The sequence below is a fragment of the Podarcis erhardii genome (assembly GCF_964252035.2).
Source record: "Podarcis erhardii genome assembly, chromosome: 1".
NCBI classification, from domain to species: Eukaryota; Metazoa; Chordata; class Lepidosauria; order Squamata; family Lacertidae; genus Podarcis; species Podarcis erhardii.
This window is the reverse complement of record NC_138497.1, coordinates 79,562,222-79,634,310: the sequence shown is the minus strand read 5'-3', so window position 1 is coordinate 79,634,310 and position 72,089 is coordinate 79,562,222. Positions and strand designations below refer to the sequence as shown.

General features: G+C 43.9%; 1 protein-coding gene across 2 annotated transcripts; it reads right to left on the bottom strand.

The window, feature by feature from the left end:
• Positions 1-33,010: 33,010 nt before the first annotated feature.
• On the bottom strand, positions 33,011-65,681 carry LOC309331509 (uncharacterized protein C11orf24 homolog). Of its 2 annotated transcripts, XM_081843744.1 has the most exons (5): positions 65,542-65,661; positions 58,083-58,134; positions 40,418-40,661; positions 37,666-37,779; positions 33,011-35,091 (listed from the first exon to the last, which is right to left on the bottom strand). In XM_081843744.1, exons 3-5 carry the CDS (start codon positions 40,572-40,574, stop codon positions 33,899-33,901), a joined length of 1,464 nt encoding a protein of 487 aa, XP_081699870.1. In that variant the 5' UTR covers positions 40,575-40,661; positions 58,083-58,134; positions 65,542-65,661; the 3' UTR covers positions 33,011-33,898. The 2 variants fall into 2 exon arrangements, with proteins under 2 accessions (XP_081699870.1, XP_081699869.1); XM_081843743.1 differs by lacking the exon at positions 58,083-58,134 and having other exon boundaries at positions 65,542-65,681.
• Between the last annotated feature and the right edge of the window lie 6,408 nt (positions 65,682-72,089).

Genomic DNA, 72,089 nt, shown 5'->3' with positions numbered 1-72,089 from the left:
GTACGCACTCCAAAGTTAAGTTGGCTGCCTTTGTCCTTTTAGAAATAATAATTGTCTCCCCAACCCCCTCTGCATGGCAATTAGGCTTAGAAAAAACGGTTCTCTTTGTGTGAACTGAAGATTTTTTTTCTAAGCATTGTTGCCATGCAGTGGGGCAAGGGGAAGTGAGAGAGAGGTAAGGTGTTTGCGAATGCAGAAAGAAAATGGGTGGTCCATTGCCAACCCAGACCAAACCCCCTTTTGGTTTCTACCCTATCCACCATTGCCTTTGCCCCCCACCTACCCTGATATGCAATCTCCATGAAATTTCCCCTGTGGAAGTGCAACCCTCAATATAACATAACCTTTGCAGTAGGCTGATCAAGTTAGTTTCCTAAAATAGATTCAGATTAGAATCAAATTAGACTTTTTTTTAAAAAGTGACTGTGTCACTCTTCTCAGACATCATTCTAGTTTTCTGAATGGTTGGGCGCACACACTCAGACTTCCCGGTGTCACTTAGCCTATGACTCAAAAACTGGAATGCTAGTCAGCATAAAAGTATGGGGAGCAGGGATATGGAGCTTAAAATTATTTGTGCAAATACCCCATTGTGGCTGACTAGTATGGTAGGCATGACTTACAGTGACTTGCAGCAGGGAGGGCTAACCTGTGTCTCCTCACTCTGAATTAGCTGGACTCTATCTCCCATCATATCTGACCATTGTCCATGCTGGCTGGGGCTGATGGGAGTTGGAGTCCAGCAACACCTGAAGGGCCACAAGCCTCTTCCCCCACCCGCTCCAGGAAGGCAAAATCCATCCATCCATCCGTCTCTCCCTCCCCCCCCTCTCCCTCCGTGTATGTGGGTGGGTGGTGCTTTTTCTATAAAAATAGGATTCGGAACTCACTGAAGTTGCTACAGAAAGTTACCGGGCAACTCTAGTCAGCCCTGAACAGATGCCGGCTTGACAACAACCACATTCACTGCCCGCGTAGGTAATAAAAACTATGGCAAGCTGTCTCCCTAGCTGGTTTAGGGGGGTCGCCCCTGGGTTTGGTGCAGGTCAAATAAATGTGTCTCCACCTCCCTAGTTCTCTTAGATTCAGGTGGGTGGCGAGGGCAGTTCAGAAGGGCCCTCACGCAAACACACACATGTGCAACAGTAGAGGCCAGGCTGTAAGGCTTAAAGCCCACCTTTGCTACACAGGAGATGGATTGAAGAAAAGGAAATACAAATTTGACCCACTCCATAGCTTGACCAATTGTGGCTAGGAGCTAGGTGGAGTCATGGATTAAAAGAAGAAGTGTAGACTCACACGCACTGACCAGCTTCCATTTCGACTTGAAATGTTTGCTTGGGGCTTCTCAGAAGTACGTAAGGGCAAGAAGTGAGCGGGGAGAGCACTGGTCCACAATGGTGCTCACCTGGAAAAAAAAGCATAAATCCAGAAAGGCAGGACTCTTTAGCATGGTTTGAAATTATGTGATAGATTGCTATGATAGGAGCAATCATGCTGTCTTACGTTAACTTGTGTAATTTTGTGTGTGTGTGTCATGGTTTCGACAATAAAAACGACTTGTTTGCTTGAAGCAGCATTCCTTGGTGTTTCACCTTGTTGAGTTCGTGACTGAAATATACACAGGCCACATCCATTTTTGAGAACTAACCCAAAGGAGGTATAGCCATTCTGTTTGACAGGTGTTTTTGTAATTCTTTTAAACGTCCCTACCTCTGAGCAAGAGTAGCAGAAGCTACTAAAGCTAAATCACTGTTGCTGTTGTTGGATTTTTAATTAGGAATTTAATGTGTGCGACTTAATTACCTCATGATCTTTATTACCACCTGCAGCCGTGCTTTCCCTCAGGCTGCCGTCTTGTGAGATTTCAGAAGCTGAGCAACGACAGGCCGAGCCACTACTTGAATCAAAGGCACTGAAGGAAAGCCTTAATGCTTCTGTAGCACCCTGCTTGTGGTTAACGCTTAGCTGGAATGAAATATTCAACGCAGCAATAGAGAAATTAAAATAGTAATTTATTTGTCAGACAAATAAATAAGAGGCACAGTGGTACATGGTTACCAAGCTCTGGCCTGGCCTCCTGCCATTCTGGCCAGCACTTATATTCCCTTAATCCAGCCCCCTTTGCTCCTCCTGTGGCTGCCTCTGTCCAATCAGCCTGGTTGAAATTCCTATTGGCTGTTTGCTAGAGCCAATCACAAAAGATACACCCACAAAAGATACACCCACTTCCTTGCCCTTATATGGGAGACAAAGAGCTATATATAAATGACAAATAAGTAATAATATATCTTACATGGAATCTTAATTACCAGCTCACCTCTTGCCCTTCTTGCCCTATTGCCTTCTAAAACAAATGGTTTAATCTTACATTTTATGTTCAACAGATGTCAAGGATCTTGAGTTTCACATAAACATTGAAAGATTTCCTTCATTTAATGTTTCTAAACAAAATGCCTGACAACTATATATCAAGACTGCCCGGATGGCGTCTTCTGTCTGGCAGGGGGGCTGGTAGCTGACTTAATTTCAGGATAAATACAACTCTTACAACCATATGAAATAAGAATCTAGCATTCCTTAAATCCTTTGCATAATTACATTTAAGCCAATATATTTAAGCTAATATATTTCATACATTTATCATAGGTAGCCTCTTAAAAGAATAAAGCTTCTCAAAGTGAAAAGGAAGGAACTCAATAAAACACAGCTTTTAAAAGAAGCCTCTTCAGTTTGCACCTCCCCCTTTCCCCCTCCTCTCCAGCCTCAAAATAAAATAGGAAGAAGCTGCTTCTTCTGCCAAGCCAGTTGCCTTTCCAACATTTAACACATTTTAACCTTTTTTAACTCTCTCAGTTTAAGAAACAGCTTTAGAAGAGACTTCCCCAAAAATGCTCTCTTTCCAGCTAAATGTTTCTCCCCATTGCTCCTGGCCTTTTAACCTTAGAAAGAAGATCTGGCTCATTTTACTGGGAGGCACATTAGTATTATCTTTCCCCATTCCTAATGGTGTTTTCTCAGCCTTGGGGCAGCATATGTAATTCTCCCTTTTTTATGACTTTGAGAATTGTTTTTCTACTATAAATCAATGGGGCCCTTCTTGTCTTAGGAGGAAAAACATCTTGCCAAGGTTCTTTTAGGCAGCTGGTCTTTTGCCTGGCATGAAACATTTGAAAATCCTTTTTTTAAGCTCATTTTTAAATACAAGCCTTGATTGAAATATATAGAAGCTTTGATAAACATGCAGGCTTATGATTAGATGCCTCATTCCCCCCTTTCAAGCTCAAGGACCTTCATCCCAAGTGTCCTTGATAGCTTGACCTTCATCATATTCCTGAGGTAAAGCTCTGTATAGGGCCATGATATGAGGTAGAGTTTCATTTGAAACCATCTTGCTAATTGTACTTCTAAAACATGAAATGATACATGGCATCATACATAAAACCAATACTACTACTGTCAAGAAAAACAAGCAAGACAATAGTATCCCTTTGAGTCCTGTGACATTAGGTAACCAATTGGTGAGCCATCCCATATCCCATCCTTCCCATGTTTGTACTGGGACATGTGCTATATTCTCCATCTTTGTGGCCAACACACGGATTGCCTCACCATTATCAGAAATGTTAAAGCAACAGGCATTCCCTGTCAAGTTCAAGACTCCACATAGGCCTCCCTGCCTGGCAAGTACATAATCCATTCCCATTTTCAGCTGCAAAATGGCGGCTCTACTTTCATCCAACTGTTGTGCAATAAGTCTCAAACTCTGGGCCGTTGCATTGGTTACAAGTTCCACTACTGCTTGCAATCGAATTATTCTGTTTAGATTATAAATAGGATCCCGTGCCCCTTGTATGAGCTCACCAGGATTCCAGGAGGCAGGATCATAATAGGCTATAATGCGCTCTGGCGGCCAATCATCAGTACCGCTCCAACTTTGGGTACTTCCTCCTGCTATATGAGAAATATCAGCATTCCTTCGTGTTCGCCTGGCCGAACTAGTGGGCATAATCCACATTGGTGGTAATACCCAACCCAAGAAACAAGTCCCACTCCATTTGGAAGGGAGTTTCTTGTATGCCCATTCTCCACATATCCACCACAACCATCGGGTCTGAGGTTTTTGGTACGGGGAATACAGAAGGCGAAATACCAAAAGGGGTAGAGAGTTCACAGTGCAGTATGTTAGATTGCCTTCTTCTGTCACAGTTATGTTCCACACCACTTTCCATGCATGAATAAAAGGAGGTGCACAGGGCAAGGCATTCCGAGTTCGATAGGTAGTACCGTGTGCCCAGGTATGACTATTCTTCTTATAATCCCAAGTATAGTGACAATGAGAAGAGCCTATCATGGGAGAATCAGCTGCATCTGATGATTTATGTACACAGAATTCCCCTTGTACAGGTATAACTCGTAATGGTTTAGTTGAGTTCCATCCGGGGAAATTCTGTATTTCAGTTTGGTGTGGCATTTCGCTTACCATACCAATAGCATCTAATGGTATCGGTAATAAGGGCATACCTCCCTCTGAATCATCTGGCCCAAGAGAGCAAACAAGGCAATTGGTCCTATTTGCAACATTAGCTACCATTTCAGCTAAACCTACCCACATATTGTGGTCATGGCTGAATCCATATTTAGCCAATTTGGTCAGATTCAAGGACCCTTCCCCTTCCCAAGGGATCAGGATTAATAAAATCATGTTGATGTCTAGTATATGCATTCCTTCCACAAAAGATTACCTTATTGTGATAGCAAATAATTATTAGCCCCAATATAATTCCCCCAGTGACAGAAATGGGGAACCACCAAGACCAAAACATATATCCCGAGGATCCCCAATGAGTAATATCTCTGATAATTGTTCCACAAGGGGGGGGCAGTCAATCAATTGTATTAGAGAATCTTTCCGTTCACAGTCGCTGGTTCAGACGCTCCTCAAGCTTCAGGCGTGCGCAGGTCAGCCAGCTTCCAGGTTGTGGCTGCAGCAGGCCGGTCGTCAAATGTTGCCCGTGACCTAGCCCGTTCCCGGTAGGGCTAGATACAGGGGTTTTTGGAGAGAGTTAGTTTTAAAGGATTAGAGGGGTCACCTTTGCACGTCCAACTGCCTTCAGACTTCTTCAAACGAGAGTGATGAATCCAGGGGGTCACCTCAGCTACCTTCACCGCTGTTGGAGTAGAGAGCAAGACGGTGTAAGGTCCACGCCACTTAGGTGCAAGTGGATCACGTTTCCACTCTTTCACCCATACGCTATCGCCAGCCTGGAACTGATGAATCGGCTCGGCAATGCTGCACGGCGTGCGCTCGAGGGCCCACCTGTTAAGAGAAACAAAAACACGGGAGAGAGATTGCACTTGTTCCTGTGTCACATGGTCTCCTATTTGTTTAAGGTCAGCTGGAATATCCTGAACAAAGGAGGGCGGTCTCCCATACAGGAGCTCAAAAGGTGACAACTTAAGTCTTTTTGTGGGTGCACACCGAACACGAAACAGTGTTATGGGTAACACATCTACCCATCCCAATCCCGTTTCCTGGGTTAATTTTGCCAATTGGGTTTTCAGAGTCCGATTCATTCTTTCAGTTTTCCCTGAACTCTGAGGCCTATATGCTGTATGCAGTCTCCATTTTACTTGTAGGACTCGACATACATCTTGTACTACTTGATCAATGAACGCTGGCCCATTATCACTTCCAATGCATCTAGGTAATCCAAACCTTGGGATCAATTCAGTGAGGAGTCTTTTAGTTACCTCTCGTGCCTTTTCAGTTCGGGTGGGAAAAGCTTCAACCCATCCGGTAAGAGTATCTACAAACACAAGGAGATACTTGAATCCCTTAGAAGGGACCAGCTCTGTGAAGTCCACAATTAGGCTTTCCATGGGGACGTATCCCACATGCTGAATTCCAGGAGGTTGTACCGGTCCCTGCCTGGGATTGTTTTTAGCACAAAGAACACATTTCTGTGAAATGCAAGTTGCTAATTGTGATAGATTAATAATATACAACTTCCGACTGAGACTCTCTCTAGTTGCAGTACCGCCAAGGTGAGTAGATTCATGATAATTTCTTACAATTGTGCCTGCTAGATGATGAGGTACATAAATCCTATTGTCCGGCAGGATCATCCAACCGTCCTTCACAACTGCTCTTTCCTGTTCAGCCCACTTCCTCTCTTCTGGGGTATAGTGAGGTTTAACATCTTCCGGAACTACCTCTGGTATGAGGGCTGCTATAAATCCTCCCACAGGCTTTTGGGCTGCCTCTCGGGCTGCTTTGTCAGCAGCATGATTTCCTCTGGTTATTGGATCCCTTCCTCGTCCATGACCTTTGCAGTGCATTACAGCAATCTGTTCTGGAGCCCATACTGCTTCTAACAGGATTTCTACTTCAGGTCCATATTTCAAAGCCTTCCCGTGGGCTCCGATTAGACCTCTTTCTTTCCATAGAGCTCCATGTGCATGCAGGGTTAAGAAGGCATATTTTGAATCAGTATAGATGTTTGCCTTACATCCGGCTGCCAATTGCAGAGCTCTAGTTAAACCTATAAGTTCAGCCTTTTGTGCTGAGGTGCCAGCAGGCAAAGCCTCAGCTTCCACAACTTCCTCATTGGTGACCACAGCATATCCTGCTCGTCTGGCACCTTCATGCAGGTAACTGCTACCATCCGTATAATATACAACATCTGGATTTTTCAATGGCTCATCTTTCAGATCAGGTCTACTGGAATAAACTTCATCCATTACTTGGAGACAATCATGTGATTCCTCATCATCTACCTCTGGTAGGGGCAGCAAAGTCGCTGGATTGAGCATATTCACTACTCGTAGATGAATCCTGGGATTTTCACACAATAGGCCTTGGTATCTAGCCATCCTTGGGTTCGTTAGCCAATAACTACCCTTATATTCCATGAGTGTCAGAACAGCATGAGGTACATTCACATACATCGTCTGGCCAAAGGTAAATTTATCAGCTTCTTTGACAAGGCTCGCAGTGGCCGCTACTGCCCTTAGGCATGGAGGCCATCCTTTTGCTACTGAGTCCAATTGTTTAGACAAATAAGCTACTGGACGGTTCCAACTTCCTAATCTCTGGGTCAGGACTGCCGCTGCAATCCCATTCTGTTCATGTACATACAGCTGAAAGGGTTTTTCCGAATTAGGCAATCCAAGGGCTGGTGCCTCCATAAGTCGCTGTTTGATAACTAAAAAGGCTTGTTTCTGCTCAGGTCCCCATACGAATGGGTCCTTTTCTGCACCTCGAGTGCTTTCATGTAAGGGCTTGGCCAGACTACTGAAATCAGGTATCCATAGTCTACAAAACCCTGCTGTTCCCAGGAATCCCCTAAGTTGTTTTCTTGTGGTAGGTTCCTTGATAAGGCAAATAGCTTCTTTCCTCTCTGGTCTCAATGCTCGTTGTTGGTGTGAGATGTCAAAGCCCAAATATTTGACCTTTTCTAAACATAACTGTGCCTTTTTCTGGGAAACTCGGTAGCCAGCTTCCCAGAGCAAGTGGAGCAGTTCCTCTGTCCCTTCTTTACAGGTATCAAAATCCTTTGCAGCTAGTATAAGATCATCCACATATTGCAGAACCACCTTTTCTCCCGGTGTTGAGGGGTAACTTGTTAGATCCCTCGCCAAGGCAGTGCCAAATAAAGTTGGGGAATTTTTGAATCCTTGGGGCAATCTTGTCCAGGTTAGCTGGCCTTTTGTTCCTGTCAAAGGGTCTTCCCACTGGAAGGCAAATATAGGTTGGCTCTGTGGTGCCAGCCGGCAACAGAAGAATGCATCTTTCAAGTCCAATACAGTAAAAAATGTTGCTTCTGGTGGGATCAAACTCAGCAAGGTATATGGGTTTGGCACATTTGGGTGCAAGGTCTCGATAGCCTGGTTTACGAGCCTCAAGTCCTGCACTGGCCTATATTCATCTGTCCCAGGTTTTCGAACAGGCAAAAGGGGTGTGTTCCATTCTGATTGGCAAGGCTTAAGCAGACCATATTTTAATAGGCGGTCCAAATGTTTCTGGATGCCCTCCGCTGCTCGCCGGGGTAAGGGATATTGCTTTACAGATACAGGGGTAGCCATAGGTTTTAGGGTTACTACAATTGGAGCTATATTCTTAGCCATTCCTGGTGGGCTATTTTCGGCCCATACTCCTGGTGGCACCTGTAGAGTTCGGAGGAGCTTGTTTAATTCTGTATCCAATGTGGGTTGGACTTGCAAGGCTGACATTAGGCGCCATGATTGTTCCTTAGGTACTGAGAGGGTAATTATTCCTGCTGCTTTTGATGGCAGTTTCATTTCTGGACCTCGAGGAGTGAAAGTGATTTGGGCCTGCAATTTGGACAGCATATCTCTACCTAAGAGAGGTATTGGACACTCAGGTATATACAAAAACTGATGGGTTAAACGATGTCCCCCAATCTGGCATTCCAAAGGTTGGAGGAAAGACCTCTTGGCTGACTGTCCAGTGGCACTTTTAATGACTACACTTTTAGATGCCTTTTTCTGCAATAGTTCTGGGAGTACCGAGTATTCAGCCCCAGTATCAATCATAAAGTCTATTAAATGGCTCCCTAATTGAATCGTGACCGTGGGCTCCTGGAAGCCTAACTTTATGGAGTCCGGTCGTTCCTAGTCTTGGGTAAAATCCTCTTCTGCCAGTCCAATGAAATTGTCTCTACTCCGTCCCTGTCCTGGTCTCTGATATCTTCCATCTCGGATCATTCCCCGTCCCCGTCCCTGGTTTCTTGGGCCGGAGCCTGGGCCTGGGCCTGGGCGCACTTCTTCCAACCTCAGGGGTTCAGGACACTCCCGCTTCCAATGACCCTCCTTCTTGCAATTTGCACATTGATTCCTTCCCAGTGGTGGATTCCTTCCTCGCCCTCGCCCTCCATTTAAGGGGCGGTGGTCTTGCTTCACTGCTGTGGCTAGCATTACCATCTTTTCCTTCTGCCACTTCTTCTTCTCTTGCTTCTCAGCCTCATCCCTATTCCGATAAACTCGGCGTGCAATGGCCATAATTTGGCTCATCAGCATCCCTTCCCATCCTTCTGATTTCTGAATTTTCTTACGAATGTCAGAAGCGCACTGGGCCACAAATGTAGCAGTAATCATTCTACTGTTTTCAGGGGCTTCAGGGTCAAAAGGAGTCCATATACGATAGGCTTCTTGCAGCCTCTCTAAAAAGTCTCCCGGACTCTCATTTGGTTTTTGTTCTACTTCTGAGACTTTAGACATATTAGTGGGCTTCTGGCATGCCCTGCGGATACCTTGCACAAGTGTCTGGCGGTAGGTGGTGAGTCTGGCCAGGTGAATTGCATTGTTTGGATCCCAATTAGGATCTTCCAAGGGAAAGTTATCTTGGAGATGACGGTCAATATTATAAATATTTCCCGCTCTGGCCTGCTCACGCAAATATATCTGTGCCTTTTCAATTATGTCTCTCCTTTCCTCAGTGGTGAACAGAGTATTTAGGAGCTGGCGACAATCTGTCCAAGTAGGGCTATGAGTATTTACTATTGAAGTCACCAAGTCCATCATAGCCTGAGGTTTTTCTGCAAAAGATGGGGTGTGTGTTTTCCAATTCATCAGATCTGTAGTTGTGAATGGAATATATTGCAGGGTCGAAGTTCGAGGTGGCCGTGGTCCGGGTTGCCCATTAACCAGTGCAGGCTCCTCAAGTGCATCAAATACTCTTCTAAGAGGGGCTACTACGTGATCTTTCTCTTCACTTTGCTCTAGGGGCCTCAAATCATAGGGGATGGTATCTGTCGCAAGGCGTTCTTTTAGCAGCTTTATACGCCTGGCTGTATTGCTTGCTGACCGAGCAAGGTCTCCCTGTAACTTCTGTAACATTTCTCTGGGACTTGGATGTACAGGGGTTTGGGGTGGGCAATCAGTTGTTCCACTAAAGGAGACTGTAGATGGAGGTCTATTAGGAGTCACAGGTGGAATAACCACTTCTGCTTGGGCTTTATTATAGAACTCCAATGCCTCCTGAAGATATTTATCATAATCTATCAAGGAATCAAGCTCTGTGACTCCACTCCCATTATTCATTCCAGTTTCTTGCCTTGGGGTTACAACTGGTGGAGTGTTTGGATTAAGCTCCCTTCGATGTGGAGCATAGGGTGGAGGTGGAAGCACCTCTTCCTCTGGCCCCTCAAAAATGGGTTTGAGTTTATTTGGCAAGATTCCTTTCCTAGCTTCGGCTTTTACAGCCAATAATTTGCATCGTTTGACTTTGCATTCCCTTATCCATGGAGGATTTTTATTTAATGTGCTCAGCCAGGAATCTATATATGGAAATTGTTCTGGGCACCCTCCAGTTTCTTTGGCGATATCAGTCCAAAGTTTGCTTACTAAATTTATATCAAAGGTTCCCTGGGATGGCCATCCAGTAATTTGTTTTGGCCATTCTAGTTCACATAACGTTCTCAAGCGCTCTGGCGTCATTTTGACTCCATATGCCCCTGAGAAGGCTTTCTTAAAATTATTTAACATACACTCAAGAGGTGTATTTTCCCCCTTTGAACCCCCAACTCCCATTGTATGGCCCTGTGAAGTATCCACTCAGTCACTCACAGACGCGCTTCGTGGGTTTCCTTGCCTAGTGAAGTCGCCTTACTAGGAACCGAAGTACTGCCCACTCCACACTCGGGTCAGCTACAGATTGCTCTGTACTTTCTCACACATACAATGCGCTGGATACTTCACCACACTCTACCTCCCAATTTTTCCTTTCCCTACACCAGATCACCATCTGATGTACCCAACCACCTAGCGTACTCAGTTTCCCCTTACTGAGACGCAGAAGTTTGATCAAGACTTCTCTTCCTCCCAATTAATTGGAGGGCCAAAAATCCCTTTGTGCACTTACCCTTGGTTGGTTCCCTGTTTCCCCCGGTCCGTCGCCGCCAGTGAGCAGGGTATCAGACAGACGAGTCTTCTGCGTTCCCCCTGGAAAAAAATTACCAGTGCGCGCTTTGGGTAAGCAGTTGTCCTCTCTCTTGTACCCTGCCCAGTAGGGCGAAGGGGCTGCGTTCCAGCAGACCACTTATCCGAGTCACAGGGCACCATAAAATGTAGCACCCTGCTTGTGGTTAACGCTTAGCTGGAATGAAATATTCAACGCAGCAATAGAGAAATTAAAATAGTAATTTATTTGTCAGACAAATAAATAAGAGGCACAGTGGTACATGGTTACCAAGCTCTGGCCTGGCCTCCTGCCATTCTGGCCAGCACTTATATTCCCTTAATCCAGCCCCCTTTGCTCCTCCTGTGGCTGCCTCTGTCCAATCAGCCTGGTTGAAATTCCTATTGGCTGTTTGCTAGAGCCAATCACAAAAGATACACCCACAAAAGATACACCCACTTCCTTGCCCTTATATGGGAGACAAAGAGCTATATATAAATGACAAATAAGTAATAATATATCTTACATGGAATCTTAATTACCAGCTCACCTCTTGCCCTTCTTGCCCTATTGCCTTCTAAAACAAATGGTTTAATCTTACATTTTATGTTCAACAGATGTCAAGGATCTTGAGTTTCACATAAACATTGAAAGATTTCCTTCATTTAATGTTTCTAAACAAAATGCCTGACAACTATATATCAAGACTGCCCGGATGGCGTCTTCTGTCTGGCAGGGGGGCTGGTAGCTGACTTAATTTCAGGATAAATACAACTCTTACAACCATATGAAATAAGAATCTAGCATTCCTTAAATCCTTTGCATAATTACATTTAAGCCAATATATTTAAGCTAATATATTTCATACATTTATCATAGGTAGCCTCTTAAAAGAATAAAGCTTCTCAAAGTGAAAAGGAAGGAACTCAATAAAACACAGCTTTTAAAAGAAGCCTCTTCAGTTTGCACCTCCCCCTTTCCCCCTCCTCTCCAGCCTCAAAATAAAATAGGAAGAAGCTGCTTCTTCTGCCAAGCCAGTTGCCTTTCCAACATTTAACACATTTTAACCTTTTTTAACTCTCTCAGTTTAAGAAACAGCTTTAGAAGAGACTTCCCCAAAAATGCTCTCTTTCCAGCTAAATGTTTCTCCCCATTGCTCCTGGCCTTTTAACCTTAGAAAGAAGATCTGGCTCATTTTACTGGGAGGCACATTAGTATTATCTTTCCCCATTCCTAATGGTGTTTTCTCAGCCTTGGGGCAGCATATGTAATTCTCCCTTTTTTATGACTTTGAGAATTGTTTTTCTACTATAAATCAATGGGGCCCTTATTGTCTTAGGAGGAAAAACATCTTGCCAAGGTTCTTTTAGGCAGCTGGTCTTTTGCCTGGCATGAAACATTTGAAAATCCTTTTTTTAAGCTCATTTTTAAATACAAGCCTTGATTGAAATATATAGAAGCTTTGATAAACATGCAGGCTTATGATTAGATGCCTCACTTCAAGAGGGGATTCAATAGGTGGCACGCTTCCCAGACATGATTATTTATATAATGCTATGAAGTGGCCTTTCACAGTGCTAGGATCTGCTTGGCTGCAGCAGGAGCCAATTTTGGGCGGATGAGATGGAAAGCTGAGATCTCAACCACTTGTGGCACTTCTCACAGGAGTTAGGGGGTTGAAGTCTGCAGACTGGGCCAAATTCCGCTGTAACCAATTCTAGTTTTTTTGGCCTAGTTAAAATTCTGCTCAATTTCCAGCTGGATTCCATTAGTATTCCCTGCTTCCCAACACTATTGTGCAACACAATGCCCAAGGTCTGTTTACACTGCAGAACTTGGCATTCTCCATACTGGCCCCAAGCACCTGGAATCAAGTTTAAAGTGCTCTGTGTCAGCAACCCACTAAAATGGCGCTAACATTTCCCAGACTTTCTCTCTACCAATATCGTTAACAATATTGTTGTATGGGGTGTTAGCGAGGCTTCATTTTGTGTTACTTCATCAACTTAAGTATACAGAAGGAACACAAACAGGCAATCAAGCTCTAATTGAATCGTCGCAGAATGGCCCCATGCACCTTATTAATTATTATTAATTATCAGGCAATTAAAAGAAGAAGAATTCAAAGTGACTTACAAAGACAAAAAACAAGAGCAAAAACAACTTAAGATACAATGATATGCAAAAAAGAGCGAATCCAATTTCACCCCACCCTACTAAAAATATGTGCATTAAGCTTCAAAGGGAGCTTAAGCTTCAAAGGGCTGGATGAATAAAGATGTTTTTTACCATGAGCCTAAAAACAGATAGTGATGGCTTGAGGTATCCCTCACTAGGAAGAGCATTACACAAGTGGGGAGCCACCACAGAGAAGGCTCATTTGCTTTTCACCACCCTCTGCACCTCCTTCAGAGGGGGCACACAGAGAAGGGCCGCAGATGACAAAAACAGGATCTGGGTTAGTTCATGTGGGAAGAGGTGGTCCCCATCAATGCCAATCATCCTGCTCATTCCCCTCTGCTGCAGCCACTGAGCAGCTGGGCCACAGTTGTGATGGCAAGCTTACCATTCCACAAAGCCCTGCCAGAGGGACGGGGGGTGGGTGTGTTCAGATTGTGCCGGAACGCTCTTCATATGAAGCTACCTTGTCAGACCATTTTATTTAATCCAGCCTAAAAAATGTAGGCTGCTTCCTTACCGCAAGGCCCCTCCAAGCAGTGTAAAACAAGCGTACCATACAATAAAAATACATATATGGAGTTTGCCAGGCAGTCTCACAAGCAGACACTTTCCAGGCACAGACCTGCTTAGCTTCAGGAATAGAACTGTATCCATTGCTCGAACAGTATTCAGTGTGGCTGCTTCAAAATCTGTTTTCGTTCTTTTAAAAAATATAATAGTATTACATGAATAGCTACTGGCAAGATACCGGTAAGCCCATCTTAGTCAACAGATGGAGAAGATTCTCACCAGCTTGCTGCTGCCACCCATTTTGCCTCATTCCAGAGAGACATTTTGCACTGCAAGATCTGAAGGCTCAAGGGAAGCAGTCTGTGGTTAACTAAGCAGTCACGAGATGCACTCCCCACAATCCTCAGACACCTTTGGGGTCAAACAGAAGCAGCTAGGAAGCACATCCCACAGCTGCCTACTAACCACAGTGTGCTTTCCTCCAGTCCAAGCAAAGCAAAAGAGCTAGGCAGGCAGGAAGTTGAAACCCCACCAAGAAGGCAACAACAATATGAGGCTGTGGTGGTGATGCAGACCTAGAAAGAATAGTAAGAAAAGAAAAAAGGCTAGCAAGCATGTGACCCTCCAGATGCTGATAGACTACAATTCCCATCATCCCTGGCCATTGGTTGTGGTTGTTGGGAGTTGGAGGCCTGCAAGCTCTCAAGGGCCACCAGTTTCCCACACCTGGAATGGAAGGAGGAGGTGTTGAATAGCAAGAGAGGAGATCATAGAATTGTAGAGTTGGAAGGGACCCAGAGGGTCACCTAGTCCAGTGATGTGCCCTTACTGTTGTTTGCAGGTCTGTTTGAAGGAGGGAAAATGGAAACCTACCAGTCATTCATAAGTTTGTACTCTACTCTTAATAGAAATAGTTTGATTTACGCTCATATTGCGAAATAAAAGTGGGCCTCATTAGCCCATCTCATCAACATGCAAGCTTGCATACACCATTACAGTAATGAGGACAATATCTTGTGGTCATTAAAATAGGGAGAATAAAATGCATTGCCTATGGATTTGTCCTGTCTTTAAAACAATTCTCAAACCCATCACATATTAGGTGAATAAACTGACTTAATGTTATCATCCACCAAAGCACTGTAACATACAGGAAGGGGGAATGTGTAAAGGGCAAGTAACGTTAATTATATCATTTAGCCACATACTGCATTTGTATGCAGTGCACTAGTCTATTTTAAATAAAGAGTAATTATTTATTACATGTTTATTCCATGTTTCCCCTAAGGAGCAGCATACATAGTCTCCCCTTTATTTATTCTTAAAACAATCCTAGGTCACTCAATGAATGAGCTTTCTGGTAGAGTGGGGCTTTGAACCCACATCTCCCTGGTCAATACTCTTAAGTATGATACTGATAAGAGTGTGCATTCTGAATCAGTCTTCAAAGGCAGCTCCACAAACATCACATTACCATAATCAAATTTGAATGTGACTAGAGCCTATCTTATTGTGGTTAGGTCTGGCCTCTCCAAACAGGGCTGCAGTTGGCATACCAGCCAAAGCTGGTAAAATGGCTACCACTGCCAAATGGGCCTACCTAGATAGTGCCAGGTCCAGGAGAACTCCCAAACTGCGTATTTGGACTTTCAGTGCCACCATCTAAGAATATTTGTAAACCATGTTGCAGAGCAAGCGATCTCCCAAGCCTGGTTTGCATGGTTTGCTTGACCATAGCCAACTCATATTTACCTCCAAGCATCAGTTTAGAATTTCTGCAACTTTCCTGGGATGACAAAATGGAAAAAAAGAGGTGGAGCTGAGTGTCATCAACAACCCCCTCCGTGGTTTCATGTAGATGTTAAAAATATACAGTAGACCCTTGTGGAAACCCTGTGAAAGCCAGTGGCCATGGGGTGAATAAAAGGTTCCCCAGCACCGCCTTCTGAGAGAGGCCATCCAGGAAGGAATGGAAGCACCATAAAATGATGAGTCCAGGTCCAGAATGATGTCCTAGTCAATGGTATCAAAAGCTGCTGAGACTTTCAGGAGAACAAAGACTAGCTGTCCGTCAATCTATCCTCCAGCATAAGTCATCCAAGGCTGGAAATTCAGGTAATATTTCTGCTGCTGTGCAGCATTTCCACATGGATGCAGCAATATGATTGGTTTATAAAGTCTGCACTGAAGATTACAGTAGAATTGTCAGTAGCAGAAGACAAAACAAAGGACTCCAATCCAGCAAAAGTTAGTGATGACATAGGAGAATAAGCCTTGTTTAATTTATTGGGGTGTACCAACAAAGGTCCGTATAGTTAAAGCTATGGTTTTCCCAGTAGTGATGTATGGAAGTGAGAGCTGGACCATAAAGAAGGCTGATTGCCGAAGAATTTATGCTTTTGAATTATGGTGTTGGAGGAGACTCTTGAGATGTTGGGAATGATTGAGGGCACAAGGAGAAGGGGACGACAGAGGACGAGATGGTTCGACAATGTTCTCGAAGCTACCAGCATGAGTTTGACCAAGCTGTGGGAGGCAGTGGAAGACAGGAGTGCCTGGCGTGCTCTGGGGTCACGAAGAGTCGGACACGGCTAAACGACTAAACAACAACAACTTCTGAGTAAGCATGCATAGGACTGGGCTGTGCTTTGTACCATTGCTTTCAGTGATTTCCCCTACACCCACCCCAATGAACCCTGTATTATTTCCTGAGGAAAATATTGAACTCTGCAGCATAATAAAAAGTGTTTTGAACTTTACTTGGCCTAGTAGCATTCAGACTTCAAAGTAGTACATCAGCCTGATGTACCTTGATTAATTTCTAATTGATTAATTGCAACACAGTTTGGGAGTTGTTCAAAATTAGATTCTATGGGTTGTATCCAACAAAGTCATTGCGCAAGTGGAGCATTTGCATCCACACAGTGGAATTTGTTCTCTCTCTCCTTCTCCGGAATGCCCCCTCAAATCTGTTCTGGGGGTTCCCCCAACCCTCCAGTTGTGTGTGCTGGGGATACACCAGGAGAAGAATACCAGTTGCTGGAAACCAAGGGAGGGAAAAGTGTTTTTGTGCTCATGTTCTGCTTCCATGTTTCCCATAGTCATCTGACTGGCCACTGTGATAAGAAGGTGCTAGACTAGATGGGCTGGACTGATAAAGCATACAGTGGTACCTCTAGTTACAAACTTAATTTGTTCCGGAGGTCCGTTCTTAACCTGAAACTGTTCTTAACTAGAGGCGTGTTTTCGCTAATGGGGCCTCTTGCTGCTGTTGCACCACCGGCACACAATTTCTGTTCTCATCCTGGGGCAAAGTTCTCAACTCGAGGTAACTCTTCCAGGTTAGCGGAGTTTGTAACCTGAAGCGTTTGTAACTCAAGGTACAATTTTTTTGCTATGGTTCTTCCTCTGCAATTTACCAAAACAGTGTTACCTCCGTGGTTCACTTGCATCACCAATAGTTCTGTACAGAAGCATGAGTAGAGATGTTAACGGCAGCAACGTTAACTGACCTCTTTCCCTTTCCCCCACTGAACTGTTCAACTGTCTGAGGCTGGCAACACAGACTAAGAATGTTGTCTGGAGTTTTAGTGTAAGAGAGACCTACAGAAGTAGTGCCAGGACTCTGGGACTGCATCCAGTATTTGGGCATCCACCCAGATAAGAAGGAAAAGGTCTCAGCAGCAAGATCGCTCTTGGGTTTCTAGGGTAATGTTCCATCTGTGAACCTTGTGTAAACTCCTAGGGCCAGATTCAGTTAACTTGCTTTGTTAGTGAATACCCACACAAGGACTCTCACTAGTAGTGCAGTGGGTCAGGAGAACCCCCAGAACAGCACATGGGGGGTGGGGGGAGGAGCAGGAGGATCATTATGTCAGGCAAGTGGAAATGTTTCTGCTGACCAAACAATCACTAGGGCTACATTGAAGTCCACCCCTTGTGCTCTACACCTCTCAGGAAGGCCTGTAGCTCAGTGGCATGGCACATGCATTGCAATGCCAAGTACTACCTAGTAGGGCTGAATAAGATTCTTGTCTAAAGCTCCAAGGAGAAATGTGTCTTGACTTATTATTTTCACCCTGGCTTTCTGCCTACGGACACACAAGAGTAGCTTGCAAGGTGAAGAGAACAATGTCCTTCTCTTCTCTATGCTGTCATTGGCCACCAGTCTCTATTGCAGTCTATTGGTTTCCTATCTTTTATCCAAGTTTGTTGCCTCTTCTGACTGGAACATCCAAACAGCCTCTTGGTCCTCTCCCTGTTTTCTAGTTTTTGATTTCTTTAGCTTGTTCCCAGAGAGCTATACCATGAGCCTTGAAATTTTGAGACAAGAGGAAGTGCACATATAGGCACACAGAGATATGCCACCTTTGCACATGATTTGAAAAAGAGATGGAAGTATGGATGTAGCATTGTGGGAAGTGGACTGTCCTGAACCCATGTCTTACCTGGTGGCAAGTTAGTATGTCAAGTCCCCAGCCCAGGGTCAATCCATGCGTCCAAAGTCCTGCAGAGATCCTGAAGCATCCAAACTGAGGTCCATCGATGTCGGCAGCTGAGCAAGCACAGCACCTCAGGTCTGCTGCACTTTTATACCTTGCATGCTGATTGCAGCATCTGGGCTTGATGAGGCATGTGACCCTCACCTGTCCAAGCCTACTTCAGCTGAAGATTCATACCCCTCTTCCCAGAGCTAGTGAGCTGGGCAGCTGTGGGCCCTCACCTGCTTCAGCCTCCTAGAGCACCACACCTGCTGCTTCCCACGCCTCAGAGCCCATTGTGTTTGTGGAAACAGGGGCCCCTCTGGCTCTGGCGATGAGTCCTGCAGCTGTGGCTCCTGTGCACTGACCCCCATCCCCTCCTTATGCTCCGTCATTCTGTGAGTACTTCCTACACCAACCTCTCCTTACCCACGCCCTGCTTGCCTCAATGTGCCCCAGTCCGGGCTACACCTTCTTGCTGGGATCCTCTTCTTCCTCCCCATTGTCCTACCAGCGCATGACATGGATGCATAACATAGCGCCATTTCTTCACATATGAGTCTAATTGGGCATCTAGTTGACTGCAGAAAAACAACACACTGTTAGAGCGAAAAGATCCTTAGTGGAAATATTTGTATACTTTCGGGAATGATTCACACGGGCCAGAACTTTAATTCAAATGATTCGATCCTGTGCCCTCTTTTTATGTAATAGCTACCATCTTGCACCATGCAGCTGTCACATAGGTGTTTTTTTCTTTAGTAATGGTCTTAACTTTTATTCTTGCTTCTGTGTCTTTCACTGGAGCTTAAGCACTCTAGCAACTTAAGTTAACACCACAAGTTAAAATAATAACAGCTGTTGGCAGCAGCCTGACCTCCAAAGGGCTACAATCATTAACCATTTGGCTGCCAGCTACAATACCCAGCAAACCAAACAAGTAAAACTGCTGCCTCTGTGCATGAAGTTGCCCTGCCAGCTGACAAACAAAGGTGTGTCAGCTAGTTATCCTTCCAAACCACTCCAAGAGGTCTGTCTGCTCAGTGTTCGAGACAATCCTGGCTGCAGCCCATTAAGGAAATGCCCCCTGGCAGTTTTATTTGGATTCTGCTTGGTTTTGATGAGAAACTGACATATTGTGGAGAACCTGGAGACCCTTTTCAGGTATGAAGCTTAAACAGGCTTTGAGTCCCTCTCTCTGTCTCTCTCTCCACCCCCCTTTTATCTGAATGGTTGGTTGTTGTTAATACAAGAGAGGAAGAATAAGGAATTTGTAAGGCAAATGAACATTCTGGTTAGTACAGATTTTACATCTGAATTATCAAGCAAGTATTGCTTTGAGCATCATGTGTAATGATGCCACGCATCAATATAAATGCTGTTCAACTGTTTTCCTATGAAGAGATGCACCTAAGGGGTTAGGGTAACTTATTTGCTTTCTGCATTTGTAGTGCTGCACCATAAAGAAGAGCTCCAGTCTCCTAGTAGGAAGCATCATGACAAACCATAGGTCTTCATAAACATGTGGTTGTCAGTAAATAAATATATAATTTTTCCTATTGAAAAGCACAATAGAAGAGTCCTGCTGTCTCTAACAGTAGGGGCAGAACAAAGTGATCACGGCTAGTATTCTACCTGCTTTGTGCATTCATATTTTAAGTCAGATCAGAAATGCTAAATGCACTGTTTATAAGGCCATTTCATAAGCTACATGGATGCAACCCATCGTGCTTGTCCGTACTAGGGAGCTGCAGTTCAAATATGGTTCCCTAATGGTCATGTTCCTCCTGGATGATTGATTTCTAGAGGGTAGCCATGTCTCTTGCTTTCACTACAGTAGTCTGAGTTCTGTAACACCTTAAATACTAACACAAGTATTATGGCATAAGCCACCCCTGGAGGAGAAGGCTATCAGTGGCTTCAAGCCACAGTGGTCATGCTCTGCCTTCGTGGTCGGAGGCAGTATGCATCTGAACACCAGTTGCTGGAAACTGCAGGAGCAGACAGTGCTGTTTTGGTTCAGGTCCAGCTTGCAGGCTTTTCACAGGCATCTGGTTGGCCACTGTGAGAACAGAATGCTGGACTACATAGGCCATTGGCCTGATCCAGCAGGGCTGTTTTCAAAATCTTCTGTGAACCTCATCAGAAGCATGGTCTCTAGTCCACAAAGGATAATGCATGAGAAATTTGATAGCTTTTAATTTAAGGTGTGCTTCAGGATGTTTTGCTGAACGATCCACATGCTTGCAAACTTTCTCATTGAACCATTCATTGTAAAGAGGCAGGTTAGGAACAGAGAAGAAGGAAGGCAAAGTTCGCCTTCCTTCCTTCCTTCCTTCCTTCCTTCCTTCCTTCCTTCCTTCCTCCCTCCCTCCCTCCCTCCCTCCCTCCCTCCTTCCTGTTCTAAAGGTTAATGGGCATGCCATAACCCCTTTACTGCACCATGCATGATTCAGTCGCAGCTGCAGCTGGGATTGTTGCTGGAGAGTAATGCGACTTCCTCCACCTGGTTTCCTGCCATCAAGCTCTCTCTCTGGCTCACAGATGAGAATTGCTTCCTTTCCCTGTGCTCTGGCCAGAGAGGCAAAGTGGACGAGACCATGGTGACACATTTGTGGCTCTGGAGCTAGGGACGAAAACACAACTGCTCCTGAATCTGCATACCTTCATTCAGCATATCCAGACAGGTTGCGCAGAACAAGTAGGATGGGTGGAAGACAAGCATGACATCACTAGAAGCTTATACAGATAAAAGACTCCATTAGTGAAGCTAATAAAGAGCAACAGCTGTGGCTGTGGCTGGGGGTGTGAGTAACAGATGTCATTCATCCTCTCTCAAAATAGTAACACTTTCCCTACATTATCTGGAAAGAAAGAAACATTTGTCAACTAGGGCAGATTTCAGAAGAGGAAACTGTTTTTTGAGGCGTTACCCACAATTCCTCAGCTAGAAAACAACTTGGACATGCTGACCCAAATAAAAATTCCTCAAACGAAGTCCAAGGGCAATTAACCACAGTTTAGGTCTGTGGTGTTTGTGAAACTGGTGCAAAGCACGTAAATATTGCTTAGATGGAGACCGTTATCTTATACAAAGTTTCCACTGGCTCTAGAACTGGCAGGTTTTTGTACTAGCCTCAAAATATTTCTAACCAAGCTCAGGTGAGCTTTAACTTTAAACTAACTTCTTTTGATGTACTGTGAAGTACAAAAAATAATGTATTTTGTTAATTGAAGGGCAAGATATATATCAATAAATAAAATCAATATGTTGAGACTTTTTGTCAGTTTTTTTGTTTACTGGCCGTGTGAAGCTTAATAATAGCCAGCCATTTTCTATATTTAAGCCTCACACAAATAAGGCAAATAACATGTTAATATGAAATTGTTTTTGTGGTTATAGAAGTGGCAGTAGTTGAGGTCAGCAAAAAGCTTTAAGGGAAATCGTAACATGTCACACCTGCTGGATCACAGGCACATTTATGGTAAGTTGCAATTTGTATGTCTCAAATTATTCAAACAAGGAGCCATCGTTAAATAAATTCATAATCATAAAACATACATAAGACGTACCAGAATCGGGGCACTAGATGCAATACATGAATACACACCTGATTGGATTATTGTTCACAAAGAGCAAAGGGTAGTGGATCAGAATACAAATCTGGAACGGGTGCAGATTTAGGGCTCATCCAGACTTCCTTCTGCGCTGTGTTTCTAGGCACAGGCCAATGCTTTACAGCTTGATGTCCAACCACTTTTCTTTTGCCCTGGTGCTTTCTCCGCAAATACCATCTATGTACTGCTGAATCAGAGCAAACAACAATCTGCAGAAAACCTAAATTGCTGTTTGTTCCGATTCAGCAGTAAAAGGCAGGTTTTCATGGGGAAAGTGCCAGGGCAAAATAAATATAAAGGGTGCTTGGACACGACTTTTTAAAGCACAGACCTGTGCCTAGAAAGTGCAGGGGAAAAGGTGAGTGTGGATATTAGGCCTTAGAGTAAATACCTTATAGGTTTGGTTGCACATGAACATATAGACAGATGGATGCAGAGATGTCACTGGTCAATCCAGCCCTCCACTGTGCAGCTCTTAATGGCCATTCCAGTTGGATGCCGAAACAATATGAAGAAATAATTGGTAGGTGTTTTTTTGTTAATAATTTATTGTGTGATTTTATCTCATTTTAAAATGGTCACTGCATGCTGACTTGAGGGAAGGTGTGCTGAAGGTGGCTTATAAATAGTGTAAATAAGTTTCCACAGTGCATCACTGCCATCCTGTGCCATCTCAGCTAGTACCTCTTCTCTGGAGGATTATGTGCTGGGTGAGCCCGGCATTTAGGGGTATCTCTCTTTTCAGGAAATGCATAGCATAGTGAGAACAAATGGGGAGAGGGTTATCCTTGTCATGCCCTAGCTGCTCCACTGTTTCCAGTTCCAATTCAGACAGGCAGTCTGGACACACACACACACACACACACACACACAGAGTCATCAATGGTATCAAAAGCTTCTAAGAGCTCTAGGACAGGAGGTACCACTTTTCAGGAGGGTGAGGTGGTAGGCATTGTGGAGGGCACCCAACAAGTTTTTGTATACATCAGTTGAAGCACCAGGTACATACGAAGGCCAAATAATTATGACTCACAGGTCGTATCTCCTTTCAGATAATCTTTTTTGTAAACATTCTTACTTTGGCCCCAAATATGTGCAGAAACTGCATCACTGGGACCATCAAACACACACACACTTGGTTGAAAGGAAGAAATGGCTGGTGGCTATCAATATCAAACTGATATTAAATACAGAAGACAAGACACGCACACATTCGAAATAAAAACGATCATAGAAGCAGACAAAAGCAAAAAACCACATACAACACAATTTCTATGAGTAACAAGCCTTACAGAAAAGGTGTCCACAAACCCAGTGGCGTAGCATGGGTTGTCAGCACCCGGGGCAAGGTAAGTAATTTGCGCCCCCTAACCCGTGGATTTGTGCCCCCTAACCCGTGGATTTGCGCCCCCTAACCCTAACCCTACCCCTAACCCTAACCCCCAGATGTTGCGCCCAGTGCGGCCGGCCCCCCCTGCACCCCCCACGCTACGCCACTGCACAAACCTAAGAAAGACCAACACACAGAGCAGCCCACTCCACATATTTAAAACCTTCACATTCTTAGGGAAAGAAAGAAGTCAAGGTATGCAAATTTGACTCAACTCCTCACCTCCCACACACATCTGGCAGAACAGGATGCTGGACCAGATGGGCCCTTAGCCTGTGTTCATACATGGAAAGCAGCAATAGCAACCCTTAATACATGTCAATGTAAATATTAATACACAAGAACAGCACAAAACGTTACAAGTTTGGCTGCCTTGATTATTGTGAATGGGTCTACCGTTATGCTTTTGCATACCCTCGAACCTGATGAATGAATGAATGATCAGGGGCTTAAACAAAAAGGACTTAAATACTTTAGTTTTCTTTAGCCTTCAGCTGGTGGGTGAGACAAGCAGACATTAAGTGTGCTATAAATTTAGGAGCTGTCTTGCGATGGGCTTCAGGGTAAGCTGTGTAAGCAGGCCATCCTTGGAACTTCCTGCTGCTTGATGAACTGGGATGAGATAGACATATGTCCTTTGGTAACAGTATATTTCATGACTCCTGCACATGGAAATTGAAACTATTTCACTGAACTAGGAATAACCTTTTTACCATAGCTTCTTTCCCCCAGATATAATACGTGTTTTATCTATCAAGAACATGGGTCTCTGATGAATAAAATGTGCAGACTCAATCTGTTCAGCAGACCTCCTACATCCAAGATCTGTGGGTGGGTGGCAAGCTAGCTCTGGACAAAGGTTGCATGGAAATTGTGTGTGTGTGTGTGTGTGTGTGTGTGTAGAAGTCTGTAAATAGTATTTGGCCAGTTGACAATGTGAACTTAATTCTAAGCTATTCAAACTCATTGATGACCAGGACATTTTTATTTTATAATTTGAGCAGATTGTGGTAAAACCTACCCATAAAATCCTGGAAACTGTATTCAGCAGTCCTTGAGGGGTTCAAGATATCATAAAGAGATCTTAGGGGTTTGATGAAATATAAAAATTTATCACGCAAAATAAGGTTCCATGTGCTGGGTAGTGCTTCTGCTAAGCTGCATCTCTTATACTTTTGGGGTGACCAGTAGATTTTTAATCAAATAAATCTGACTGACCGACACATTGTGAAGCCAAGCAGGTACCCATAACAGTACCACTGATCTGCAGACATAGATTGTCACCTGTCTTCCTCATGACAACCTCAGATTACTAGTCATACTATGGCTATCTGCCTGGTTCCACCTAATGCCACCCATCATTCTGGAATATTCTTCTTCCCTTTCACAGGCCTTGGGTGGTAAGCCTGCCCTTGCTTTCAAGGAGCCACCTGACCTCAACTACTATGGATCACCTAATGGAGGTACAAAACCTGCTGCTAATACAGTTACCCCATCTGCTCAAGCAACCCAAAATGGGACCAACCAGCCCCAGCTATTCTTTTAAGCCTTCACTTACCTGCACATCTTCTAAGTGATACATTCCATCATCGGCAAGCAATGCCCTTTTATCATTAGCATGGGTCAAATTGGTCAGTATCTCCAGAAGACAATGAATGCAACTGAAGCTGGACATTACAAGGATATGTCCCAGAAACCATTCTAGGAGCATTTGCTGTAGATGTGAAAACTCAGGATGCTCCAACAAAAAAAGTTCAAAAGTGGGACTATGCTGGCTGTGACAGACAGGAGTTGTAGCTCAAAACATCTGGAGGGTACCAGGTTGGGGAAGGGTTGGTTTACGCTGTTGATCTTGCTGTGTCCCTGTTAATCTCCCCTGGCTGCTTGTTAGTACTGTAATAGGTGACAGTTAGCCTGACTGGATCTTGCTTTTGTTTGTTTGGATTCAGTATTCATGTGTGCTCTGAATGGTATTGTGATACACCTACTGTTGTACCTTTGCATTTCTCGGGACCTTTTGGACTCACTTTGTGCTAAAAAATATTATCCTCGATACCCAGGATACAAACACACATGCACACACTTAAATGACTCCTTCATGCATTTGGCAAAATGATCTTCCACTCCCCCAGTCTATGCTACCATAAATGTTTAAATCTTTAAGCTGCCCCAAGTCTTTGTTGTTTTTACACACCAAACTTTTATTGCTTTTTAAATGTCTTTAACATGATGGTGAAACACTCTCTCTCTCTCTCTCTCTCTCTCTCTCTCTCTCTCTCTCACACACACACACACACACACACACACACGTGGGGAGAAATCAGTTTTGGATTTTTACCAAAAGTAGTGATAACAATAGAAATTTTAAAAAAATAATAATTCTGATTTAGAGTGCCAGCAAGTGGTACTGCCCCACATGTTTTTAAAAGGTGCTTTGGAGTTGGACTAAACTGTCAGCTTTAGCAAACTGGTTTGAATTCCCTGCATTGTGGCAAATTTGTCCACACCTATATAGAGAAGGACTCAATGTTTACTAGCTTGATCTTAAACACAGACCCTTATATTTATGTAGATCTCACAACTGAAAAATTGAACTTTTCAGGCTGGCCAAATGCCACACACATATGGCTGGGTGAGTATTACAACATATTCCCATCTGGTTGCTTCCTTCTTGTTGGGCAAGGGATAACAGCAAGATGGAGGATCAGGATATCAAATATGACAAATCCTCAAAGCCTGAGGACAGAGAACCACCTAATAGCAGACTGCATCAGTGGGAGGGTAGCTATTATTTTTTTGTCTGATTTTTTTTTTAATTCATTCTGATTAATCTAGACACGCTCTGCTTTCATTGACTAAGTCTATTCTCCTGCCAGTGCAGGACGCTCTCTTCCGCTGCAGTCTTTTTGTTTGTTTTCAGAGGCCACAAGATTTGGTCCACTCGCCTTGGTAGGCAGGGGCCTGACACTGTCGTCAGCAGCCTGACATTCTCCAGAAGCCCCCACAGGGCCCAGCTCTGCTTCTGTGATAAACATCTGAAGAGACCTTCTCTCCCTCCAATCCCACACAAGTCGAAGAGGGTGTTGTGGTTAATGTCTCACGAGAGACATGCAGTGTCCCACGGGATCAAGGCTTCCATGTGGTCACCACACTTCCTTTCCCTCTTGGCTCATCCACATGTGTTTTCCAATGGATCAGACTGCATACATCATCCCAGGCTGGGCTATGAACAGAAACTCGAGCTGCCAGAGGGGGTTCTTTTTGGGGGGTGGGATGGGGTGGGGTGGATGCAATATGAATCAATATTGTTAGTATTTCCTAAAATGTTGATATCATTGTTTCATGATGGAAAAGGATTTCTTCCTTAACATCCCAAAGTAACATACCATATTGGCCTGAATATAAGCCACACTCCCCCCCCCCCAAAAAAAATTCCGACCATGAAACGTTAAAGTGCGGCTTATATTCACTACCTTATGCCGCCAGCAAAGCAGTGCAACTCCCCACTCCCAGGAAGCAGCCTGGGAACACAGGGCAATGACACGCAGCCCGCCTGCCACTCCCAAACCTTCCCGCCAGAAAGAAGGGGAAAGAGGGGAAGGCTGCCGGCAAAGCGGTGCGGCTCCTCCCCAGGAAGCAGCCCGGGTATTGTATTTTTTCTCCCCTCCCCCTTTAATTTTAAAGTTGTGGCTTATTTGCGGGTGCGGCTTATATTTGAACTAATACAGTAGTTTGGATACAGCAGTACAATGGCCCGATTCCAATCAGTTTTGTTTCACTTGACATACACTCCTGTACACCTGTTTTTTCCCATCCCTTTGCTGTGTGTGAGTTTTGACACAATGGAAGTGGTATGATTTGGTGTGTTGTCAAGAGCTGTTGGGAGCTTGTACTAAGAAGTTTTGTTTCTGTTTGCTGCCAAGCCCTGTAGTGGGCTACAACATCTGCAGAGGCCCAACATCCTCAGACCATGGCTTGATCATACCCTCCCAGGCTGGTCACTGGATCCACTTGGACAGGTAGGACTATAAGAGGGATTCTTGTTCCTCTTAAGCAAAACAACAAGGTCTCCCTGAGCTCTGGTGTGGGCCTGGCTTGTTTCTTAATCCTGTCTTCTGCTTTGTCCTTTGGTTCTTACTTTTGGCCTCCTTATTTGGACTTGCCCTTCAGCCTAGCCTTCACCTAAGACTGCTGCCCATGGCCCAGCCCTAATATGCAGCAGAAGTAGCAGCAGCTCTGTGAACAGAATGTACAGACCTGCTTTGTCTTTTTCTTTTGCTGCCCGCACTGGGCTCAGAATACTCAAAAGTCCTGGCAAGAGGAAGGAAGTAAATGTGCTTCTCCATCACCCAGACACCTGGCTTTCCCTGGGGATTCCTCACTCTGCCTGCTCTGAGCCTGGGGCAAAGGACCGGAACAATTTTGGCCCATATAAAACCTTCCTCCTTAAACAGGTTATTACATTTGAAAACCCTATCAAAAAGAACTCCACGGTTGTCCAGAATTTACAAAGAACTTTGTAGTTACAGAAATCTGCTTTGCAAAAAAGTGGGGCAAACCAACACTTCTTGCCTGGTACTTGATTGTTCAATAGCACCAAGGAAAATGGATGATGGGAGTGGATAAAATGGGATGGGGCACAGGGAGAGGCTGACAGATGGGAACAGCAATGGGTGGATGTCCACTTCTACACATTTTGACGCAGACCTTGCTAAATTTTCCTAGAACCATATGCCTCTCTTTTAAGCAGCACAACATGATCACAGCAAACACTGTTTTATACGCCCACCACCTCCCAGGTATTTTCTGTATTGCAGGTCAGCTTGGTCAAGGCAGCTGACCCACAGGCATGTGAGGGTGATCTGGTTGTGACATCTCTCATCCCATTGATGGCCAGGGTTGATTCAGTTGTTCTGACTGGCTAGACCAGGTGTCCCCCTCCTTTCCTCCCTGATCCACATGTATCCCCCCAAACTGACCCAAAGTACAACTCCAGTTCTAGAAAAGCCCTTAACTGAGCAGAAGATCCTGCATGTGACTAGGCCTGTTCTACCGCAATTTGGTTCTCAAACAGCTTCCCCCGCTAATCTTGGTGGTCATCATTTCTCTGAAATTAATAAGCACACTGAGCTGCACAGACCGACTAATTACTGTCCTTTGCAACTAAGTTGTTATTCATCAGGAATGGATGACTATAATTGGGTTCTAACTTTTACGAGCTATTTTGGTAACCACATCTCTGTCAGAGAAACACGTCCGAAAGTGAATCTCGAGTAGGGAATGAAATTTTACATCCAGGTCTCTCGCTCATTGCTCTCTTCTGGTAGTTTTATGGCTGGATTTCAGAGCCATTAGCCATGAAAGTTATTGTCTCACACACACAGAAGGGCAGGATGAATCAGTGGAGGGGCTTCTCTCACGCAAGGGTTTCCTGCTGGCTGTGCCAATTCTCCATTGAGCCTTAAAGTGTTGGGCTAGTAAGTGGGAACTGCCAGCCAGGCCTGTATGGTTGGATGAGGCAGGTGGCTGTTAACCTTCTGCTGGCTGCTCTGGACAGCAGCAAGATAGGCTCCAGGTTGGGGGGGAGGGGGCAAGATGAAGTTGCTGTGCTCTGTCACCATGTCAACCCCTCAGAATTTGAGTTATTGGGGGGGGGAGAGAGACGTTGTAGAAGAGCCCTGAATAGGAATACAGAAAGCTGTCTTACACTGAGTCAGAACACTGATCCATATTGCTTAATATTGTCTACACTGACTGACAGGGACTCTCCAGGGATTCAGGCAGGATTCTCTCTCAGCCCTAGTTGGACATACCAGGGACTGGACTTGGGGACTTTCTGTATGCATGCAGATGCTCTTCCACTGAACTATGGCCCTTCCCCAATAAAATAAAAACTACAAACCCCAACCTGATCTGAGGGCTGGCCCATGTTATTTGCTACCTAAGGCAAAAGACATCCACCCCAATTCCATTTGCAGAAGTTGTCTAGACTGGTAGTTGAATCTTACTTCAACACAGGCAATGGACAACATCCTCCAGCACACCTGAGGGATGCATAGGGACTACAATAGCTTAGACTCCCTTGTCAGGCCATAGGCCAGGTCCTCATGGTCTCTATGGTAACAGTGGTTTCTCCCAAGTTACATCTGGCTCTGCACATTTGGTAAGTTATACGCTCGACTTAGTGTTCTATGCTGGATAGGACAATAGTGATAGGTGGGTGGCAGAATCACTATTGCTCCTTTGACGTAGGCAGATTGCTACCTAGTTCTATCTAGGCTTCCAGGAATTTCTGACCTCTCAAGAATTAGACCAGTCAGGATGGGCATAGAGGCTGATGGATTCCCAGAGAGTGCTCATGGCCCTTGAAGATTTTCCAGTTTGGCATTGTTAGATATCCTGTCAAAACTCTGACTGATCCCTGGAATGGAGAAATATCCCAGGTGACTGGCATAGGGCTCAAAGATGCTGTTCATGACAAGAGCTTGGCCTGGAGTTCTGGAATACTAGAAAGCTTAAGGCAATGGCTAGAGCATAAATAGGGGAAGACCTGCAGGGAGTACAACTGATTATAGTGTAGAGTTCATTTTAAGGCCTATGCTGTGGGAGAGCCTTCTCTGGGTGCCAGGTGAGGAGCAGCTGCTACTGAAGAAGCCGTTCTGGTGGTAGCCTGCCTTGGAGGGGGGAAGACTGTAGTTTAGTGGAAGAACAACATCCGCTTTGAATGCAAAATGTCCAAGGTTCAATCTGCAGCATCTTGAGATCGGGCTAGGAGAGACTCCTGTCTGAAATCCTGGGGAGGAGCTGCCAGTCAGTGTGGGTAATGCAGAGCTAGATTGGACTGATGGTCCAACTCAAAAAAAGCAGTTTTCTCTTTTATGAAATGTCCTCCCTAGACAGGCTTGCCTGATGCCCATGTTGCCATCTTTTTAGCACTAGGCACTCAACAGGGCTAAGTTAAGTTTTCACTCTTAGTTTCTGGCCCTTGACTACAGTAAAAATGCCTGCCAATGTTTAGCTGCTTTATGCCACCTGGAAAACATTTTGCTGTTGGGTGGCCTATAAAAAATAAAAGGCACATGGAACTGAAAGAACTGCATTCTCTTTCCTTGTGTACTCGCCGCCTCAACTTCTTTCCCTTCCTGTGTTCCATCTCCTGCATTAGATTTTAGATTGTAAGCTCCTAGGGGCAAAGACCCGTCATCTTGCACTTTGATGCCAAATGTCAATCACACTGACAGTGTTAAAAAAATGCTGACATAATATGTTGCTGGAGGGCTTGGGAAAAGGTGACAAATGCAGCAGCCTGGAGGCTTCAGGCATAGTGATTCCTCATTTATCTTACTTGCTGCCTACCCCAGCATGACAGACCTAGTGCATTTGACACTGAACGAACTATGTACACAAATGTTTTGCTTTATATATATATTTTTTAAAATCTGTACATTCCTAACGAAATAGTTTCATTTATTTTTAATTGAGGTCAGCAGGATGTTGGGTCATTTCAATGCAATAGTGGAACATCTCACATTCAAACGTAGTCATAATTAGAGTTATAGTTACAAACACACATGAAGAGTCCTCAGCCAAGAAAATAAAGAGAAACAGCAGACAAGGAATGCAGGAAGCTCCAGTTCTGCAGACATTGCCTGCTTTCAAGAATCTGTTAGGCAAGGGAATCCATATGTTTCATGAGCAGCACAGCAGTGCACCCTATTGGCTTATCCCTGTCTATACAACTAAAAATACAAATTAACTCGAGAAATCACTGGGAATTGCAATAATTAAAAATGAAAAAAACAGCTCCCTTTCCCACAAGGCACAAGTGGACATCTGCAATACAATTAAAGAAGGAATGGCAGTGGTGGGTTAGCTTGACTGTAGTGGCTCCACTTTGAGAAAGGAAGTGTGAAGTGGTTTGGCTCCCACTTGGTCCCCACATTCTGCCTTGCAGAGGAATTCAGAATGTGTATTCCATTAGGACCCCTTTACTTCAGTCCAGAAGTAAGAGCAAGGCTCCATCAATAAGACACATATATACAGTGGTACCTCGGGTTACATACACTTCAGGTTACATACGCTTCAGGTTCCAGACTCCGCTAACCCAGAAATAGTACCTCGGGTTAAGAACTTTGCTTCAGGATGAGAACAAAAATTGTGCAGCGGCGGCACAGCGGCAGCAGGAGGCCCCATTAGCTAAAGTGGTGCTTCAGGTTAAGAACAGTTTCAGGTTAAGAACGGACCTCTGGAACAAATTAAGTACTTAACCTGAGGTACCACTGTAAAGCCGTATCATACCATTTTAAACAGCCATGGCTTCCCTCAAAGAATCCTGGGAATTGTAGTTAAGAGTGCTTTGTGTTGTTAGGAGACCCCAGAGCTCTCTGAGAAGAATGACCATCGTTAACAACCTTAGGGGGTCTAGCATTGCAATGAGGTCTCCTAACAACTCTCGGCACCCTTAACTACCAAAGTGGTTTGACACAGCTTTAAAGGTACAGCACAGATGGGGGTCCAAGTTACAGGTTCTTTCTTGATGGTTATCCTTTAACAAGCTCATACCGTATAACTTTGGGGTCTACATACTGCCACTAATATGGAACAATTTCAGAAAACTTATACGATGAGAAAATATAACTTAAGCAAATTAGGAATGGTGAGGTTAGTTCATTCAGTCTCTTTCATTCCAAAGCTTCTAAGAAGCCCCCCACCCTTCTGCCCACTTCTTCATTAAACTAACTTGCCGGTTACAGAATTTGGCTAGCCTTTTGTAATCGGCTATATTCATCTGATTCTTCCTTGGCCAGAGGTATCAAAACTCCCCACACACGCACTGCAAATTCTGTCATATCCATAGATGATCTCATAGGATACTGTCTTACACCAAGTCACACCATTGGCTCCATCTAATTCAGTGTTGCCAACACTGACTGGCAGCAGCTATCCAGGGTTTCGGGGGCATTCCCAGCCCTACCTGGAGATGCTAGGGATTGAGCCTGGAACCTTCTACAAGAAAAAAGCAGATGAACTACCACTAAGCTATAACCTTGCCATTTATAAAACATTTGTTTGAACGAACAGGTTACTGTACATGTTGAAGAGCTGCTGGAAGAAGCAAGTATATAGTGAAGGCATTATTAAAATATTCACACACTTGTAAAAGATTGGGGGGGGGTAATCTAAATAGTCAAATATGAGAGGGCAAAGATCTCAGGAGGATTTTCTATCCTGCCCAAGCAACAGTCAATCTCATCCAAAAAAAAATCAAGGTTGGTAGATAATCCAGTCTCTGTTCTATGAAAATGGGAATGTCTCCATGTGATTGTGGGGCTGTCTGTTAGATGGGTACACTGTAAACTCTTTCAGGTAAATTGCTTTACTAGCTGAACTACTGCCTTTTCACCCAGGACCCAAGAAGATCAGACCCCATACTCTGAATGCTCAATTAGACCTTTATTTAACACAGTGTGAGGGGCTTGGACTTGTTGTCAAGTTCACTCCCAAGGCTGTAGCTAAATATTGTTTCCATTAAGCATATTCCGCATGATGCATGCTGGTCTGAATGGCCTTAAACCATTCACAAAACTGGAACCTTTTGCAGTCATCATTGGGAGTCATGATTCAGATTGGGAGCCATGAAGGCTCAGCAGCCCTGAAACCCTGCTTATATACCTGGCCTGTGCCCTAAATGCACTGGGAACAGTTCGCAAGACTGAGATACACAGGGAATGAGGCAGGGTGGGGAATCACGCAGCTGAGAAGAAAGTGTATGAGCGTATGTATGAGTGTCTTGATCTAGGCAACAGGAATGACTGGATCTTAGAAACTCAGTTTGCTTGCACATTCAGGTTATCAAAGGCCTTATATGAGGAATGGGGAGTGGCAGAAGGGGGGGGGACACAGTAAGCAAACCTTTACATGCCCTCCAGGGCCTCATTTATTGAGTGGGTACAAAAATAAAATCATATAAAGATGCAGAAGCACCTCAGCGAAGAACAGTCACGATTAGGAAACAGCACAGCATGAACATGGCTTAGTACACACATTTTAAACAAGCAGGGAGCTCACTGAAATAAGATGCCTGTTCTGCCAACATTGCCCCTGACAGGGAACATTAGGAATGCCTCATGGTTCTAAAGAGCTTTCTGTCCAGACACTTCAGAACTCATAACCTGCCAACAAGCATCGCTCCTAAGGTTGCATCTCAAGCCAGCAGCGTCTCCCGCAACTGGTTCAGTGCTGTAGCTGGAAGCAGAAAAAAAGGAAACGTACCGTATGGAAGGGGTCACCACCTAGGCCAAGGGGGGGGGGTTGCACCTGTTACTCTTTAGGGTTCTGCCACCTGCACCAATGCTGCCAGTCCTCTGCAATCCATCTGGACTGGCAGCAGTCAACACAGTGCCTTGCAGAGACAGCCCCTTTCTGCTTTTTGTTATGCAGGGATAGGCAGGGTATTAACAGAACTCGAGAAAGAGGAGCCTAGGAAGCACCACAGTCCTCAGAGGAGGGCTGCCTGCAGCATTAGCCCCTCTTTGCAATGGCAAAACAAAACTGGCACAACAGAAGCAAAAACTGAGAAATAATATGTCAGTGGCAACCTGATGGTTAAAAAAAAAATACTTTTAGAAGTAGAATACATGGCATTTCTCCTACATTGCACCAAAGGTAATTTGGAAGCACTTTCAGTTGGTCTTATAGGCAGAACAGGGAACTGAAAGACAAGCCACCCATGGCTTTCGACCTCCCACAAGAAGTAGATGTATATATTGAATGCCTGGCTTTGGATTGCTATTGCTTTCACATCTCTGAGTCTGCATACATCCCATTGATTAGGTAGTCCACTTGAGTGTAGTCTTTCTTCTTGTAGCTCTCATAGGCCTGTATCACAAACAATACTACAATTGTTACAAAAAACAGGACTCCAAACAGAAGCACTGCTAAGAGCAAACTAACATCTACTGGACGATAGCTACCCTCACTACCTGTGTCCTGCTGATCTTGGCCTTGGTTTATGGTTACTGATTTGGGCGGTGCCACTGGACTTTTCGTTGCAAACACTGACAAGGGATTTGTATAAGTTGTGACAAGCACTGGTTGACTCGTAGCACTCGCAGGTTGCTCTGCAGCGGTGGTGGTTTCAGCACCCTTTGCGGTCACACGAGGCGTTACCCTATCTGGAGTTGTCTTTACAATTGTTGTGAGTTCAGCTGACTTTGTTGCTACTGTGGTTGGTCTCTTGGTTGTCTGAGATATGCCAGTGGCTGTTGAAGTTGGTAGATTCTGGGTGGCTGTAGCTAGTGGATTCTGGGTGGTTGAAGCTGGTGGATTCTGGGTGGTTGAAGCTAGTGGACTCTGAGTGGCTGATGCTGGTGGATTTTGGGTGGTTGCATTTGAAGATGAGTTTACTGGGCTTCTTGAGCTGCTTCCAACACTGCTAGAGTTCACTGGTATAAGAATGCCAGTTGCCATACCTGTTTTGAGGGTTGTGGGAAGCACTGAATTGTTTGCTGCTGTGGCAAAAGTAGTAGGAATAGTCCTGGGAGGAGTTGTTTCAGCAGCTCCCAAAGTTAACTTACTGGTCTGCGCCCCTTTTGAACTTGATGTACTGTTAACAGTAATAGCACTTTCAGTTAAATGGAAAGGTGTGGGAGGCAACAATGGTTTCTGAGGGGGAGTGCTGGGACCAGAAGTCACATTTGGGATGCCAAGAGTTGTGTTACCATGCGTTGTGGTTACGTTGTTACTAGCTGTGGTTATGGCTATTGTTCTACCTTGGGAGATGGCAGCGATCGTGGAAGTGGCAGTGGTAGTCGTGCTAACTGCAGTACCTTCTGCTACCTTCCTCTCTGGAGCTGTTGGCAAAAGAGGCACTTTTGTTTCTGTCCCAGCAAGTCTTGTTTTATTCTGCAGCTCCTGCTCTTCAGCAGACTTTCCTGTGTTGTTTGTTTGAAGGGCTCCTTCATGATCTCTCCTTTTACGGATCACAAATTCTGGCCAAAAACAAAACAAAAGACCAGAGACACAATCAGGATTGGGCTGCAGATAAAAAGTAGATCAAATGGCAGTCGATAAAAGAGTCCCAGGAGTTGTACTTTTGTCGTGCCACCTCCATTTACAGTGAATGAGAGCTATAGAATCTACCAGCTGTAATACATCATTGATTTCCATCTACAGAATTGCATAGATTGACACATATAATACGCACCCCAAATACAACTTGCAGTAAGAGAACAGATATTGCTTTAAATAATTGGTTGCATAGATCTTTTAGACTAGTTATGACAGAAGCGAACATCTTCAGTAGCATAACTTCATTACCACCAGTTAGGTTTATATATATGCGGCATATACTCCAATATAACCATTCTCCATCCCCATATGATTAACGAAACATTTTTAAAGCAGCTGCCATATTGCAAAGACTGAACAAAGGCTGAAGGACTGGTTCCACTGACTGACTCCCATACAAGTCAAGGGATCTTTAACCCCCCCCTTCAGAGGGGACAGTAACAAGGACTTTGTTGGAGACCCACCTGATACACCTCATGTCTTGTCTGCTTAAGGGAGTGGCTGAGGCACACAAGATGTACATATAAAAAAAAGAGAGCCTTGTCTTTCACGCAAGGGAAGAAGACTTTTTAGAAATCACTTAGCCTTAGCCTGTGCCACAAGAGAAAGTTGGCAGAGGTGTACAGCTGAATGTCTCCAAGGAAGTGATTGAGCTCCCGGGGCACCAGTTGTTTATCCTTCTGTTACTCAAGCACAAAACACATCTTAGAAGTCCTTTCTGGATCAAAATTCAAATTCAGCTAAATATCAGAAAGAAAATAAATAAATGTATTTCTTGTCACGACTATTCGCTCTTAGCTGCAAGAACCTGTTCAACTTAACATGGCAGCTAAGTTCCTGAGAAGTATTTAAAGGCCAGAAACAAGCATGAAAAGCTGTCCTTTCAAAAATGCATGTACAGCAGAACTTTCTCACACCCTTTACAAGACTGATTCTCCAGTTCCTAACATGCTTTGTTTTGTTATGGTGTCACTTGCAATTAGAGCAGAAGACTCCGCTGTTGCAAAATCCAGTGTTAGCTACGGATGCTAAAACCACTCCAATTACACACAGAGCCTCCAGTTTCTGGCTTGAAAGCCAATAGGAAACGAATGCCAATATTACCTCCTTTCCTCAGGGAAACAAGGGTGCAAGGATAAACAGAAAGAGCACCCAGAAAAGGAATGGTAGAGGCACTTTTAAAAGGGGGACAATCTAAATCAAATTGTTTCAAAACCGCACAATTTCATATCCGAGCCTTAGTGTCAGGCAGGATTGTCAGACAGGGTTTTGGTGGGACCTGGTTGGACAAAGTACTGACAGTGCCAGCCCCCACTTCCCTCCCCTCTCACAGGAGGATTGCTTCATAATCCTCAATTCCTGCTGGCCTCCCAAGCATCAGAAGGCAGGCGGACCCTTCAGTCACCCACAGGCCTTTGCTGATGCAGACCATGATGTTTTGATCCCACCCTCTGCCACTCCCCAGGAAATAATCAGATTCATAGTTAACTGAGCTAAGTTTCTCTAGGATTCATGAGTTGGTCATGAGTTGGAGAGGCAGTGTGGTGTAGTGGTTAAGAGCAGTAGACTCATAATCTGGTGAACTGGGATCGATTCCCCACTCCTTCACATGCAGCTGCTGGGTGAGCTTGGGTTAGTCACACTTCTCTGAAGTCTCTCAGCCCCACTCACCTCACAGAGTGTTTGTTGTGGGGGAGGAAGGGAAAGGAGAATGTTAGCCGCTTTGAGATTCCTTAAAGGGAGTGAAAGGCGGGATATCAGATCCAAACACTTCTTCAAACTCTTCTTGGTTAGACCCTGGAAGGGATTCACCTAACCAGCCCTGCTAGTGGAAGCCCTGAACAAGGACCTCTCCCCTCTCCTCTGCACACTGAAAATGGATTGGGAGACACCCCCCCAAAAAAAGAAAAACAATGTGCAGGGGGAGGAGAGGGAGGAATCATTACACCTGGCAGACTGAAATGCTTCCACAGATGGGAATATTGAAAGAGCATGGCATTCCTAGGGTGGGGTAGGGAGCCTTTTCTATCTTGGAATTCAGATTATGGAATACTTCCCTCAGAGTATTTTCTTCATTGCCCAGTGTTATGCTGAAAACTGTATTCTTTTGGAAGGGTTTTTTTTCCCTTTAGTTAATTCTCTGCCTGGCTTTTTTTGTCCTTCTGATTCTGCAGCTTTTAATTGTTGCCAGTTTTTTTAATATTATACTTTATATTGTTACATTAGACTGCTTTGTCTTAAGACACCTTGAATATTCTGCCTAGAAAGGTGGGGTATATGTTTTTAATATAAATAATCAGTCTCGCAAAATAGCCTATAATCACATCCAAAGAATCTTTACCTCTCAAATGAAACTTGTGGAAATCTGATAGAGCCCCCATTAAACACTGTAAACATCTGGATGGTGAGGTAAGAGAACGTTGCCTTTAGTAATAGCAATAGCTGCTGCAGCAGCAGGTTTTTAATCATGAGCTGTCCCATTGAATCCAAATTACCTCCCATTAGTTCTTTAACATCCTGTGTGCTGGCGTTCTGACATGCACTCAGCTGAGGACAGCGCAAAAGGACACAGCGGCTCTGATACAGCACTGACCAGCAGTAGAGATTACCTAGAATATCACACAGGAAAGGAAGATCATCACTCTCACTGGTATAAAATGAATCACATTTTATCCTATTAGCAGAGTTTTAGTATGGTGACATTTTTACTTATTTTATTTCATAAAATGTACATACCGCTTGATTGAAGAACAAAACCTCAAAGCGGTTTACAAAAAAAAAGACAAAACAATAAAATCATTACCAAAATTTTACAACTGTGATTTAAAACATACAGAGAATGAAAACTGCAATAAAATAGACTAAAACAAATTAAAACTCCTACAAAGCTCTAATCTCTGTGAAATGAACAGCACAAATACTAGACTGCAACAACTTGTCAACAATATTATACTGCTTCCCTGAAAAAAATGAGTAAACAAGGACAATAATGTCACAGATAACGACTAGTGTGCAAGTAATGAGTGAGGATTCAAAGGGGTCCAGTTACAATAAGAGTTTTGCTGTGAACAGTGTTAGTGGGACAGAAAGCTTACAACATGGGTAGGCAGACTAAGGCCTGGGGGCCAGATCCGGCCCAATTGCCTTCTACATCCGGTCCGGGAATCAGCGTGTTTTTACATGAGTAGAATGTGTGCTTTTATTTAAAATGCATCTCTGGGTTATTTGTGGGGTATAGGAATTTGTTCATATATTTTTTTTCCAAAATATAGTCTGGCCCCCCACAAGGTCTGAGGGACAGTGACTGCCCCCCTGCTGAAAAAGTTTGCGGGTGGGTTATAATATACAATTTGAGGACTGGGAAAAATTATGGAAGGAAGGCTTAAAATTTACTGCATGTATGACGTTAAAAGAGAATGTGATGAAAATGTTTTATAGATGGTATATGACACCGGCAAAATTAGCAAAAATGTATAAGACATGTAATAAGTGTTGGAAATGTAAAGATAAAGAAGGTACTTTTTATCACATGTGGTGGGAATGTAAGAAAGTGAAAGACTTATGGGAAAAGATATACAATGAACTGAAGAAGATCTTAAAATATACATTTAATAAAGAAACCAGAATTCTTTCTGTTAGGAATAGTAGGAAATGAGATTAAAAGAAAAGACTGTAAATTTTTTCAATATGCAGTAACAGCAGCAAGAGTGTTACTGGCCCAGAAATGGAAACAACAAGAAATACCGACTGTGGAAGAATGGAGAATGAAACTGTTAGACTACGCAGAACTAGATAAACTGACAGGGAAGATTAGATACTTAAGAGACCAAAAGTTCATCGAGGACTGGGGAAAATTTGTGGAATATCTGGAACATATAAGTGAGGGACAGATAACGCTAATGGGATTTAAAGAAGCACTGTGAAAAAGTAAGAAGTATTGTCTAAAGGGAATAGGAAAAAAGAGATAAATAATGTCAATATAAATTTGAGAAATGCGTAATCTAAATAATAACTATGGATGATTTACGGAACAGCTGAAGGAAGTCCTAAAAAAAGAAATAAGTTGTGAAAAACTTGATGTGAAATTAATATGTTTTTGTTTTGTTTTTTTGATGTTAATTAATAAAAAAATTATATATATAAAAAGAAAAAGTTTGCTGACCCCTGGCTTACAAGCTCCAGGCAAGTCCCTTCAGATAAAAAGTAGAAGCAAGATACAAGGAGAAGGCAGCTACAAAGACTTGCATTTCAGCCATGAGGGAGGGGACCAAAGCTCAGTCGCAGGGCACGTGCTTTGAATGCAGAATGTTGTTGGGGCCGAGCTTTGAACTGCCATTTAAGAAAACCTCCAGCAAGAAAACTAGGAAAAGGCTCACATCTGAGGACTTGGGAGAACTTCCCTGCCAAATGAAGTAGACAGTGCTGGACTGGAACTTGTGTCTTACGATGAAAAGGTAAGAAGCTGGGCACATTTTACTTAGAGAAGATTGTGGTGGGGGCATGATGAGCAGCTTCGCGGGGGGGGGGGGAGCCACCTGAGAGCAAACCCAACCACTTCCTAACTTATAGCAGCATCCATAAAAGCTAGGTAACGTGAAAAGTTGCTTTGGGAAACTGAAGTCCTCTTCCCTTATGGCCTTTAAATAGGGAAACTGATGAGGATCTGTCAGGGATGATTTAAGCCTCGAATGAGGTGGGCAAAGCTGTGACCCTCCAGATGTTGTCAGGCTCCAACTCACCACAGCCCCAGACAGCTTGGACAATTGTCAGAGATGTAGTCCAACAACATCTGGGGGGAATAATTTAGTCACCCCGAGTCTAGAAGCTCCTAAAGTTCCAAGGGGTTTGATTAAGTCACCCGTGAAGCTCATGTCAAACTGGATTGAAAAATCCATTCCAAGGATCTCTGGAGCATTCAGGTAACAGGGCAACAAGGACACAGAAGAATGTGAAACTTCATCAAATACAGAGACATCTGGCTAAGGGTAAGTTAAGTAATCTAACACAATTTCCCTGCTAGCGTTACACACAAAGGCTCTTCTATGCTTGCTGCATTGTAAAATTGTAAAAAAGAAATAGAGAAAAGGCAGTCCCTGGGAAACGGATGCTGTTTTCAATTTGACTAAGGTTGTGAAGTCATTTAGCTACTGCATATGTAGCAGCCATAATCACAAATGCTGTGAAAGACCTAAGCAGATGCCTCCTGCCCCAAAGGAAAAGGTTTATGGTCAGGTGAGGTAATCTTACCTGATGCTGTTGGGCCTTTACAAGCTTGCTTGCAATGCTTTTCACTGCTGAGCAGATGTACATGTGTTACCTGGACCCCCCTCTCCTTTAAGATGGAGCTGCCATTTTCAGACACACATAAGGAGATCAACAGAAAAGACCCAACAGCTGTCCACATCTTGAAAGCTTGCCTTGGAAGGAAACAAAACTTCTCTGGATAGTACCTCCAGATTTAAAAGCTGCTGTCAGGTCTTAAGTAGCACATCTGCAAAAGAAAAGAAAAAACACCACAAACTTACACTTTCAAGTCATTTTCAAAACATTTCCTTCACCCAGCTGCCTGCAAAAGCCCTCTCTTTCTATGGGTCCCGCTACCACACACTGGTGTGCTATACACATTGAGAAGACAAAAGGCCACAAGTGACTTCAACAATGGTAGTCTTCTTGAGTTTGGAACACTCCTCTTTACTTTCCTAGCACACTTGACAGAATGGCATATGACTTGGGCTGATGGGAGCAGTCATTCAAAACATCTGGAGGGCACCAGGTTGGCAAAGACTGAGCGACGGAATGGTCTGCAAACATGTGACAGGAGTCAGCTATTGAGACCAAGGGTATCCATGCCAAAGCGGTGCCTGGATTAAATTTATTAATGAACCATTGAAGTTCACAGTTGTGGGACCAATGAATAACTACTTAATATTAGATTGACCCCTAAAGAAAAAATCTTAGAAATATTAACAGACACAAGCAGTATTATTAACATAACCACCATGTAACGCAATCTACTACTACCTCTCTCTGCTCTTGCTCAGTCACCTCCACTGTTGATGGCCCATGGAAGGCCAAGTGTCCCCACAAAAGAAAAAGCTGCCTGAGCACCTCATTGCAAGTACAGTGGTACCTCAGGTTAAGTACTTAATTCGTTCTGGAGGTCTGTTCTTAACCTGAAACTGTTCTTAACCTGAAGCACCACTTTAGCTAATGGGGCCTATTGCTGCCGCTGCACGATTTCTGTTCTCATCCTGAAGCAAAGTTCTTAACCCGAGGTACTATTTCTGGGTTAGCAGAATCTGTAACCTGAAGCGTATGTAACCTGAGGTACCATTGTATTTTCATTTTGCTCATCTGGAAATCTACACTTGAACATAAATAAGGCCTACGAGATCTTTTGCTTCCTTGGCTAAAATACTGCAGAATGAATTTTGCTGCTGGTCAGGGAGCAGAATTATACCACCACGGGAAAGGTCACCTCCTTAACACCTGGGAAACATGCACTGTATTAAATATCTTATTATCAGAAAGCATTTTTTCATTCCATTTCCCATAATTCTGATAGTTTATGTCTCTCTTTGGGGTTGATCACACTGCTTCCATAAAGTTTTAAGGTTTTTTTTTAAAAAGGCAGATTTGGGATGTTAATACCTAAAACAAAACCTTAAAAAGTATTTCAAATTCAGATGCCCAGAAAGATGTTAATCATATAATGAAGGATTAAAATATTCTGCAAAGTGATATAATCCATTTGGAAGCTGTATTCATATCATACCTTCCTTTAACCTCATCACAAGACAGAGGCAGGATTGTATTTTATTCTCATGTGTGAGACAGGTAGCCCACTCACATAAGTGTGACTTCTGAAATCTCCTCCTCTATATATGTGATTGTTTTACATAGTTGTTTCAGATAGTTATGATCATTTAAAATTTCTTTGGATGTTTTAAATTGTTTTATGTAGTTATTTTATTTTTAATTCTCACTTTTGGGTTTGCTGTCTGGACTCCTTTGGAAGAAAGGGTGGGATGCAAATTTAATAAAACAATAATAACATAGGACAGGCTTGCCCCCCTGCCATAGTTTTAGCAACTTTTAAAATTCTTTCTTCATAGGATAAACACTAAGATGTACTAACTTTTACAATGCAAGAAGGGCCTACTTGCTCTGTGGCTGCATTGAGACTTTGAAAAAGACATCTGGCCTTCTTGCATTGAAGTCTCTCCAGTGTCTTAAACAGCAGAGAATAAATCACTGCATGAGACAAATCCTGAATTCAACTTCCAGGGGCTTGGGGTAGCAATATTACAGCAAAAACAAAGCGTTCTGTAGCACATTAAAGCCGAACAAATTTATATGGCAGAAGTTAGTCCACTATACCCTGGGTGTGGGTGTGTAGAAAGGGTGGTGGGGAGATTATGTTTCTGAACAGAAGCACAGTGTTCAGGCTTGAATATCAATCTACAAAATGTTTCAGCCTTAAAGAGTAATAGAACAAGTCTTTGCAGACTTAATGAGGGTAGAAGTTTCCCATTATGGCCTCTCTTGTGGAAGCAGCGATATAGAAACTAGCAAGCAATCTGACTGCTGGACACAGTTAAATTGACATGGTTAGTCTTACATTAGGCTCAACACCAGGCCTCCACTTGGAAACAAGAGTTTACAGTGTGCATGGGCATTACATCCTCTGATCTTCTGTTTGAAGATTTTGCTGTGAACCACTGAAATTTGAGACAGCTGTGGAAGGAGACATGCACCCTAACTTGGCCTACAGTTCTGTGGGTATTCTGACTGGAAGCTGGCCTTTAGCAATGCAGGAAGCTGCTTCTACTGAGTTCAACTAACTCAGAACTATCTAAACTGATTGGCAAACGCTCTCCAGGCTTTTCAGGCAGGGGATTTTCCGCAGCCATACCTGAACATGCCAGGGAGTGAGCCTGGGACCTTTTGTATAAAAGGGACATGCTTTTTAAAATTTCATAACATGCCAGTATTCCAGAAAATGAACAACGCCCCACCCCTATCAGCATTTGGCTCAATCTGATTGATCCAAATTTAAATTTAAACATAAATTATGTTCACTTTGAACCTCCCTCCTATGTTCATCAATAAACCATTGTTTCATTGGTAACATAAGCGGAAAAATGACTACTACTCATACTTAATCTAAGCACAACCACATGGGTTCCTGATTAGGTGTTTAGCTACGTGATGTTTAATGTTCTCACTTATTTCTGTTCTATCCTGCTTCCCCGTTGTTTTTGTTCAAATCAATTCACGAACCAAGAACCTATACATTGACCACTTATGTTGCAGATATTACTGAAAATTAATTATGCTACTTTTGTGATATACAAATGGCATGAGATAACTTGGTCTATTTATTTGTATCCTATGATCCTTGTTCCTAAAACCCCAAAACAAATTATTATTTTTAAAAGCAGCATGTGATCTTCCACTGCGCTGAACTCCCCTTCCGCCTTAGGACCAAGAGAATTCCATCTTGCAATTTGACAACTTTTCCATTTATGGTTGCACGATAACGTCAATCTGCACTAATAGTTCGGGAACAAAACATAGCTTTTAGTAGGCTGTATTTAATTTTGTGCTCCATTATGCCATTAATTTTATGCTCCCTTTTCAAGGTATTTATAGAGTTGACAACCTTTGTTCTTTTTCTGAATGTTTAACTAGGTCAACATTTCTAAAATAAAAATCACCAAAGTAAGTGAAACCCAGAGCTGTGATATTAAGTAGAACTCACAATCAGTGCTTTTTCCCCCCCTAGAGAAAAAGATGCCGGAATGTACCTCCCTTGGAAAGTCCCACCCTAGAACCCAAAGAGGTGAAGGGAGTCTTCCGTGCCTCAGCTGAGCAGCTTAACAAGCACCCACCATAGAAACTAATGGTGCATTTTCACATGCATAACTGACCTACTCCTATAATTGTGTCATCAACATTCTGCTGGTTCAGTAAGTAGCTTCTATAAAGGTAAGGCACCCATGATCCATTTTCAAATACAGAAATGATCTACTCCTACAGGATGTGCAAAAACAATCAGGACTTCACGTTGAGCAACAAGCAGAATCAGTATTTGCATTGGGAGAGGGAATGTCAAGCAGCACTGAAAGAAAAGTCAGAGGAGTGCATAGGAATTTGGCTCAACACTGCAGAATCTATTAACGATACAGAACATTTCAAACGTCTGTGCGGAGTGCAGTGTATTTACACGTTCATAGCCAAAGTTATACTGGATGTGGGAGAGCATTTCAAAAGATCTAATTCTTGCACACCATAAATAGCTCTGAACAGCTTTACAGCATGCCTTTAACTAAGCAGTAATCTTTCGGTCATATAACTCAGACCCAACAATACTACAGAACATCTGCCCTTGCTGACGGTGGATTATTTCCAAAACCGCATCATCTGCCTTTTTGGATCAAACTGTGCAAGTACTGGGGAAGGGCTTGGCTGGTGCTTACATAATGTTCAATAACAAAATCTATAAGGAAATGCTATAGGACAGAAGAAGAAGAAGAGTTTGGATTTGATATCCCGCTTTATCACTACCCTAAGGAGTCTCAAAGCGGCTAACAATCTCCTTTCCCTTCCTCCCCCACAACAAACACTCTGTGAAGTGAGTGGGGCTGAGAGACTTCAGAGAAGTGTGACTAGCCCAAGGTCACCCAGCAGCTGCATGTGGAGGAGCGGGGAAGCGAACCCGGTTCACCAGATTACGAGTCCACCGCTCTTAACCACTACATCACACTGGCTCTCAAGGACAGAGAGGACAATGAATGCAACTAACCTGCACATTGTTGTTATCTAAGCAATAGCAGGGGGAAGTGGTTTTATCCTGCCCCTGCCATGGTCCTGACAAAAATTGCTCCCCCAGCTGCTATGTGCATCAGGAGGGAAGCCTTCTTTGGCATCCCATGCACAGCATAAGGTAAGCCCTGCTCAGTCGGGCCAAAGGCCCATTGAGCCCAGCACCCTGATCTCATAGTAGCCAGCCAGATGTCCTTGGGAAGCTCACAAGCAAGACATGAGCAGAACAGCACTCTTCCCATTTGTGACCCCCATCAGTGTGTATTCAGAGGCAGACTGACTCACAACATTAGAGGTAGTACACAGCTGCCATGATTAGCAACCATCAATGGCCTTCCCCTCCATGACTATGTCAAATCCTCTTACAAAGCTCTGCGAGTCAGTAGCCATCACTACATCATAGAGCAGCAAACTGGTGCCTCAGGTTTTCTGAACATCTTTTCCTATTAAACCCTTGCCGGCTTTGTTGTTCAAGGCACAGGAAACCATGTACTCTGTTAGCACAATGCCCTTACTTTAGTGCACAATGGCCTGGAGTGTGTGGGCTTTGGAGAACAAGAATTTAGCTAGACGGTCTTCTGGCCACTTCCCACTCTGGTTATAAGCCATTGCCAGCTAACATGATGTCCTGCTTCCCAGGAGGTGGCAAACTAAGAAAGGTCGCTGGGAGAAGTTAACTCTGTTTTCAAGTCTCAATTTAAAAATCTAAGAGTGCATGTGACAAAAGCCTAAATGGATTCCAATACTACCAGATCACATATCCTTTGATTTGGTACACAGCAGTGCCTCTAACATGCAAATGACATATGGGCATAATGAGAGCAGAGGTCAGGTCATATAACTTGGGAGAGCCTTCCTGAAGTCAGAGTTTAAAAAATGTCAAAACCTTATCTCAGATATAGCAACCACTCTCCTTCCCCCTTCAAAATAAACGTTCAGAAGTTAAATTCACCCTAGTTATAATAATAATAATAATAATAATAATAATAATAATAATAATAATAATAATATTGTTTATACCCCAGCCACTCTGGCAGCTTCGAGTTAAATAAAATAATAAAAAAGTCTGACATTTTATTATATATTGTAGTCAATGAAATGGTGTTCCTTTAGCAATATTTTTATTCCTCAGGCTTTTTTTTATTAGTTATTGTTTTTGATGCAAACGAACTAAAACAGCTACCCTCTTGCTGATTTTCTCCACTATTGAAGATACTGGCCCGTGTCAGGAAACATCTCACATGGAAGCTGTGTGACATCTGGCTCTCCCAGCTGCCTTTTCAAGTTTTTCTCAACTGAGATGGTTCAACTGGTTTCACTGGCTTCCTAGTTCATTCACCTTAGAACTTCTCTAAAGTGATCTCTGTTAGCAATGAAAGAGGAACTTCCTGGACCCCGCCAGAGCTTTTTCTAGGCACTGTTTGCCTAGATGGAAACAAGTAAAAAATAAGTAGATGGTAATTTGCACAGGAGAACAGCATCCCACAAATTTGCATCATGGTTGTTGTTGTTTTGGCCTTATTTTCCCTAATACCGTGCCACACCAGCCTTTTTATCCTGTAAGAGCACCATTCACTCACTCAATTCAAATCCTGTTCTTCCCAAAACCACTGCATTCCTGCATTTCCCGCTGCTGTTCCATTTTGTAGCTTTTTTTTCCAGCTTCCCTTGCAAATGTAGCACAAGCCTTGAGGTAATGAACTGATTAAGGAAGGCAATTGTCTTGTCAGATGCAAGGAGACTAGTGCTGTAACACCACTTCCTTGCAATACCTGGCCCCACTGCCATTACAACAGAACAGGTCTTGCCTTGGTGTAGTATCTTTTTAGAAAAACTTTTCCTTGTCATTTTTATCATAAAGCAACTGATCTACATAGTCCCCCAACCATCAAAATTCCATTTCATTAACACAGACATTCTTGCCCTTGTTTTTTTTTTCCTGCAAAAAGGAAAAAAAATACACTAGCAGACAACCCAGTCAACTTGACTGCAGGATAGCAAGGAACCACAGTGCAATTCACATTCAAATATACGCTGGCTGTTTGTGTTATTTTATGCAACATACTATGGTCTATTGTCAACAGAATTTTAGATACGTGTTTTTCAAAAATAGGTTTCACATACTGTACCTAGCTCCTCTAAATTGCTACTTTATCCATGGATATTTTCTCTCAAGGACTGGTACACACTTGGAAATTCCTGTGGGTCTTGCTGGACCATTTAATGGTTTTCCACCTGTTGTAGCAATTGTGCTGTGCTAGATGCTGTATGATATTTAATAGCATTTTTCAGAAACACATCATGAACCACCTGAATGAAACTAACAGACCACCAGGTCCACAGACAAGAGTTTGGCAACCCCTGGCCTAGAACATACCTCAGAAGAGCCCTCTGCAATGCACTCCATGTTTTGGACAGATATTCCTCAGCAGATGAAAAGGTAATCTGAGAAAGACTCATAATGCTGCCAATTATGTCTGGGAAGGAGAACTGTAGAAAGTCACATTGATAATGCAACCCAGATGCACAACTGACAGCCTCCATAAGAACAAAGCACTCAACCTTCACAAAACAATGCAAATATCATCACCGGAATAAAACCTTGGTTATACAGTGGTGCCCCGCAAGACGAACGCCTCGGAAGACAAAAAACTCGCTAGACGAAGGAGTTTTTCGTTTTCTTAGCCGCTTTGCAAGACGCATCTCCCTATGGGCTTGCTTCGCAAAACGAAGCTTGCCCCGCAAGCTCCGGGGATAGCGGGGAAGCGCAGCGCAGACCTCTTTTGAAGCAAGGGGCGGTGGGGAGAAGATCGCTTCTCCCCGTTGCCCCACAATCTCCGGGGACAGAGGGGAAGGCGCGCGCCTTCCCCTCTGTCCCCGGACGGTCTCCATAGGAACGCATTGATTGATTTTCAATGCATTCCTATAGGAAACCGTGCTTCGCAAGAAGAAAAACTCGCAAGAAGAAAAAACTTGCGGAATGAATTAATTTCGTCTTGCAAGGCACCACTGTATATATGAGGCCTATGGAAACCTCACACATGTTAATGGAGAGGGTGCATGTAAGGTTTTGCAAATGTCAAGCTTAACATTGTGCAAAGCAATGTTCTCTCTTGCTCCTTCCTTCCCCACCCTCCCAACACACACACACAAAGCTTTGTCCCCCGCCCCCCCCAAACACTCTAGAAGCTGCTATGGTAGACTGCACCGCTCTTTGAAGGCTTCCGCATGAAAAATTACAAGGCTGAAGTTCCATTTATGAAATGTCACTTCATTTGGAATATCTGAAACAATCCAGTTTAATATAAAGAAAAATGAACTGCCAAACCCCACGTATAAAAGTCAGGATTGGACAATAAATCTGTCAATGTAAACGCCTCCAAGGAATAGAAACCTGCCTGGAAACTGGGCTGTTGCCTTCCAGGGCCTAATCAGGAGTGAAAGGCACAAGTGAAATTGTAAATGCACAGCCTCCATGTGAGGACGAGAAGCTCTTTGCTTTTCACACACTGTTGCAGATTAGGAGAACTTTTAAAAGCTCCAACTCAAAGCTTGGTTCCCCAGTGGCCTCTGGGTGAAGACTGCATTCAAACAAGCAAGAAGAAGAAGAAATGCAGAGGGGAAAGTACTACAAATCAGGGTGGATTTAAATCACTAGTCAGCAAGACTTGTTTTAAATCATTTTTTTACAGAAAGACTGATTCTTGCTGGTATGTAAAGTTTCATTTTTGGAATAATAAATTTTCAGAGTAGTTTTTAGTTATTACTGATTTGGTTATACTATTAGAAATACATAGACAGATAATTATGAAATTATTGTGAGGCTTAATAAGTTAACTGTTTATAGGGGCTATATCTCCCAGCAGCCCTGGCTTTGGCGAGGCTGGCCTTCCTTTTTCTGGTGGGGTGGGGAGGAGAGATACAGTTGGTAGGCCTAGGCTGGAACAGGCTTGCAGAACAGGCCGAGGAGAAACAGGCTGGTGGAAAGCTGGAAAAGGGGAACCAAGGACTGGAGCAGAACTTCAGGGATTCCTGCTGCAGGACTGAAGTTCCAGGTGTAGTGTTCCCCAACCTTGGGCCTCCAGCTGTTTTTGGACTACAATTCCCATCATCCTTGACCACTGGTCTTGCTAGCGAGGGATGATGTGAGTTGTAGTCCAAAAACAGCTGGAGGCCCAAGGTTGGGGAACACTGAGGTAGAGGCTTTATTGTTTGGACAATGTCAGGCGAGCCCTGGGAAGAAGGGTCTGGAACCAGTGAACTCTTATTAGTTGACTGGCAAGCACTTCAAGGTCTCGCCAAGGACTTACAGATCCCAGTTACCATTTCCACCACCACCCCTTTGGATTTGCTTCTACATTCAGGTGCCTATTCTGTACAGTTAAGTGTTAGTGCCGTTGTTGGAACCCAGTGGGATTGGGAAGAGGTTGCCAGCCCTGAAGTGCCGTCAGCACTTGTCCCTAATCTTAGTTGCACAGATATGCAACCGACTCGCACAATTATTACACAAAGATCCCAAGACTTGAGGAGTATTCTGTTCACAAGGTTGCATTTTCATTTTTACTGCTTCACACTTAGCTACTTGTGCAGATCTATTCCACTCCAAACAATCTATTCATTGAACTTCTTGGAACTTCGCATTTAAGAGGTATGGGGTTGGTTTGTGTGTATAAATTTGCAAAGGAACAATGGGTTTTTTCCTCAACTCTGTATGTTTATTTTATAACATTTTTCCTGTGAATAAAAGGCATGTTATCTCTGCAGACACAAATTCACACTTTTGAGAACTGCAAAAACAAGCATCTGTGATAATATATTCTCGTTAGAAAAACTGCCCCAAATAACCTTACCGAAACCTCTGGAAGAGCATGACATTGTGAATGGATTAGTGAAATTCATTCACCAAAAATTTTAAACGTTGCATATAAAGCCTCATGCTACATAATTAAAAACAAATCCTTCTTTCCTGGTGAATAGCCTTTGGACTATAATGTAACTTAAATAGAAAACCATCTTTAGAAAGATTTTTCCTCCAAAAGCATTCTATTTTTAAAAATCCAATTTAAATAAAAAAAATCTGATTTAAATTTTAAAAAAATCATATATATATATATATATATATATATATATGTTTGCTTTCGTAGATTTTCACGGGTACAGGAATGCAGGTTTTGGTGTCCTCGGGTGTCTTCCCGTGTAAAAGTTGGGGTGTCTAGGCGACGTTTCGACGAGGTCTCACTCGTCATCTTCAGGCTGGTGCTTTCGGCTTCTTGTTACTGGAACAGAGCAGGATCTCAGTGTTTGAGTTCCTATAAATACTGTAGAGGGGGTGTGGTGTATAGCCTCCAATGTTCTGGGCAGAGAGGAAGTTCCCAGGCTAGTGTGCCTTTTCTTCTTTTGTTCCTTAATTACTTGAGAGATATCTTGAGTGATTTCTTGAGTGATATCCTGAGTACCACTTAGGTGGGTCATTAGGTGTGGATTAGTTGCTAAAGTCTTTGTGTCTTGACCTCTTGAACTTTGTGAAGAGTTTTCCTGAGAAGATGGCTGTACTGTACTTAGTTGTGCTCTGGCTTGGCTTCGTGTATAGGGGCGAGCTGTGGTTTTGTGGCTTGTGTCAGCCAGATCTGTGTAGGGATTGCAGGGGGGTGCAGCATCCGGAGGTGCCACCATGGATTGGCTACTGGATGGTGTCTGTAATTCATCTGTGGAGAGGGTCTGGGTTTGGGTCTGGTGTGGTTGATTGGTGTTGGCGTTCTGTGTGCCTCTGGATCTGGTGTCAGTTTTTGTGGGGAGGGCTAATTTCCAGATGTCTGGCAAGCGGGATGTGTCGTCACGCTTGTTCATGTTGTGAGGGTGTTTCTCTATCTCGATGGCTTCCATGATTATTCTCTTGTGGTGATGTTCCGTGTTAAAGAGCAATTTGGAATCTGCAAAATTAATTTCGTGTCCTGTTTCTTTCATGTGTTGGAAAAGAGAGGAAGTTTTTTCTTCTTTTTTGACGGCATTCTTGTGTTCTGCGATACGTGCATTTATTCGTCTGTTTGTTTGTCCAATGTACGTGGCTGGGCAGACTTTGCAGGGTATTTCATAGATCCCTTGGTTTTCCAACTGGATTTTATCCTTGGGGTTTCTGAGGATATTGGCTATTTTTTGGTTGGTGCAAAAGGCTGTTTTGATATTGTGTTTATGGAGGATTTTGCTAATTTTATCTGTAGTGCCCTTGATATAAGGAAGGAGGGCCATGCCATTGTTTTCTTCTGTGTCTTGGTTTTTGGGGGGTGTTTCCTTTTGGATTAGCTTCGTAATCCTGTTTTGCTGGTATCCATTGGCAATTAACACGTTTGAGAGATTCTGTAACTCAGTTGTCAAGTGGTCTTTGTCAGCCAGGCGTCTGAAAATCAACCCAGATGAAGCCAATAAAATCAGACTTGAAGTCACCAACATCCTCTGCTCCAGCAAACCACCCAGAAGCAATTTACACAAAGAAGAACAGAAAGCACTCACCAACCTGAGGAAAGACAACAACATAATCATTCTCCCAGCAGACAAAGGTAATGCCACAGTGGTGATGAACACATCGGACTACCAAGCAAAACTATCAAATCTACTCCAAGATCCTGCCTACAAACCTATAAAAACAGATCCCACCACCTACCTGGAAAAAACCACTAAATCCAAAATACCTTTGTCTGCTGGGAGAATGATTATGTTGTTGTCTTTCCTCAAGTCTGATTTTATTGGCTTCATCTGGGTTGATTTTCAGACGCCTGGCTGACAAAGACCACTTGACAACTGAGTTACAGAATCTCTCAAACGTGTTAATTGCCAATGGATACCAGCAAAACAGGATTACGAAGCTAATCCAAAAGGAAACACCCCCCAAAAACCAAGACACAGAAGAAAACAATGGCATGGCCCTCCTTCCTTATATCAAGGGCACTACAGATAAAATTAGCAAAATCCTCCATAAACACAATATCAAAACAGCCTTTTGCACCAACCAAAAAATAGCCAATATCCTCAGAAACCCCAAGGATAAAATCCAGTTGGAAAACCAAGGGATCTATGAAATACCCTGCAAAGTCTGCCCAGCCACGTACATTGGACAAACAAACAGACGAATAAATGCACGTATCGCAGAACACAAGAATGCCGTCAAAAAAGAAGAAAAAACTTCCTCTCTTTTCCAACACATGAAAGAAACAGGACACGAAATTAATTTTGCAGATTCCAAATTGCTCTTTAACACGGAACATCACCACAAGAGAATAATCATGGAAGCCATCGAGATAGAGAAACACCCTCACAACATGAACAAGCGTGACGACACATCCCGCTTGCCAGACATCTGGAAATTAGCCCTCCCCACAAAAACTGACACCAGATCCAGAGGCACACAGAACGCCAACACCAATCAACCACACCAGACCCAAACCCAGACCCTCTCCACAGATGAATTACAGACACCATCCAGTAGCCAATCCATGGTGGCACCTCCGGATGCTGCACCCCCCTGCAATCCCTACACAGATCTGGCTGACACAAGCCACAAAACCACAGCTCGCCCCTATACACGAAGCCAAGCCAGAGCACAACTAAGTACAGTACAGCCATCTTCTCAGGAAAACTCTTCACAAAGTTCAAGAGGTCAAGACACAAAGACTTTAGCAACTAATCCACACCTAATGACCCACCTAAGTGGTACTCAGGATATCACTCAAGAAATCACTCAAGATATCTCTCAAGTAATTAAGGAACAAAAGAAGAAAAGGCACACTAGCCTGGGAACTTCCTCTCTGCCCAGAACATTGGAGGCTATACACCACACCCCCTCTACAGTATTTATAGGAACTCAAACACTGAGATCCTGCTCTGTTCCAGTAACAAGAAGCCGAAAGCACCAGCCTGAAGATGACGAGTGAGACCTCGTCGAAACGTCGCCTAGACACCCCAACTTTTACACGGGAAGACACCCGAGGACACCAAAACCTGCATATATATATATATATATATATATATATATATATATATATATATAATTTTCATCCACCCTGCTACAAATGCAGAGGGTGATCTCCCCACAATATGAGTTTTCTCTTTGTGAGGCTCAAAGGAAATTAACTGCAAAATAGGACGGTAACAACTTCTGGGATGAAGTTGGGGTAGACATCATAGTCTGCTACAGAAAAAGAAGCAACCCATTCTCACTGGATTACTTTTGGGGTTCCCATCTATAGCTTTTCTCCCTAATTCTTCAACTTTCTGAAAGACTTATCATGCATCAACCTACCTCTTGTGCATGAATAATATCTTTTGGAGAAGGGCGCAGCTCAGCAGTAGAGCATCTGCCTTGCATACAGATGGTCCCAGGTTCAATCCCTGGCACCTACAACACAGGGCTGGAAGAGACCTCTGTCTGGAATCCTGGAGAGATGCAGCCAATCAGTGTACAATACGGAGCTAGATGGACCAATGATCTTACTCAGTTTAAGGCAGCTTCCTATGTTCCTGTAAATACCTACACTCATTCTGAACATCAGAATTTAAAGGAACGGGGACTACCTTTAAAATACAGTCGTACCTCGAAAGTCGAACGCCTTGTGAGTCAAACGTTTTTGCTCCTGAATGCCGCAAACCTGGAAGTGAGTGTTCCAGTTTGCGAACATTCTTTGGAACCCGAACGTTTAACGTGGGTTCCACAGATTCCAACTGGCTGCAGGAGCTTCCTGCAGCCAATCGGAAGCCGCGCCTTGGTTTCCAAATGTTTTGGAAGTCGAATGGACTTCCAGAACAGATTCCATTTGACTTCTGAGGTACAACTGTACTGTATTTCAAATATCAATTTTCTAGCAATGATAATGACAACCAAACAACTAAAGTTTATCAGGGACAGAATATATGTCAATAGAAATAATAGTAATTGAAGAGGGCACAGGAATGTAGCAAGAGAACCATAGGAGAAGATATTCAAAAAATGTAGAGATGAAGAATCCCACCACTTCCTTCAAGCGTGGGCTCATTGGCTTATTCCTTTGGCAGTGACAGTAACCTCTGCCTGGAGGGAGAAACCCACGTCTAGTTCTTACTGAAATACTAAGCCTTCAAATTTTTTACACACAGGAAATATGTTTCTGTATACAGTTCTGTATTCAGTTATGTGAGCCCCTGCCTACTTTTTGAAATGTTATAGCACAAGCACAAGTTTACTCGCTCAGTGTGGACAGGGGCTCAAGTGAAGCAGCAGCAGCAAGATAACCCATGGGCCATAAAGTTCAAACATTTACCACCATGCAAAAAGACCATTTTGGTTACATCAGCACAACACCCTGTACTAAAGATCTCTATTTTCTGTCTTTAAATGTTTTGTTCTCCCACAGGACAGCTGTGCAACTCCCAAACAAATACAACCTTCATCCTTCATTTTCTCACCAGCCAACAGCTTCTGTGAATGCTGGATGCAAAAGGGTACTTGGAAGCCAGAAGAACAATTAGCCATTTATCAAAAATGTCCCGAAAACTCTGCCATTGTAGTCTTAAAGCCTGCTCAGTAACCACTTCTATAGGAGAGCCTCTTTAAGAAGGAATGGGGTAAACTAATCCATTCCTCATAATTCAAAGCTTCTTTTCAGCAGACACCAATACCACTACCCTGCCTGTCAAGCAGCAACTGGCACACCAGGTAACACCCTTCAGATTTGGCCCAGGAGTCTCCAGTTGCTGATCCCCACTTTAAAGAGATCCATCTCAGGAAGGATGCATATTGCCATCAGCCTCTGATGAAACTTGTGCCTTCACCCTCAAAAATAACTATATTTCCTAATGCAATGCTAGATATAACAAATCCTTTGCAAGCGTATGAATGCAGGAGGTATTAAACACAAGGAACAGGACCGATGAATGTTCACTCTTCTTTCAGGAAATACTTTTGTCCCTTCAAAATCACTACTTTCAAGCTAAGAATCAGACCTTGTGAACATGTGACTCAGTTCTACTTCAAAGCGAGTATGAATAGGGTCAGACTGCAGAAGAACTATGCTACAAAACAGAGGGTCTAGCACAGGGGTCGGCAAGGTTTACATCGCTTGGGCCAGTTCACTCCAGCGGATATCCCTCTGTGGACTGGATTGCACACGTGCGTGAGAGCGCACACCCACGATTTCTAGTGTCTGCGCAGACGCGATTTCTGGTGTCTGTGCACGCGCGATTTCAGGCACAGCAGAAGCGAGTCCCTGCACTGTGCTGGTTTAGCGCAGTGCACAGGGACTCGCCGAGCGGGCGGCTTGGCTCATGGGCCGGTTAAATGACCCCCGTGGGCCGCTTGTGGCCCATGGGCCTTAGGTTGCCTACCCCTGGTCTAGCACTATGTTACAGAATTTGCTACACCAAGATGTGTTTGGAACTGTTTGCAATTCTTATAGAGTTTATCCACAACATTGAATGCACAAATGTTTGTGAATCCTGACGAGACGTGCATACTCTGCTGTTTCACAATGCAGCTACACTGAAAAAGAAAACCATCATTCATGAATCAACCTAACCACCTTATTATGTATTCTACTGTGACATAGGCTGCAAGGTGTATGCTGACATAGCAGGACTCTGGTGACTGAAAAGTCATTAAGATGATGCATAAGCCCCAGTCAGTACTCCAGCTGACACCAATCACATCCTTTCTACACTCAGATTCCTTAGGAAATGCAGAGCCTTTAGTTAAATTATTGGGGGACCACACAAAAAATGGCCGGGGGCACATTTGGGCCACGGGTTAGTTACTCTGCTTTAGTATCTGCAGGCAAGAAGGAAAAGCAGCCTCCATCTGGATCCCAGCTGATGTCAGTCACCCCTTTCTTCGCTCTGCTCTTTCCCCTAGGATGGCGTCACGCTACAAACCCTGCCCTCCACCATCCCTCTTCGCTGAACAGCATTGCACAATACTGCATCCCCACATTCAGCGACTGTGATCATTATTTGTGCAGTTGCCACACAATGCTAGAGTGACACTGCAATATCCTGGATATGAACTCGATGCTGATACAATGCTACAACTAGCCTTAGGCCAACACCAGGGGGGTTGTGCTATATGCACAGTGCTGTTGGCACACAACAGCCCCTACCAGCCCACTTCTGTTAAAATCTAAACAGCTACAAAAACCTGGCTTAGGGAGGAATTGGATGTTGCACTAGCTGATGGAACAACCCCCCCATCTCCTGCCCCCCCCACTGTTCTGGAGGTTCTTCCAAGCCTCCCCCACAAGTCAATTTGAGGGTGAGGGGGGGTAAATCCATGTTGGAAGACTCATTAGCTAAATTCCACCTTTGATGTCTAGAGCATCCCTTTAAAAATTAAACCTCAAACTGATTCGCCATAGTAAAGCTTTTCATATTCGTCTTGCAAGTGCCAGTTCACTCATTAATGAAACTCCCAGCTGTCGTGTACTAAACAGAAAAGTGCACTCCATGTTCAGACTCTGGCAGTACATCAGTCTGATCGACGAGCAACTGTGTGCATCTTAAGCTACGTGCTTTCTCTGTTAAACCTGACAGCCTTGGGTAAATCAAAATTGCTGTCTGCAACCACTATCTCGCCTTGCTTCTTGCTCAATGACCATATTTCCATTAGCCTCAAGTACTGTAACAACCTTAAGTGGCTATTTTGTATACTGTCAGGGACAGCAACATATTTAACAGAGATGCACACCTTGCACTTCTAAAAATATGGAATCTTGATACAATTGCAGGGGTGGTGGAGGGGAAAAGAAAAATACTGAGCATGGCTACAGATGCATTGCATTCTTACGCCTGTGCAGTGGAACGTTAAAGAGAAGTTTGCAGTATTTGAATTATTAGAACTAATGTGCACACAAACTCTGAAGCCAGGGGATGCATATTCAGTTGTAAAGGAATGCCACCAGATGAGAACTTTGGCTGTGCACTTTGAACGCGGGCTCCTGTATCTTTGTGATGCAGCCTGTTTACATAGATCAAGAGTCATTTGTTGACTGTGGACTTTCCCTGCCCCACACACCCTATAATCACAAAAGAAAATCGCTGATGTAGTGTTCCAACTCATCCCATCTTCCTTCCATGTCACCACTAACATTCCCGTAGCCAGTTCAGACTGCTGCATGCTGAAGTTCGACTGCTTCATGAAATCACTTCATGGGTCCCCACACATTCACTTCCTCGTGGCAATGGTGCAAACTACATGCACCAACAAGCAGTCAATATCCCTGGCAGACACGGGTGGGGAAACTGGCAACTATCAAGACTACAAGGGCAATTTTCTTGCCAGTTACCAGCAGCGGAGAAAGACAACCATCCCTACTACGTAGCACCTGTAAGGCACGAGGTGTCTTGAACTGGGGATTCCGGCAGCTGGGCACAAGGACACTGGAGGCAGAACACAGTCATCCTGGCTTGTGGCTATTGATAAGTCTTATTCTCCATGAATTTGTCCAGCCTCCTTTTGAAGTTGGGGGTCATCACTAAGCCTGCAGGGGTGAATTTCATAGCTTAACTATGTGTTTTGTGAAGCAGTACTCCTTTTGTTTAACCTGAATTATCCAACGGAGCTGAATGCTGGAAAGTCTAGGGTTCTAGTATTTATGAGGGAGAGTTATGCACCATGCATAACCTCAAATACCTCTATCATGTCTCCCTCCCCTTATTCTTCCCTTTTCCTAAACTAAAAAGCCCCACATGTTGTAACCTTTTCTAGTTGCTCCAGCCCCTTGTTCATTATACCAGCACACTCAGAGATGGCACTGGTGTGGCACCTTGTTGAATCTGCATTCTGTAGCAAACCCACAAATGTGTAAAATGATCTCCCTAATGTAGGTTTCTCTACCCCACTTCATGCTGTTCCGAGTTAATACTCGTGCTCAAGCAAAGTATCCTTTATGCCTCTCTAAACAAGCCAGAATTCCCTCATACAAGATCTTTAAGAGTCTAAGGGATCACATAGTGGAGTTTTCCCGTTGAGGTACTGTCTTCCTGTGTACACTTTTCCATATATTTTTATCTGATCTCCCAGAACCTGATACAGGCAGGTACCAAACCCCTTTCCCCCACAAAAACTTGCCCCATCAGCACTTGCAAAAGACATTCCCAATAGCAGATGGAGCTATTTGGTCCTGCAACAGTAGGGGTGGGGGGTAGGGAAAGGGAAAGAGAGACAATATACCGTAAATCAGCCCTTTCTGGAGTCTTTCAAGACAGAATAAAAAAGGTGGGAATAATTTGACAGGTCAGCTGACACACTTAAAAAAACAACAACAAATTGTGTTGTACTTATAACAGGCGCCTGATAATCAGAAACTGCCTTAAAAAGGCATGCACGTTCTCCAGATCATTTTTATCATTAAAGGAGGAGAATACTGCTGGCACAAATACAAACACATGGAGAATGCTGCTGGCATGTCTAGACATAGGAGCACTTTAGCACTCTAAGCTGCTGAGTGCTGCAAAGCTTACGTGACTCACAGGTCTGTGTAGTTGAAACAAAATACACTTGGGGAAAGTCAATAATCTATTGCATGTTGATGCTACATGTGTCCAACTGAATATCAATCATTTAGCCCAAATTGCTAGGAACCCACATGGTTTTCATTTTATCTTCAGTATATGCATATGAATTAGAAGAGCTGTATTTACAGCTTTAAAATGTAACAGCCATCTATTTGTTTTGAATTTAAAATGCTAAAAGCAGTAGATTAAATACACAAATTCATTCAAAAATAACTGTTTTTGCTTTATTTAGCAGGAACAAGCACTAATGTGATATAGTTACGTCTTTGGGAGCTTAGAGTGCAACCTAAGTGTGGATACACATCTATCCAAAAGTAAGCTTTGTTGACTCAAGGGAACTTCCTGTGTGTGTGTTAGATAGAGAGGTGTATGCAAAAATCCTTAGATGGCAGAAAGACAGGCAAGTATGCATGGGTAAAGAGCAGCTGTAAGGGAACCTGTAGCCTCCATGACATTGGGATTATAACTCTCATCATTCCTGGCCATTTCCCATACTAGCTGATGGAAGCTGGAGTCCAACAACATCTGTAAGATTGCACTTCCACACCCATGGTTTAGCATATGATGAAAAGTTAGCCTTGGACATCTTCACGTTTTTCTGCAACCTTGCCTTGAACAACATCACAAGCTGTGCGCTTCTGAAGGTTGCTTGAGTTTCAGAGACAGCTTGTCAGGTGATGGAGGGAAATGCAGTCACAGAGCGGCTGGGTCTAGATACTTTACTGCAGGCACAAGTGCCCAGGGGCTCCCATGTGCACCCGCTATGTCACTGCTTTATAAGGTTAACACGTGGCAAGGATCAGCTGCTACACCTTGAAAACCAGCCTTCTGCTGACACCTCCAGCAGTCAGCTCCAGCCACACTAGATGGCACACTTAAGTTTGACAGCACAGCAGTCAGCTTCATTCAGGTAGCAGCAAGGACAGATATACATATCGGGGTTCCTCAACCAGCTAAGACTTTTCTCTCATGCGCCAAGAAAGTCAGGAATCCCTTTCTTACAGCTGCTGGCGATGCTCTGTATATCAGGGGTGGGAAACCTGTGGGCCTCCAGATACAGCCTATAGCTGTCAACGTTTCCCCCTTTTTTAAAGGGAAATTCCCTTATTCCGAATAGGAATCAGTCCCTGCCAGCATAGCCAATGCTCAGAGACCAGGGGAAACTGTGGTACAACATTTGAAGGGCCAGATTTCCCACCCCTACTGTATATGGAATGCCAATAGCTGCATCTTTCCCCAAGCACCAAAATAGTCCCTTCATGCATAGCACATCAGGAAGAGCAATACCCCACTTCCTCTACTCACCAGAGCACCTTAAGAGACATTGCCTCATTGGCTTAAAACAATCAGCAGGAAACTTGGTGTGTTTATGGCCCAAGTTACGAGGGATTATGACAAGCCTAGCTTGTGGCAATATCAGGATAATCACTGAATCTTGCAAAGCAAAAAAACAAAACACGAGACTTTTTCTGTAGAACATGAGCTCCTAGAAACAGCTGAATATATTGACATTATATTGTTTGCCAAAGGGGTGTGCCAGACTTTGAGGCCACCACATCTTCCTTGTCCTGAGTTCTCAGTAGCACCCCACCAAAGTATCCTGCTATGCTAAAACAGTATTTCCAACAGAAAGTATTTAGAAAGGGCTTCTGTTGCCTTGTAACAGTATGAATGTTGCATTCAGCACCTTCTCTCCAACCACTGCCACCTGTTCTAATTCTAGGTGCCTGTGTTTTGCTGAATGCATCCATGCCTCAGTGGGTTGCTTTCTGGCCAAGCTGGTTGTGGTGGAGCATTTGCGGCCTACCTTGGTGTTTCTCATAGGATGGGAATAGATAATACAGTGGTACCTCGGGATGCGAATGGGATCCGTTCTGGAGCCCCGTTCGTATCCTGAATAGAACGTAAGACACGACTGCGCGGGTCATGTTTTGCCGCTTCCACGCATGATGTCATTTTGACGGTCTGCGCATGCGCAAGCAGCGAAACCCGGAAGTAATGCGCTCCGTTACTTCCGGGTCATTGCGGAATGCAACCCGAAAATACTTATCCTGAAGCATATTTATCCTAAGGTATGACTGTAATTCTCTCTCGTTCTCTTAGTTATGCAAATATATACACTAGCAGCACACAGCCCTGGCCCTATGATTAGGCAGAGTTCATCATCCACCTGAGGAAGCAGAAGCTGTGGGTGGGGTCAAAGTGTTGGGGAAGACCGAGCTGTGTGCCACATGTCCCCAAACCAGCTTCCTGCCTTCTTATGTAGTGAAGGATAGCCTCCCTGTCTAATTCAAGTGCCAGCCCAGTTGGCTTCTGTACATGGAATGGGGAAGTGACATCTTGTCCATTGCCTCAGGCAGCAAAATGCCTTGACCCAGCCCTGTTGACTAGTAAATACACAAGAGAAAGATCTTTCTTCTCCACAAAACAATTGCTAGTAGAACCTCACACAATGGTTAGACTCAGCCCTAAAAATTATGCTCGTGACATACAGTACGACCCCACACCTCTTAAAAGCTGTTCTTAAGAGGATCACACAAACATTGTAGGGTTTTCTTTTAGAACTACTGATCCATCTTTTTTGTAATGGCTTTATTTTTCTTTGGAAATTGTCATTTAATATGTTATAATCCGCCTGAGTGGTGTACTCGAACAGCGTGCTATAAATGTTCTAATAAATAAATAAAATGAAACATTTTTTTTCTAGCGCTACACTGTGACTTTTAGATATGCGTCTCTAAAAATCACAGTACAAAAATACCCCAGCTTCTGCAAAGCAGGCTTGCGGCTGAACACCAGATGTGTGTAGGAGGATGGAGGCCATTCTGAATAGGAGTACAGGGGGAAGCTGTTTGACAGAAATTATCTAGGGTAGAATTATAGAATTGTAGAATTGGAAGGGTTCACAAGGGTCACCTAATCCAACCCCTTGCAATGCAGGAATCTTTTGCCCAATGTGGGGTTCGAACCCACAACCCTGAGATTAAGAATCTCGTGCTCTATCAACTGAACTCTTGCTAGCCACCCTTATACCACTGCCCAATGTTCTGCGGCTCCCACTTCATGAAAAAAGTATTGCATGAGGTGATAAGACTCAACCATAAAATCCAATTTAAAAGATTCTAAACACAAGGAGAGTGTGTGCTTGGCTTGCAAATGTACATACACACTCTAATATACACCTTAGCACTCTTATAGAAACAGGATGCAGGGAAAGGCTGTGGATCAGTGGCAGAGCATGTTGTGTGTGTAGATTGTAGAAGGCCCTGGGTTCAATCTCTGGCATCTCCAGGTCGGGTCAGAAAAGACCCTTCTCTGCCTAAAATCCTGGAGAGCCACCACTGGCAAGTGCAGACAATTCTGAGCTACACAGAACAATGGTCATAAGAGTAAAACAATTCTCAATAAAAAAGCATACATGTCACTTTCAGAGTCTTATTCCACCTTGAGAGAGAAGAGAAATATTTCTCCTATGTTGGTGTTCACCATCTACAGGTGTGTTTTTTAAATCAGGACTTCCGCTAAAAATGTATGTTTTAAGCCTGTTCTCTAATTAGAAACACCTTTTTAGCCCTATCAAACAACTCAATTGATAAATCTGATTGAACTATTGAAAGGTTAAATCTTCTTCCTTTGGTACTAAAATCCCAACAGTGGGGGCAAGAGTCCTCATGGCCACTACTGTACTAAGCTTTTAGGAAACTGTGGGTGGTCCAAATATAGATGCCCCAGTATCACATCTAATTTGGCCCCCCAAGCTTCACACACAGAAGTAGGAATTTGAATTTGGGTTTCCCCATGTCCAAGGCCAACACTTTAGCCATTGTGACTACATGACTAAATGAACTGCACAAAATGAAGGCGAGGTTCTCCCCCCCCCCCCCACATCCTCGCCCCATAGCTAAGAGGCATATTCATGCGCTGGGTGGGTGGGTGGGGGGGAGAAGTACATCTTCAGAAGTTGCACATTCTTCTCCCAGGCCCCACACTAGATCACAAGGAGCAAGAAATTGAAAATACACAACTAATCACAAGCAGCAACATGATTTTTCAAAGCCTGAAGGAATTTCAGAATACTTTAAAAACTTGAACTAGAGAGAGATGATTAAGCCCATTCATCTTTTGTGAAGGGAGTGCCTGTGTAAACTAACAATATAGCTTTAGAGACATGCCATCTTGTGAATTGACCTTGCAAACCACAGATTTTTACATGCAGAGCAGGATACTCTCTCTTTTAAAAAAAATGCATGAGGTTTCTGACAGTTTCAAAAGGCCAGTGACATTGTACCTGCCCTACAGGGATATGAATAGGCTAAAAAAAAAATCCAACAAACATCCTTGTCCTGCAAGCTTTTGTAAAGCACGTGAGAATGTATGCATTTGTGAACACCCAGCCCCCCAGGCATGACTGATATTAACCAATATATTTCAGGAAGGCTTCTAATCACAATACAAAGATCTCTTGAGAAACCCTTGACCACATTGTTCAAAGTTCCTCTTAAATACAAACCATGAAGTTGGAAGGGAGCCACCTGGACCTCTGGCTTAGTCCAGCCTTCTGGCACAAGTCAGGGCAATTAACATAACAATAATATACCCCTTACAGATCAACCCATGCAACTCAGCCCCAAGTTGTCCGGAACCACAAGTGGGAAGAGAAGTGTTGCACTTAAGTCAGCTTGGGACTTAAGCACCTGGTTGGTTGACCACAGCGAGAACAGAGCGCCTCGCTGGGCCTCTGGCCTGATCCAGCGGGACTCTTATGTTCTTAAGTGTGTCACAATCTCCTAGCAGATGCTCTGGTGGGGAAAATCTGTTCTGGGAGGAGTCATCTCCAGATGGCACAAGACAGCCAGCCAAGCCATGTGTTAAAAGAAAGGCAAAACTAGCCCAACATACAGACGAATGAGGGGTGAGAAACAGGGATCGTGCTCAAAGCAGTAAATCAGCTTGGAAATTTACTTGGGTGGGGAAGGAGTCCAACCTAGGAAGCAGACATATGAGTCTTGCCAGCTGAAAGGCAAAGAATTATTTCAGTCTTTTCTGTTACGAAGTACAGTGGTTAATAACTTAATCCATTCTGGAAGTCTGTTCTTAAACCAAACAGTTCTTAAACCGAGGCGCGCTTTCCCTAATGAGGCCTCCCACCGCTGGTGCCCTTCCACTATTCGGCTTCTGAGGTAAAGTTCGTAAACTGGAACACTACTTCCAGTTTTGCGGAGTTCTTAAACCGAATAGTTTGTAAACAGGGGTGTTCTTAAACCGAGGTACCACTATAGCTGCATGAGCAAGGATAGTCTTCAATTTGGATTCATAATACACTTTTGCTGAGCTGGATGAACTGCTTGCAGCTTCTGTTACAAACAATATTTTCTGTGTACACAGGCAATCCTACTTTGTCATCACTCAAATACATATTGACATTCCTGGATAGAAATGCAGCCAATCACAGATGTAGCCAGCAGGAATTCCCACAATTACATCAATCCTCCAATCAGAAACTGACGCCAACTGAACCTGTGTTACATTCACCCATGTGCAAATTCCACAGATCCCCTGCCCTGATTCTATGCCATTAGATAAATTACTGTATGATTCTATGCCATTAGATAAATATACTGTACTGTACAAGAACACAAAACCGATATGGTTAATGTACCTCATTAAGTTTTTCAATGGAATGCAAAATCAAAATCTATGATCATAGGACCACTATACACCCTAAACACTGAACTCAGAATTAAAAAGGAAGTATCATCCAGACAGACTTGTGGCAAAATGCTTGCAAATTGGCCACAAAGCATTGCACTCTAGGCACTGGTTGGCAGCCCCATTATCAGTTTTGGGATACCAGTCTGCACAGCAGATTGAGTCAACTGCAGCACCTGTGCAGAAAAATAATAAATGCACTGGTTCAGACTGGCGACAATTTATAAAATTTTGGATAAAACATCACAAGTTAGAATTCAGTGAAGTATTACTATACAAACTAGAATTCTAAATGCAATCCTATTATATCTGACCATATAATTCCACTTATATACAGTCAATTCATTTAAAGAGATACAGCATGCAATCTGTGCTATGTCTTTAAAAATCAAGTTTAAAGAGAGAACATGCCTGAAAGAAAAAGAAAATCAAGAAGAACCCTTCCCTGAGTGTCATTGTGTCTTCTAAATTTTCTTTAACAGCCAACTTCTCCAGGCCACTTAAATTAGGTGAAGCAGAGTAAATGTCAACAACCAAAATGTCTTTTTATCAGGCCAACTTATCACTATTCTCCTATTACTGTTATCCACAGGGAATAAAAATAAGTTGGATAAGGTAACATTTCACCTGTATAAAACAGACCTGTGATTTCAAATGCTACTTTTAGAGTTGCAGTGACACACTTTTGAGCCAGTGCAAAAATGCTCACTCAGCAGCTGGGGGCAGTCTGCAGGCCTGTCATCCTCTTCCCCCCCAAATCGCATTCCTCCTTCCCCCGCCCAGCACTTTTTGAAGGAACTTATTTTCATAAAAGGCGGGGGGAGGGGAGTGGGAAGAAAGATGGGCGAGAGAAGCGAAAGGAGCTGCGCTCCTGCACCCCAGAGCAGGAAAGGAAAGGCCGGCTTGCGGCTGTGCCAAACCAGGCTTGAACTCCAACCCTCAGCCAACGCAGGAATGGCATGGTACAAACTCCAAGAGCAACATCCACGCAGGAGGGAAACGGGGAGCCAGCCGAGCAAAGCTGAGTCAGGGGGCAGGGGGCACTTCGCAAGCAGACGAGGCGCTCGCTTAAAGGACACGGGATCCCCCACCCCACAAAAAAAGCAGCAGCCCTTGCAGGGGCGAGGGCTCGCCTTTCCAGGGTTGGGCCCTCGAGCCCCCTCAAACTTGGCAAGGCACCACCAGCCCCCAGTCACGCCGGCAGACCCCCCCCCCCGCGCCCCACCTGAGCTCCCACAGGTTGCAAAGCCGGAGAGTAGCTACGCGCCCCGCGGAAAGAACCCGAAGGAAGAAGAGGCCATTACCCTCCCCGGAGCAGCCACATCCCACCTCCGCCCTCCGGGCCCGCCTGGAAGGAGTGCGGCCGCGAAAGCTGATGGAAAGAGAGGCGGCAGCGGCAGCCCCCACCGCTGCGGGCCCGCCACATGCCTCCGCAAAGCTCCGCCCCCGGCTCCCCCTCAGCCCCGCCCGCGGGCGGGACGGCCGCGCCCACGGGCCCTATCAGCAGTGGCGCCGTCCGGCGCTAAGGCCCGCCCACCTCCCGCGGCCCCGCCCCCTCGCGTCCTCCCCTCCCTGGCCCGTGCTTCTCGAGCGAGGACGTCATCAGGCAGAACCCGGAAGCCCCGGCTTCCACGGATGGACGTTCTGCTCCCGCCTCCCCCCTCCCTCCACTGCCAGCTCTTTCGCTGCCTCTCCATTCAGCAGTCGCGTTCCCTGACGTAGAAGCGCCGCGTTTCGTAATACAGGGGGTGTCGCTTTAGGAGTCGGTCCCTGTAGGCTCTGCTCTCGCCCGGCTGCTCAGTGTCAGCGGCCGCTTCTTCAGCTCGCGGAAGGCGGGCGGCTGCTGCTGCGCCTTTTGCCTGGCTTAATGTTGGGGATAAAGCGGCTTTTTGGTGTTGGGGAACGGAAAAGAGAGGAGCAGCATTTCCATGCCCAGCTCTGTTAGATGTTTATTTACGCAACGTTTTTTAATCCTAATCTTGAAGGATTGTGGCTTCTTTCCACGAGCACAGCGTTTAAAGTCCCATCATTCGAGCATTATCGAAAATGTACAGTATCTAAATCCACGTAAAATCAAATCCGCCTTAACGACTTTTAAATCCATGGCACTGGTTTATTTATTTTCTGCTTCTCCTGCACGATTAGTGTAATTATATAACGTATAAAGACTGGGATTTTGTTGTTCAGAATATAAAAGCAATGTGATTCTAAGGGCAGACCTGTGGTTCAACTAAAAGCGTGGGCCGAGAATCTCCTGTTCTCTATTTTGCAGAATAATCTCGCCTCCTTGAATACACAAAAGGATAGACTTGGTTCTGTCTAGCGGGGAGAAAGACAAATCCAGTGGTACTTACTGCTGTTAATTTAAGGAGGCCAGAATCCTGTTTGTAAATAGTTATAGTAAGGAAAAATTGAACCAAAAGGTTCTGTTAGTTATTTTCTTGAAGCAACATTTGGCCTCTTCTATTTGTCCTCTTTCTTTACTTTTAAAAAAATGGTCATAAATTTTGTAGATCTGTTGGAGTCCTTGGGTGCATTTGTGCCAGGGCTGGATTAACCATTAAGCAAAATAAGCACATGCTTAGGGCATCAAGAGACGGGGAGTACCACAGAAATTTTCCATTGTTGGATTTTTAACATTAATGGTCATAAATTGCTCAGTTGACCATTCATTTTCTCAGCTGAAGTATATTAAAAATCCGAGCAGAACAGCAATGCAACAAGGCAGGCTGGATGCCTTATCTAACCTTATGTAACACATCTTCTTCTATACTTAGTAGAGATAGTTTTGAAGATCTGATCAAAGACTTTGCAATTGGAAAAAAGGAGAAAAAATTCCAAATATAAAGTGGAAGTATATTGTTTATATTTTGAATTAGATATAAATGTGGGGACACCAAAATCTTAATTGCTTAGGTTCTCTAAAGGTTTTAATCCGGCCCTGATTTGTGCCAAACCTTGGACTCCAACCTATCACACGCCTAGTTACTTGGGTCATGCTACATGTGTGTATAAGCTGGGGTTTAACTGAGACGAGCGAGCTACTTTGGTCTTGGGAGAGACAGATAAGATGGATACTAAAAAATATTTGCTTTTGGTGTTCCAAAAGCACTGAGAGCCAGTGTGGTGTGGTGATTAAGAGCAGTGGACTCGTAATCTGGTGAACCGGGTTTGATTCCCCGCTCCTCCACATGCAGCTGCTGGGTGACCTTGGGCTAGTCACACTTCTCTGAAGTCTCTCAGCCTCACTAACCTCACAGAGTGTTTGTTGGGGAGGAAGGGAAAGGAGATTGTTAGCCACTATGAGACTCCTTAGGGTAGTGATAAAGCGGGATATCAAGTCCAAACTTCTCCTCTTCTTCTCTTCTCCTGTTAAGGTTAGAGGGAATGTAGGGGGTGTGGAAGCACAGCTGGAGTTGTAGAAGGAAGGAAGTAGAAAATTATTTACCCTCTTATGTTAAACTGTCATCTAATCTGATTGTTTTTTACTTTTTTGTTTGCTGCTCTTCTGACTGCTGGCAGCTGTTTTGTTGATTTTGTCTATTTTTGTCTTACTGGAGTGACTTTTTGCAAACTGCATTTGGCTTTTTAAATAGAAGAGCAGCATATATATAAATACAAATAAAGTTGATAGATACCTTGAAAAATAGACAATTGTTCCATTCCTCAGTATATTATATGTCTTAGGTTGGGACAGGGTTGTAATGAGTTGCCTTTGTTTGCTTGACCTATGTAAGGCTTGCAGTGGCAAGAGTCATAAGACCTTTGCCTCCCCATATGCTTATTCTTTTCGAAAGGTTTGCCCATTAGTAATGAGGAAGGGGTAGCATTCTTTGTTTAGGTCTGTTTCTTGAAATTGTTTTGACTTGAAACTCTTTAAAATCATAATCTAGGTGAAGCTTTCTGCAAGGCATTTGACTGGCTATAATAACTTATTGTTTCCATAACCTGTATTCTGACCTCTTAGAATAACCTGCAACAGAGACTTTAGGTCTATATTAAGATCATGTGTGGGTAGGCCAGTTCCAGAACTGGATGGACAAATTGTAAATAGGGCTGCAGAGTTCTTGTTGTGCTATTTCTTTATTTTTTATCTGCAGACATTTTTTTGGACAGGAAATGCATTGTCTGCCAACCTTCACTGTCCTCAGAAAGCCATCCAGTCAACCCGGAGCCCGTTACTTATCCCCACAATTTAAGAACTACAGTAGAATAAGAGGACTTTAGGCTGCACACCTATACTCTCTTACTTGGGAGAGATAGGGATATGATCGCCACATGCAAAGAAAAGGCTATTTCAGTTTGTGGGAGCAACATGAGTACTATTTAAACCCCAATGAAGTATGCCACTCTAAAATGGGGGGGGGCAAGAACCAAAGGACGCTAAAGTCAATCATATCTAATTTAGAGGTCTGTACAATAAATAGCAGGATCTGGATTAATGTGGCACCCAACCACCTGTTTCTTTTAAAAAAGAAGAATCAGCAGCAGAGCACTTGAAGTTTTACATTTTGGATGGATAGCATATTTTTTTCTGAAATAAAGCCACAGAAGTGAGAGGAAGCCAAGGTGGAACCTTTCAACAAACAACTGTGGTGGAGGATGCAGTGACTGTCTCAATGGGATTGTCTCTTGCAAGAAGAAGCAGCCCCAGGGAGCAACCAGAGCAGTAGCAGGGAACTTTTAAAAAAGCATGTCTCATTCTTATAAGGTTGCAAGGTACTTGGAGCAATGCCTGAGGATATATCTGAAAGTGAGGTGTGTGCGTTTATGGGGGAAAGAGACAGTCTTTCCATTGGTCAGGGCTGGGTAGCCCACATGGTGCCCTCTGGACAGTGTTGGACTACAGCTCCCATCATCCTTGATCACTAGTATCCTAGCTGGGCTGATGGGAGTTGTAGTCCAACAATGTCCGGAAGGCACCATGTTAGCTACCCCTCGGTTAGGGGCGGTGCTTCACTCCCCTGCCAACTTCTCTGCCCCATGACTTGGAGAGGTGGAATAAATTATGGAAAACAAACTAGGTTCGTGAAAGGAACCTCTGCTTCAAACCTCAGATATGTTTATGTAGCTCCAGTGTCTAGTTCCAGCTGGCCCAGTAATAGTTCCTTTATATAAGTCACAGTGGCTCTGATGATTTGTGGGCATCATGCTGACAAAGGAAGCAGCTGCTGTGCATCCTGCCTGGTTCATCCATGGCTGGTTCATCCTATTCCCTTGGCTGCTGTGGCCAGCATGTTTCTAATTCTCCCTCCCAACATGTAGGGGAGAAGCTTGGGAAAGGAGACCCATGAAACAACAGGGTGGAAGGCACAGCAGTAGGACATTCTTTCAGTGTCTTGGAGAGCTAAAAAAATACAATCCTTCCCGTTTCAGGACAGGCATTGTAACCAAGAGTGAAAACGGGTAATACATTTGGCAAGCTGAGACAAGGCCTATTTAAAGCACCATGATCCAGGAAAAATCCCAGGGTCTATGCATCCCCATGGAAAAGTCCCTGTGCCAAAAGCAATAACTGGCATCAATTAGGTTCAGCATTCCCACCCATCGAGGTTTTTTGGTGTGGGTTTTATTATTATTATTTTTGCCATTTATGCAAAGTTACTGTACCACGTACAGCAAATAAGAAGCAGCCCAACTCCAATCCAGCAAAGAAGGCGGGGTGAAAAGGACAAAAGATGTACTGTTCTGAGAGTTAGAATGTCAGAAATAGAAATGACAGGGCGTTGCAAAGGAATGGAACTGCTCAGAAGTGTTGGGTGATGTTTCCCTGAGTTGCTGTTAACCTGTCAGATTCTTTGGGATAACTTGCAATTTATAGCACTGTATAAATGAAGCTTAAATTAGAGGAGCTGGGGATAGTGGGTTTTTTCTGCTGAAAACTAGGGCACTTTGAATTATTTAATGGCTTTGTTGTTTTAGTGCAGGCCTGTCCAACCAGTTGATCGTGATCTACTGGTCGATCGCGATCTACCGGTTGATCGCAAGCTGCCCCTGGCCCCCCCAAAAGCTCGATAACTCTGGTCAATCCAATGGGTAGATCACTGCCAGTTTATTCATAGTAGGAGTAGATCGCAGTCTCTTGGAAGTTGGACACCCCTGCTAGTGTATTGGTAGCAGGGCTTTGCTTAAAGCTGAAAAGAGGTCTAGAAATGCATACATCTTCTGCCATAGCAGTCCTTTGAGAAGATGCAATGGTATATATGGTAGGCTTGTGTTACCAGCATCCATAGTTCAGGCAAGGGAGGGGGCCTGTGGGGGACCTTGGAGCCATGAAGCATAGAACAGCCAAGACAATCAGAACATGTGAAATTGATTAGATTGACCCAGGCTTTAAGGCCCATTAGCATCAGGACCATTAACAACAGGACCAACTAAATAGGAGTTTGCGTTGCTAAAGCCATGTTAATGAAAGTCAATCTTACTCAGCTACGAGTGATCGCCAGAGAAAAAGAAGCATTTTCCTTTGTTTTTTTGCTCACATGTACATTGAAATAAATGCGAGTGCCGTCATCGTCACACATTAATTTTCCAGTATCCTCTTCTCCAAAGATAACCTGTCCGTAGGGACACGGGAGTGGCTGAATAGCATACAACAGTTTTAAAACCAAACATGAAAAAACTGGGAAGGCTGTATAAATTTATAATGAATCTGATTCATGAAGAATGAATATGATTTAAGAAAGTTATTTGTAAAAATGCAAATATTACTTACTGGTGTTTATTGAAATATCCTGTGGAATACCAACCAAAAACATTATGTGTGTGAAAATACCAACAACAACAACAACAACATCAGGAAGGATTTATTAGTACTTGTCAGAGCTGCCTCTAGGTCCCAGCTCACAGAGGACCAACGCCAGGCTGATGTTATGTACAAAAGTCTTTATTGAAGTTTAATTTCCATTTCAAAGCCAGAGCGTGCAGCCCTACGTCTAGACTCTAGATCGGCGAAGTCCCATCTGAGTCTCCGCCCCTTCCACACCAGTTTAAGATCCTAGCCCTGCTCCACCTCCTGCGCTGCTCTCTTCTCCTCTGGTTCCTCCTGCCCTCTGGGGCATTGCCCTTTCTGGACTCTTCCGACGCTGAGTCGCTTAGCTCCTCCCCCTGCCTCCGGCGTGCTTTAGGACCCGGTTCCCAATCCTCACTCTCTGCTGTCCCGCGCTCCTGTACATTTGAACTTGCTTCTCGCACCAACCCAGTGACCTTTCTCCTAACCGTTACACTACTTCTATCACTGCTTCCCTCTTCCGTGACACTGGCCGGATCTGACCTCCCTTCCATTGTCCGACTCTCCGAGGGAGGCGTGGTAGACTCTGCCTCGTCTCCTCTCCCTGGTGGGGAAAGCACTGGCCCCGATGCCTGGGACTTTTCCCCCCCACTCTGCTCTGGTGGGGAAGCTGGTCCTGATTTCCAACTACTGCTCTGGGAGTCCCTGCTGCCCCCTTGCTCCTGGGGCGTTCCCCTTGGGACCCCGCTGCCCCTGGCCACTGGCGCTCCCTTCTGTGAATCTTCCGATTCGCTGGAGAGGCTCATGGAATCCCTTGGACCACTGTCCCCTCCTACGCTCCCTTCGGATTCCTCCCCCTCGCTCTCCATCTCCCATCTTCCCTGTGCCTCAGCTCCTGAGCCCCTGACAGTACTAGATTATTTTTATTTATTTAAATAAGAAAACAAGGGAGAAACTACCACGAGAATGGAGCAAGTTTTCTATGGAAGCACTTGGGACAAAGGAATGAGCGGAGTCACACAATAGTACTTTGTGACCAGAACAAAGAGAAGCAGTACAGAATTCACAATAGCAAGCAGAATTATGACATAGTGTCGAAAATGTTACATTCATATTTTGGTA

Excerpts from the sequence above, each read along its gene's own strand:
- LOC309331509 (XM_081843743.1), bottom strand. The coding sequence starts at position 40,574 with ATGTGGACAGCTGTTGGGTCTTTTCTGTTGATCTCCTTATGTGTGTCT. Across the intron at positions 37,780-40,417 it reads TAAAGGCCCAACAGCATCAG|GTAATCTCTACTGCTGGTCA; the intron begins GTAAGATTACCT and ends GTGATATTCTAG. Across the intron at positions 35,092-37,665 it reads TGTTAAAGAACTAATGGGAG|AATTTGTGATCCGTAAAAGG; the intron begins GTAATTTGGATT and ends GTTTTTGGCCAG.